Below are 72,089 nucleotides of genomic sequence, written 5' to 3' on the forward strand. Positions count from 1 at the left end.
AATGCTCAAGTACGAGAGAAATAGGGCTCTATCTCAGCCCGAAGAACGGCGAAACACTCTACACGGATCTTTTCGTCGTCATCGGCGCAAGCATAAATCACGAGAATTATATTAAATACGTTCAGGACCATCGAAGAGATAAGTCACGGGCGCCAAAATTTGCCTTCTGTAGCCTGGGTGGCATCCTGAACGACCGGACGATTAAGTACGACAAAGATGTACTTTTAACGTCTGGTTTCGACCATAAAATGTGCGATATCATCTCTGCCTTCTCCACTTTATAAAAGAACTATGGAAAATATTCTGTGAATTTTTATATGTTTGACGAATTGTAAATAATACAAAACATAATTTTATAAAGTTGATTAATGGTTCGGTTTGTTTTTGTTGTTTTGTTTAATATTTTTTATAATTAGTTTTTTGACTCTGCTGTTTTCTATCAATGAAATAAATTTGTATTTTTTGTAACTTATTATTTTTTATCTCCCTTATTTCACGTAACTTTCTATGAAACATATAAAAACGCAGAATGGCAAATGTAATAGATAGTGTTTCAGTTTGATTATTGCATGTCAGTGATTAGACTGGCTAAAAGACAAAAACCTTATAGCCGTAGTTTTTTGTTTATTTCCTAATATCTATATCGTTATGTAAATGACATTATAGTAGTATTAATGTGCACAGTATCAAAAAAATTTTCAATAAAAAATGTTTAATGGTAATTACAAATTATTCAGAAATCGTGAGATGCAGTTTGGTGTGATGTAGGTTTCAAAAAAACATTTTCTTTTTCTTGCCAACGTTTCGATCTGTATTGGGATCATCTTCAGAGCTCAAACTGTTCGTCTTCTGTGTCATTGTGCCATTCTTGCATATCGTGTTGCGAGTGTAATTATAAATATTAGAAAAGACATTTCACCAAGCAAACCGTAAATTATTTAGTGTTAGAATAAATTGTTACTCAAATTTTGTTTTTTCATTAAATGATATTTTTGTTTTTTTGTTCTTACGATACGCAAGAACGGCACAATTACACAGAAGACAAACACTTTGAACCCTTAAGACGATTTCAATAAAGATCGAAACGTTGAAACGATAAAGAAAATGTTTTTCTGAAACCTACGTCACACCAGACCGCATCTCACGATTTCTGAATAATTATCGATTAACGGTTACTAACCACCACATATATTATTACTATTCACCTATTTAGTCTCCCTTCTAATCCACCCATTTCATTGGCTTAGAAGGCGTTATAAAAATATTTCCGCCTGATAGATTACCGATTATGTAACCATATTCAATAAAAGTTAATGCACGTAACATAAAGTTTTAGATTAATTAGAAATTATTTTGTGGCGACTTTTATACCACGAAATCAACACCTTTTGACGTACGAAAATTTATGTATTTTTACTAATATCACAATCAACACCTAAACACTATAAAGCACGTGATATCTGACTGAGAACAACATCAAGAACATGGGAAAATATCTACCATACCCACCACCGACAGAAAACTTGAAACACTGTCCGAGTCGGCAGAGGAAAATTATGTCTCCTGTCTAAATCTGAAGTAAATACAAGTTTTTGTTTGCATACAGAAATTATTTCAGCGTGGCTTTTTTTGTGATGTGACAACAATTATTGACGGTATGGGTGATTGTGTCAACAGTAGGGAATTATAGTACCCAATTGATCTATTGATTTTGGTAGACTAGTTAGTATTGTCAGGGATTGACTCACTGACTCAATAATCCCCTGATATTTCTCTCTCATCACTGACGCCTGCATGGATTGTTCAAGGATAAAGAATTAACGGATCTAGAGTAAGCCGGACAAGAAGACAAACACATTGAGCCCTGAAGATGATCTCAATAAAGATAGAAACGTAGCACGAAAAAGAAAATGTTTTTCTGAAACCTACATCACACAAGACGCATCTCACGATTTCTGAATAATTAATAATATATTGGTTCAAAATTATTAATTATTAATAAAATATTGGTCTTATGGAGAAATCGTATAAAATTTTAAGTGTAGCCGGATTATGGAAATTTTCGCGTAGCATGTGCAACATGGGATTTACAAACATTGTTTACATTTAAAAAATACATGTAGGATGTGGAAAGTGAATTTATACAATGCAAAATATATTTTTTATATTCAATCAAAGTATTTGTACTCAATCAAAGTGTTTGTCTTCTGTGTAATTGTACCATTCTTTCGTGTCGTGTTGAGAGTGCCAGTGCGATATTACTGTTTTTGAAGGGGTGGGGCAGGAATTTGGTATAGAAAAGACATTTTTGTATAAGGCGTCGACTTCTTTGAGGTGGAAAGAGCCGATGAAGGAAAAAAACGTTGGTAATGGTTCGAACCAGTAATAAACCATCGAACAGCAATAAAATATTTGAGAAAATGCATAAAATTATAAATCTCAGGTTCTTACAAATTTTAGTCTAGGAAGAAATAGATTCTAAAATGTTATTTGCTTGTTGTACTACAATAGTTGTACTAATTTGCGTTTGAAAGTTTATTGGCTGTCTATAATGATACCAAGATCTTTAACGTTCTACGGTCTAATTTGGAGCGAGCGTGGTGTACCTTTGTTAAATTAGAAACGGTAATAATATGTAATTTTTAAAATAAAATATTACAAAAAATTAAGAAAGTTTAAGGATTTGTGGCTAAGTTGTAGTGACAAATAATAGATGCTAAATGCTAATACGATTTTATAAATCACAAATGGATAGTTTATTAAAAATATGGAACTAGTGACAAGTTATTGATGTAAAAATGGAAGAATTTCCTTCCGGCTTAGAAAGGGGGATTAACTCTTTTGTTGTACTGGGTCTTTCGCTTTCACGCCCCTTTCTCCTTATTCTGATGTCAAAGTTTTATTTATTACTAGTATGGAGCAACCCAATACTGTATAACGTAAATCACTTCTTGTTAATATATCCCGTAAAAATTTATTTTAATTTGTTCATAAAGGAATATTGGTGTACTAGGATGTAGTTGAACAGGTCCAATTAATTGATGTTTGAAAGGAAATTACGTTTTAGATTTTAGAAAAAACTTTTTATTAACTGGCCGTGAATTGAGGGAGGCGCGGACTGACGTTACCCAGGATTTTCCCTATAATAAAGTATAACTAAGAAAGCAATATGACGTAGATTCACTCTAGTTCGGATTAAACGATAATAGTCTATTGCATATAAACATATGCGGAATGTATCATCGTCTATGTTTCACCCATTTTCTTCGGAAACCATTAACTTTAGAAACATGTCGTGTTACACAAACCCAAATTAATTCTGGTTAGGAATCGCGTGGTGGTAACAGTGTTGACTCAACTTTCTCATCTTGCTTGGCAATGACAAGAACTTTGTTATTTTAAATGAGAATCCAATATTTTTGTCGATTTTACAGTTTATTTTATTTCACTTTACTGAAAGGAAAAGTGTGGAATGTTCGGCCATTTCTGAGTTATACCCAGCGGAAGAAGTGAGATGGGAGTATGATTTTTGTAACAAGATGTCCTTCCCCGTTAATTTGGAAAATTATTTGATTACAAAGTTATTTTAGGATAGTAATCGTTTATGAATACCATGGGGATCAAAGGGTTCCTTTCAAGGATAGCATATATTAATTTTTGAAAAAAGTACTCTTTACCAATAAGAATTTTTTATCATTATCGAGTCCATTTAATTTTTAAAATGACCCTCAGCTGTTATTATAAATTGGTCCAAGATTTGACGATTCCCTAAAATTTACGTTTATAATAAATGCTCCAATACGCCTCTTCCGTAAAAAAACAGTACAAACCTCGTGTATTTTAAATTTAATATGGGAGGGTTATCATGTTATTACAAAAATCATACCCATATCACACGTTTTCTTTTGTTCATCGAGCATACCAATAATTAAGTTTTTTAGTTGAGATAAAAAAGTCAGTGTCACCAGCGGGATTTGAAAAATGGCAAAAAGGAGAGAAAATTCAAAATGTGTTGTTGAGATGGGAAGTTAGTACCCGAGTGGATGGGTCTTAACCACACATTTTGAATTTTCTCTCCTTTTTGCCATTTTTCAAATCCCGCTCATGACACTCACTTTTTATCTAAAATAAAATCCTTAATTAATTGAAAAATATTAATTTGTCAAGGGGACCATGAAAACTAGTGAACATACCATTAATTTTCAATCCAAATACTTCATTCATGTATGCATTTCAAATCACGTCAATGGGCCCTCTTCCAAGTTGTTGTTCGAGCTAAAAATAACTTTTTTTTCTTTAGTGTAAAACATACAAATAAAACAATTATTGCACATCGTAAATCAATTTTGGAAGTTTCTGATTTTTTGTAGATTTAAATGTTCATAATATTCTTATATGGATTGTTAATTTGTTGTAAGTCCATTTTTATTATATTTATTTGTTTAGTTTCTGACAAGTAAGTAAACCTTTTCCCCATTTTTTGTTTCTATGTAGCCCAAATAATAGCTTTAAGAGAAACTTACAATCCATATCAAGAAAAGTATTTGTAGAACTGTTTCAACCTGATTATAGTTATAGTCATAAGCTCGAAATCCAGTACGTCGAAAACAACTTTCTGTGAATAGGAAATATAAAAGGGCGGCGGACATTATGTAAACGGTTTAATATAAATTGTGTTTGATGATTTTGAGAAAACGGCCCAAAAATATAGTAATTTTTTCAATATATGTATGCACACTAGGGAGTGACTAGAACTTATGTCGACACTCTGTTGTTCCGTTTTAAAAACCAAATACTGTAGTTTTAATTAATTAGTGGTTGTCAATTATAAGTGAAAATTTTTCTGCAAAAAACTATGTACGGCAATATAAAAATAAAATCTCGTTCACTGCAAGAGCCCTACAAACTACTTAAATAGGAAATGTGTGGTGTTAACTGACTGTTTGTTAATGATTATTTGGAGATGCGGTCTGGTGTGGTGTAGTTGTGACGACTTTTTTCACATCTTACATGTATTTGTAGAATATGTATCATTACGAATACATAAAATATGTATCATTACGAATACGCTGGTGACGTTCACTCACCCAGAGTAGCCGATTTTCTTTGTGGTGTATATTAATGTCAATACTTGTATAATTAATAGAATATTTTATATTGGAATATAATAATAAACTAAAATTGGTCTGATAGGTTTCAAATAATTTTTGAACTGATAGCATAAAACAAAATTATATTAAAATCGATGAGCCCAAGTTCATAGCCTCCAAATGAGAGTAAAGAAGAAATCTACCAGATTCTATTTTCGAAAGCATATGACAAATACGGAGTTTGATAAAAAGGAGTTCATTTTTAACTTTGATTAAGAACTTTTTTCTGATTTGCGTATGAATAATAGTTAATGCAATTTTTTTATATTTGATATCTAAGTCGTCATCCGTAATAGTACGATGTTCGCAGTAATAATCATTCGAAAATGCAAAAACAATTATCTAGTTTTACACGAAAAGACACGAGTAAAGCAAAATTAATATTATTATTAACGTATATTGATTAATTTAAAAAGTATATTTCTAATGAAATGGATATATTTTAAACTTTTAAAAACTAGAATTTGAACAAGAGGCCATGATGCTTAGTTCCTTACATGGGGAAAGGATGGTCAGGTAAGAAACCTGGAAGTTAGGCCACGCCTCCTCTCCCCCTACCAAGGGCAGGTGTTAAAAGGGCTTTTTCTACAAAATTTCTACTATTTGATTGCACGTCGTTGAACAACTGACATCGTCAACTACCTCGTAGAAGCCCATTTTCTTCGATTCAAAATCAACATGTCTGAAAGGTACGTGTGGTATTACTTTTAACCAATTTCCAAATTCTGTAAAGTGCATATCCAAAAATCAAACTTTCATGTTCTACCAAATAGTGAGGGTTTTAATGCGTACGCACATTTATTTATTTCAATACATAACAATATAATTTGTAATTTTAGAACGATCGCCGAGTCGAAATTGAAGAGATTCCTTCTGTACGGCAGCGAAGAGGTCGTATATTTCCCCGGTAGCAGAGTTCAATACGGACATTACTTGGGTGCTAACTTAGCTTCATTGAGAAACCTGCTGAACCAAGTCGATAAGCAGAAGATCTTCGATTTGGTCAAGATTGTGCAAAATGAAAAGCTAGCTTCACACATCTGTATAGTGCCTTTAGTAATCTCCGAGTGCTGTAAAATATCAGGTTGGAAGGAAGAGGCGTTGGAGTTTGCTTTGACGGTTCTTCGAACAGACAAGGAATTCTTGATGTTCTGTAAATTCTCCTACGAAATTTTACCGGACATTGGAATTGGGCCACTCGTCACAAAATTCATTCGAGAATGGTACCGAAGGCTGCATTTTTGGGAACTGGTCGAAATAGTGAGCGAGAGACCTTGCTGCTACGGATGGTACCATAGAGACGTCATAAAATTGGCCAACGTCAATTCTCCCTGTCCACCTAGAGGAGCGGCTTTCGCTTACGCGACTGGAGGAGCGGAGTTAATGAACCAACTGTACGGAAACGACGGAGAGGCTCGGGAAGTCGTCCAACATCTGAACCGAGTCGAGGCATTCAAAAATGAAACCGACACAGATAAAGCTGTCATGTTAGTATTACTCATATCCACTTATTAATATTAATAATAGTTTTGTTTTATAATCGAAATGTTTCTTTGATTTTGCAGAGAGATTGGAGCTTACATGCACACCATTCACACAACCAACAAGTCACTTCTTGGAAACAAACAAGTTTGGAAAGCCCTTATAAGACAGATGAACCTCCAGGAATTGCTCACTAGACTCCCGACTATACAAAAGAAAGGGTTTCTCCGGTGCCCGGTCCTATATTCGTGGGACCCTCATTTCGTGCCTCATCTATGCGACCGTTTAGAAAGTCTGGGTGCAGTCCTCCAGTCGAAAATAAGTCCGAGCAGGTCATGCATCGAGCATCAAAGATGGAAAAACAGTTCTCAGTGAGTATACAAATTTCTGCTATTTCTATTAATTGTTGTCTCCAAACCGTTTTTATTTGTATTCCTATTTTCCAGGCTGTTCTGCAAGAGGTTTTCCAAGCCCAAGTCAGTTAACCAAGACATCCTGAACGCGCTGAAAAAACAGATGGAGAAAGCGTTGAAGGTGTGTAAACGAAAACGATTTTTATCACACAATTTGCAATTACTTTTCATATTCATCATTTTTATATTTGTTTCTTTTCTCTCTCACAGAACAATGCCAAAATGACGACCAAGAACATTACAGTTATCGTCGATTGCCACAATCTGTCTTCATCTTATTGCAGCCATAAACGTTTTGTTCAGGCAGACATGGCGGCTGCTGTGACTGCCTTGTACTTCGGAAACACATTGGCCAAGACCAAGGTTCTCATTTTCAAAGGGATCAGCCATCAATATTTACAACCTCGCACGTCTTTAGACGAGGTTCTAAGCCTCATTAGCATCGATACAGGGGTAAGTTGTGTTTCTCTCTCTCTCTTTTTTTTTTTTTTTTTTTTCAATCACCTATCACTGATTTATAATTTATTCATACTCCTTTTCAGGACTGTTCAAGTACCCCAGAGATAAGCCTTTATCTCAGCTCGAAGAACGGCGAGACTCTCGATACAGATCTTTTCGTCGTGATCGGGGCAAACGTCAACTACGAGAATTATATGAAAAACGTTGAGGATCATCGAAAAGAGAACCCACGAGCTCCAAAATTTGTCTTCTGCAGCCTGGGTGGCATTCCGACCGACCGGACCTTTAAATACGACAAAGATGTACTTTTAACGTCAGGTTTTGATGATAAAGTGTGCCAAATCATCACTGCCTTCTCCAAGTTTTAAAGGAACTCTGGACAGAAATTCAGGGAAATTTTAAATGTATGACAAATTGTAAATAACACAAAGCATAATTTTTCAAAGATTTTTATTGGCTCGGTTTGTGTTTATTGTTTTGTTTAATATTTGTTATTATTTGTTCTTTGACTTAGCTTTTGGCTATCGATGAATAAATATGTATTTTTTAAAAATTGTTTTTCCTTTTTACCTATCCTATTTCACTTACTCTATTATAAAACGTATAAAACATAGAATGGCAAATGTAATATGTTGCGATTATACAGGCTGAAAGACTTAAACCTCAAAGCAGTAATTTGTTGTTTATTTCAAAATATCTATGTCTATATTAACACACAATGTACGGCCTGACTTTAAGTACGGCAATGATGTACTTTTAACGTACGGTTTTCATGATAAAGTGTGCGAAGTCGTCGCCTATTTTGGAAATTTTAAAGGAACTCTCCGAATTTATAAATATTTGACGCACTGTAAATAATTCCATGTATAATCTTTCAATTATTATTATGCGGTATAATTTGTACTTGTTCATTATTTATTTGACTTTTCTGTTAGCTATCTATGTAATAAAATGTTTATCGTTTAATTTAGTTTTGGTCTGTTTTCTTTCCACGTGTGTATGTTATTTTACAATCTAGATCAAAGGTTTTATATATTAACATATATAAACAAAAACTAGGCTAATGGAATACAATGTAGTTATTATAATTGGTTAAAAATCACTCTTCAACAGTAATTAGTGATTAAAAATATATAAAACAGTATCTAAGATACGTCTGGTCCAGATCAACTGATAGTTTCCTTAACTGAAGAAAAAAAAAAAGTTAAACATTTTTTTTAAAATAAGATTTCTTGATTTGACTATATTGTATTTAGGGATACAGCAATGAAAAATAAATGTGCTAATTAATTGCGTGAACAATGATACCGTTAAATAAATAAATATTTATCAAAGTATACAAAAAACGTGTAATATTTTATCCGATTTTGCTTTAAAAATCTAATATATGAATTGAATTAGCTATAATAATCAACAAAACAAAATATCCATAACAATGATGTGTTTTAATTTTCGAAACAATATAGAAAATATTGTAAATACATACATTATAAATATTATACAATATATAATTTTGTTTAGACACAATTGGAGATGAACGTAAAGTATTTCTACGAATAAAAATGTATTAATTACATTTCATTAAAAAATTATTTTTGTAACTTAATACGTATGTTATGAATTGAAATATGAATTTTACACCTTTGAGAATCTAAATATTCTTTGTAGTTCTTGACAAACCTCCTTATTTTCGACTATTTCACAGGAGTTATAAATTTTGAGATTTCATTAACATAAATTTTATACCAACTTTAACATACTTTACATAGAACCTGTTTTATAAAATGTATTTATTTAATTCTATACATTTTTAAGCAGTGAAAAATTTAAGTAATATAGGATATGTAGGAGTTTGTTCCGATTTCACGAAAACTTTCAATCTTTAATGTAGGTCCGGTTAAGGGAATATAAAATGGGCATATACTTTATGAGCGTCAGGATTTAAAGAATAACAGATTTAAGGGATTTGTGGCGTCCATTTCACAGCTGTCAGCTGTACAACCGGGCCTTCGGCTCCCGGTATGACACAAGTTTCCCGCCACTTTGAAATTCCGATTTGTAGGCGCTAACATTCTACAATCGCTAAAATTACTTAATCGCTTATTGTTGTAAAACTAAAGATACAATATAGTCGCAAAAACTACAGAATAGGTTTCGCTGATGTAAAGATAGGAAGATGCAAACTTCACCTTTGTATCTTTATTATAGGCAGACGTATAGGTAGGAAAACGAACTACCGGCATGTGGCGTGACCGATGAACTTCCCATTAAGCCAAACCATCAGACTTTGGAAAGAGCTCCAAGTGGTCAGTTTAAATTAAATGTGATACGCTGTGCTGTTGTTTTGCCAATTGGATTTATTAAGATTCGGAATTTTATAAAATGTGGGATTGTGAAATTCGCTAATGTTCAGTTTTTCAATGTTTCATAATAAATTGAGATGATTTTGCTTTATTATGAATTACGTTTAATCTTACATTCTTTCTCTTTGACCCTGCCGGTGGAGAATTGCTGTTGGAATTGCATTTTGTCGTTGTTTACAAAGCCACGAAAACTGTAATTAATACCATAAATTGCTAACAGTACAGAAGAAGAAAGAACACAACAAAATAAAATAAATATATTTCTTATGTCACATACGTGCTACTAATTCATCAGAATATTGAATCAAGACAAGTATGAATTAGAGAATGAAGTCAATCTTTGCCATATTGTGTTCAAATTTACCAGCATGACAGTGAAATTGCTGGTGGACTGCGAGAAGAAGACAGGCTCATTTCTGCACATGTGTGTGTTTATGCACAAACATCTGCGGTTTTGTGCTTATAAAAATCAACAATTGTATACTGTTAGAGATCAAACTGAAGTAGTAGATATTAGTTTTGTAAGTTTTCTACTGTTCAGTATTACTTTGATGGTTTTGCTGTAGTATGAATTATGTTTAATCCTACATTCTGACTTTTTAACTGTCTGTTGTAGAAATGCATTTTGCTGTTTAAAATGGCACAAAAACGCCAATATTTTGTACGTAGAGTAATATTAATATTCTTACTAAAATGGAAAGGGGAGGATGTGCTAATATAACATATACCAATGGTAACAACAGAATGATTACAATTTCCAATTAAACTCGCTTTTCAGTAATGATACACAAACCCCAAGGTCAATCATTGCAATCATATGAATTGAATTTGGAGAATACATGGTTTTCACATGGACAATTATACGTTTGTAAATGTGCCAAATGGAATCACCCAAAACATTGTACATCCGTATTGTAATGTAATGAATTTTACGCTGAATACAACACTAATTCAAGTTTAATATAACATAATCCAAAATCAAAATAATATTGCATTTTTAAATATCAAATATGATGACTGAATAAAATCATTGATAGAAATGATGAATGATGGGGTGAGTGCGGTGTTCAATCCTTTTTAAAAAGATAGTAAGTTGTTTTGCAACAATCCGGATTTCGAGCCATTAGCTCATCACCAGGTTGAAGGAGAGCCGATACCCCCGCCAACACGACGTTCCAATGAGAAGCTAGGTTTTATTGGCGCTCAATTTTGAACGTGCGAAAAACGGGAATTATAACACAAGTAAATATTATATTAGTAAATACTGTAAGAAATTAATTATAACTTACTGATTAAAAAAATATAAAAAAAATTAGAATACTAACCTTAATATTATTAAATTATTATAAAAGTAATAACAATTAAAATAATTAATTTAATTATTTGAACGTTTAATATTATTTATGAACATATTTAAAATGGGACGTAGATCAAAATCTATTATATTATTAATGCATTTATCTCTATGTTCTATTTTACATTTTTCAATTTTAAATTTCTCAAATCAATCTAGTTCTCTCCCTTTCTTGAAACTATGTAACACTGCCGTATTTAAACTTGAATTGAAATTATGTTTTGTTTTTTTAGATGGTCCTTAAATTCCGAAAATTTGTTCGATTTAGGCAAGTGTTCTTTTACTCTCGTTTTTATTTCTCTACCGCTTTGTCCTATATGTTTAATATCGCAATAAATTACAATTGAGTTGATAAATCCCGCTTTTTGCCAAGTTGTCTACCTTTAGGTTTTGAGAGGATGTTTGTAAGTGAGCCCGTGCTTCTAAAAGCTATTCTGAAACCTTCTTGTTTAAAAATTTTACTAACTTTTTCTGATAATTCACAAATATATGGCAAACAACGGAAACCTAATGAGTAATTTGTGGTGGGGTGGCTGAGTCTTATTGTTGATTCTTTTAAAGTCAATTTTTTTATCCTTTTAACTAGAAATCAATCAATAAATAAGGTTTTAATAGTTAGCAAGTGTTAATGGAAGTTTTAACGTACAGTCTATGAGCCGAACGAAACCAGCAGCCTTTTGGGACCATGGGTGGGAAGAATCCGCTTGTACCATACTTTATTATATTTACTTGTGTTATAATTCCCGCTTTTCGCACGTTCAAATTGACCGTCATTAAAAATCCAGCTTCTCATTGGAACGTCACGTTGGTGGGGGTATCGGCAAATTCATGTCGAGAGACGTGGTTGTAGAACTACTTCAACCTGATGATGAGCTAAGTGCTCGAAATCCGGATTGTTGCAAAACAACTTACTGTCAGTAGGAACTATCTTCTTAAACAGGATTAAAATCATTAATATCAAACATTTAATTGTATAATTTATATATATGCTTCTGTCTGGAAATTACAATATGTATAATCAAAATAATGTGTTTTTATCATCCCCCTGGGCAACGCCGAGTTATATGGCTGGTATAATATAATAGATTAATGAAATCACTGCTACTTCTATGCGATCTCACGGATGATCTTATTTGTGGAGATGATGAAGTTTCATTTTCCAGAAATTCTGTTTGTATACGTTTTACTGTCATTTATATATGACATAAATGTGGGAATAAGCGACGTAATTATTCAATTTCATGTTATATTTAATTTGTACTTAGTAGGAACTTACATTCAGACAAACTGACAAAAACGATAAATCAACGTTGATTGATTCCCAAAGGGTATTGGCCTTGACAAGTGGAAGATTAAAATCTTACTTCTGACGTTTACAAACTTTTACTTTCGTTTGTTCGAATTATTTTCCAAGAGCCCCTCGTCAGCAGAGTTTTCCCACTGTTTTACTGTAACAGCCTGGTAGCACATAGTCGGATTGACAGAATCATTGATGTAAAGGCAAGCCGGCCGATAAATCTTCCGATAATAGTAAACGTGCCGAAAGGAAAAGGACTCAGATTGCGGGGATTTTCTTGAAAACAATAAATACACGTCGTTCAATGTCTTCATCCTTCATTTGTTGGAAACAAACAATGGTGATAAATTGGCAGAGTCAATTATTACAGCGTTGGTTGTCTTGAAACTTTATCATTCATTTGCAGAGTGTTTTAATTTAGTTGTCTACTAATTAATATAGGTTAACTATGTTTCTCATGGTTCAGTACGACACTGGGAAGGTAAACTAAAGCAAATCCAATTGGGTTGTCTGTATATGGTGTAGAAAAAGACGGTAAATATTTTGCAAAATACAAAATACGTGACAATACTTTTTTATCTTAACTAAAAGCCTTAATTAAATGAAAGATATTAGTTGGTCAAGCGGACCACGAAAACTAGTGAATTTAATAAGGTAAATGAAGTATATCTTCACTAAAACTCTCCGTGACCATTTCATTTGTCGCCGTGAATCGAATAGATTACACGAAATTTGAAAAATGTCAAAAAGGAGGGAAAATTCAAAACGTAGGATTGAGATGGGGAGTTAGTGCCCGAAGGGATCAAAGTCACGATAGCTCAAGTGGTAGAGCAGCGGCATAACTAGCCGAAGATCGTGGGTTCGAATCCCGATCTTGACACTGACCTTTTTATCTCAACTAAAAACTTAATTAATTGAAATATATTAATTGGTCAAGCGGAATACGAAAACTAGTGATTTTGCAAAAGTTTTGATTTAAAATAAGTCCGTAGGTTTCGAGAAATCGGGATACAAACAGCAATTTCTCTGTATATATAAGCACACATGTCTAATGATTGTTACTTACGTCGGTACGCAAAGGTCCAACGAGTTCAACCAAGCTTTTTAGCCCATTTTTTAAGTGACATCTAGTACTAACTATTAGCAACCCCGTATCAAACGTTTTTTATGAACGGCATACTGTAGGTTCAAATCATTAGAGGTTGACAATTATTCTGACAAAAACGTTAGGTATGTCAATATAAAAATATAACACGTTCACTGTATATTCAAGCGTATATTTTTTATATAATTATTTGGAAAACGTGAGATGCGGTCTGGTGTGACGTAGGTTTTAGAAAAAACATTTTATTTATCGTTCCAACGTTTCGATCTTTATTGAGATCATCTTCAGGGCGCAAAGTGTTTGTTTTTCGTGTAGATGTGTCATTCTGGTCTGTCATGTTGAGAGTGCTTATATTTCTTTGGAAATGTATTGTGGCTTTATGTTCGTCGTTAGATCTGGTGCTGGGTTGTGTTGGTGTGGCATTTGAGAAGTTAAAATTGTTTTTGATGTGAGTAGGAAATACCTTGTGTTTTCTGCATTTCAACAAAAAAGTTCTCTGATTGATAGCCGATGCGAGTTTAAACACCACACACATATCCCGCGAGTCCTCTTCTCATTATCAAAAACCTCTTTTTAAAATTAATAAGACCTTCATAAATTTAACTTAAGTATCTGTTAGAATGTTACAATTATTGTTTTCCATTTTACCATTGTAGAACCTCTTTTATACTTCTTCTGCTGTGACTCTAGGTCAATTATTACAACATTCGAAAAGTCAAATTTATGGCAACTTGATATTGAATGTTTTGACAGTGCGGTACCAGTTCTGGATTTATTTCCACAATTAGAAACAGGAATATAAATTGTACGAGCTGTCTCAGCACGACACGTACGAATGGCTCAATTACACAGAACACAATCTCTTTGAGCCCTGAAGATGATCTTAATAAAGATCGAAACGTTGGCACGATAAAGAATATGTTTTTCTGAAACCTACATCACACCAGACCGCATCTCACGATTTCTGAATAATTATAAATTCTACTTTTTATTCACTGTTTCATTCGACCAATGTATTTGATTGGATATTCACTACACGAGAACCAATAAACGAAATTCGATAAATTCAGATTTTTTACTATATCCTTGTGCTTAGCATGCAAAGAGCTCATTTTATTCTTGTATTTGTAACAACAATTGATGGCGGGTATGTATTTCTTTATCAAATAAGTTAATTTGTGCGAAATCAGTGGGACGTACGTTATACTCTGCAATGTGAAAGTATTGTTTATATTATTATCGTTTTTTCACCATTTATTAACTTTCTTAAATTAAATATAACAATCTATTGGCCAATGTCTTTGGGTAGTTGTTATTTCTTAAAATTCTGAAAGCCTGCTCGTTAAATTCACTAAGGATCCATTTGCTGCTTAGTGACAAAACACATGTCTTATTTTTACGAAGAAGCAGAAAAGACTTCAACGAACTTTTTAAAAGACTGTCGTGAGAAGAATATGCGCAAGAGAACATGCTTTGGGATGTATAACGTAACCGTAGAACAAATACAACAAATAACACAGGGCGTAATAATAAAAATTACTTGGGGGGGTGGCCAGTGCTCTGGGATTAGAATTCGCGTTTCACAATCATAGTTATTCTTTTAACAATTAATTAATATTTTTATGTAAGGTTTTGGTGGAAATGAAAAAGCAAGTGCCACGAGCGGGATTCGAACCCACGGCCTTCGGCTAAATACGCCGCTGCCCTACTACTTGAGCCATGACAATGTCTATAGAGTATAGGGGCGTATTTAGCCGAAGGTCGTGGGTTCGAATCCCGCTCGTGGCACTTGCTTTTTTATTTCGACCGAAACCTTACATAAATATATTAATTAATTGAAAGAAATAATTTGGTCAATAGACCGCTAAATACGATAGAGTTATTCTTTTAATTTATTTTTTATAAAAACTCGAAATTAATCCCACAACATTGGCCACTCCATTTTGACAAAGAATACTGCTTTGATTTGAAAAACATAAAAACTAAACAGTGAAAAAACAAATCCAAACGCATTTTTTTAGAAATGATTTACATTTACACAGATACGAACAACATTAATTGCAATCTAGAAACATGTAAACTCAGCCGAAGCTACGCGAATATCATAAAATAAATAAATTATTAAATTTCGATTTTTATATTTTCCTTTTTCTTTTGTTATCGTACATAATTAACTTATTTCAATATCATTAACTGTACCCTTTGAATAAACCAGGAATCGACTTCCTTTGTGTCCAAAGAAAATTTCCAAGCAATACCTCCTTCCCCACCTTGTTCCAATCTTAGAAAAATAGGACAATACAAATTTACATCTCGAAACAAGTTCACCCCGCGTACACTAAACAAACGCAACACTACAATGATATCTTAGATTAAACTTTAAATTAACATTATTATTTTCATTTTTATTGTATCATTTCTAAAATCCAAAGTTTATAATTTATGTAGGACTTGAAACAGACCCGAATAAACGTCCTAACGTCGGTAAAAAATGAAAAAGGTTATTGAAATTCACCTAACCTGACCGTTACCCGCTACTTCAACCATTTAGTGAACCACTGATCGCTAAACAACACACAAAATTCAGATAATTTGAATATTAATTTTTTCCGTTAAAAATAATGGGAAGTGCTAACCAATTATTTTTCTTCCTCTTCTTTTCCAGGATATTGTAGACACTGAGGAGAGGGTCGAGTTGAAATTCGGCTAATTGGGATACCAATGAAAAGAGTCCAATCAGAGGCAGCTACAGTATTCAATTACAACCATACTCACCCCTTCCTCGATCCGCTTCCCTTTTCTCATAACGTTTGTTTTTAAAAGAATGAAACATTTAATACACTTTATACTATATCACAATTAAGAAAAAACATACATAATTTTTTTTTTCAATCAAGATATGAAAACTCAAATAACGATATTTTGGTATTGACAAGTTGACGAATGGACTTTTGAAATTTTTACTCTCATATTCATATTCTATTGATAGAATATATAACTAGGGGTATTCACGATGTTTGTAAGATGTTATAACTCGTGTTAACTCGAATAGAGAAATGTAAGTTAAATCGTGAACGCCCCCTTCATTTCTTAGCATGTTAAACGTTAATTTTTCCGCAATGCTGCGCTTGGCGATTGGTAGAACCAAAAATAAAGCTATAACAGTCATTGAAGGTTTGTTGTTGTTTCTTTTGTGTTAAATTGTAAGATGCCAGAAGTTAATAAAAAAGGAAAATTAATCAACTCTTTCATTCAAAATGCTATTTATACACTGGAAAAGTATTAACGAATGACAAGCTTCAATTCGTGCCAACTTACCAAACGTGTATCCTAACGTCCAACAGCCTACTACTTTATAGGACAGACACACATATTATGAATGAGAGTATGATGACAAGTTAAAAATTAACAAATTATTTGTCGGTTTCATTAATGCGAATTTAAGAATAAAAATTCATGTAAACAGAAAACAGCTGTTGAATTCATGGCTGCCATGTTGGTTACCTACGCCCTAACAGATCGCAGTGCGACTACATTTTCGATCTAACACCTAACATTGGCTCTGGCCTGTTAGACCGAGCAATGTTAACTGGCTGATTCTTACAAGTCTATGTCATCATTTTCCTCGATCTAACACAAATGAATAAAAGATAATAGGCGTATTCACAATGTTTGCAAGATGTTACCTGATTCTTTCTTTTTTTTAGCATGAAAAACGTTAGTTTTTCCGCAATGCTGCGCGTCGCGATTGGTAGAACCAAAAATAAAGCTATAACAGTCATTGAAGGTTTGTTGTAGTTTCTTTTGTGTTAAATTGTAAGATGCCAGAAGTTAATAAAAAAGAAAATTAATCAACTCTTTCATTCCAAATGCTATCTATGCACTCGAAAACTACTAATAAATGACAAGCTTCAATTGGTGCCGACATACTTAACTTGTATCCAACCGGCTAAAAGTCTACAACTTTATAAAATAAAGGATGTAACTTTTATGAATGAGAGTATAACGACAGATGAGAAATTAACAAAATAAATGTATTGGTAAGATTTAATTAATGTGTATTAAGAATGAAAAATCGTATAAACAAAAAACAGCTGTTAAATTCATGGCTGCCATGTTGGTTGCATACGCCCTAGCGGATAGCAATGTGACTACGTTTTCGACCTAACATCTCACAATGGCCCTGGCCTGTTAGGGGGCGAGTAATCATCACTAGCCGATTCTTACAAGTCTACTCGTCATTTTTCTCGATCTAACACGACCTAACAGAGTTAATAGGGTTAACACAATGATCGTGAATACCCCTAAACAATGATACAAATCGCCTGTTTTTATAATTGTCATTTTAGTTCGTACACTTATAGGAGAGACTTGTATTTGTTTTTTTAAATGTATGTATTTTTATTTAAATTAATTACAACATACTTCTTTTAATCTAAAGCAAATAAAACGTGATCAGAAATTCGTGAGTTTTGATAAAATATATTTTATGATGGTTTGAAGGGAAATTCACCGAAACACAGAAAAACCATTTATTAGTAGATTAAAATTTATCAAACAATTTATTTCCTGTTTATTAACTCTTAATAACGCGTTACCTACGCTGACCTGGTGGAGAGCGTCAAGTATCCTAACTATAGAATAAATAAGCGATCGGATTTCGTCTTGGGAAGCTGAATCCCATTCTTCAACACGGGCGGTTTGAAGCAGTTCAGCGCTTGTTGGAAGCGGCGAAAGATGTCTAACCCGTCAATTTTTCATGCCCTAAATCTTCCATGGGATTCATTGTAAAGAAAACGAGCTAGCCAATTCATTGTGGTAATCCCAACATCTTCTAAGTAACGGGTGACAACATACATAAATATGGTCACGCATTATCCTGTAATATCACAAAATTGATCAAAATAAGTGGAGCAAGAAGAACAATGTAGTTTAGTGCGGTCGAGCATTAACATGACGTCCCCAATAAATGAACCGAATGGGATCTTGGCTTGTAGAAAACCTCCTCAATGTATGTGAGTGCAGTCAAAGATCCATGCTATGTAGTAATCAGTTCGCTAGGGGCTTCGGCAATGATACAACCTCATACCATGACTGACTGTAATTGAAAAGGCGGTGAATTATACATGGAACATGAAGCTAGATAAATGTTCTCAACGTTTTCTCCACACTTATCTGATTAACACAAATCTCACCATCGGCACTTATCCTTGAAGGGAAAATCACTCCATCCTTCACGTCTCCAAGCAACATGCTGATTTGCGAATAGCCTGCTTTCTATTGGATGTCTCTCCAGTGATATAGAACCTGATACGGGACGTTTATTCTTAAGAAGCATTCTGATGACTGTTTTTGAGCTCTTCGTTACATCACAGACCGTTTTGAATTGAATGCTTACCAAGGAAGACTAAAATTAACGGTTCCGTAGTGCGGTAAAAACAATAAAACGTCCATAGTCGTATTCATAAACGGATGATATTTTTGAATATTTAAATTAAATTTTAATCTATGATTATTCAGAAATCGTGAGATGGGTCTGGTGTGATGTAGGTTTGAGAAAAACATTTTCTTTATCGTGCCAACGTTTCGATCTTTATTGCGATCATCTTCAGGGCTCAAAGTGTTTGTCTTAGGTGTGATTGTGCCATTCTTGCGTGTCGTGTTGAGAGTGCCCAGGTGTGAGTTAAATCTATGTCTGTATAATAATATGTCCAATCCTCTGATATTTCTTTCTGTTCTGCTGATTATATTTATTAACAAGTTGTTATTTTGTGATGACTAATGTATACATAGTGATAAAATATCTGACATTAAAATTAATTTATTTACGAGCTAACAGACAGCTGCGGTCATCGCCGTCCTTTGCACCTCTTCTGTTTATCTTTTTTTGAATCGATATTAATTAATCGATATTAAATTCCCTCAACTAAAGCTGCATTACGCTTTCGTACATTCGTCTGGATTTTCATCACAATACACTTCAAATGACTTGACCCCAACTTGTTTTGTTTAAATTATAAAATAAACCTGGAAAGAACTTAATCTGAAAGCGGTGGATCACGTAATATGATGGAGGTAATTTTAACTCACGCTTCAACTTCCAACTTTTTCACGTTAAATAGTTTCCGTTGCCGTTGAATAATATTATCCCCTTCCTTAAAATACATTTTTTATATATGTCTATCTGGTCATCAATTATTAAAAAACTTGGAATAACGGCAATTTACCGTGTATTGAAGGAAGATTATTATCCGCTTATCTTCCAAGTTTACATGAAAAATTTCTGATTAAATTATACCTTTTTTTCATTATTTCTGAGCGTTTCCACCATCTACACTTAAAAATATCTTTCTTTGGAAGTTTGTGATCTATTTACTTAGAAATTAAGACATTATGGAATAATGAAGAAACGGTGGTACGGCCATACGCTAACTTAGGTCGCCGAAGCCCCTACAAAGTTGGACCGATATGACAAGAAAGGGGCCGTTCTTTGGATTTTCTAGTCCAAAATATGGGACAAAATTAAAACTCACCTAGAGAAACCAAATCAATATAAAGAAAAATAAAGCAATATACACCCAGGACATGGGCTGTATAAAAGACGCTACGTCCATTGGCTAAAGCATCAGCTCGGGCAAACCATGGTTTTAAGAAAAATCATAAATATTATTTTTCCGCAAATTTATTTTTTCATCAAATAAAAAGATTTAAATAAACAATTAACACATTAGAAAAGTTGGCTCGACTAAACAATATAGTAGTGTCACACATCTACCTAATACAAGTAACAGAGTGTAGTAACATTTCAAAAGTAAAAAATAAGTTATTAATTAATTATTCAAAAATCGTGAGATGCGGTCTGGTGTGATGTAGGTTTCAGAAAAACATTTTCTTTATCGTGCCAACGTTTCGATCTTTATTGAGATCATCTTCAGGGCCTGGGATTTACAAACATTGTTTACATATAACAATTACATTTTGGATATGGAAAAGTGAATTTATGCAATGCAAAATATATTTTTTATATATTCAATCGAAGTATTTCTACTCACTGAAAGTGTTTGTCTTCTGTGTAATGGTGCCATTCTTGTCAAACACTTTGAGCGAGTAGAAATACTTTGATTGAATATACAAAAAATATATTTTTCATTGTATAAATTCACTTTTCCACATTCAAAATGTAATTGTTATATGTAAACAATGTTTGTAAATCCCAGGCCCTGAAGATGATCTCAATAAAGATCGAAACGTTGACACGATAAAGAAAATGTTTTTCTGAAACCTACATCACACCAGACCGCATCTCACGATTTCTAAATAAATATCGATAACGGTCACTAATCACCACACATTTTCTTTATCGTGCCAACGTTTTGATCTTTATTGAGATCATCTTCAGGGACTTGGATTGAAGATAATCTCAATAAAGATCGAAACGTTGGCACGATAACGAAAATGTTCTTCTGAAACCTTCATCACACCAGACCGCATCTCACGATTTCTGAATAATTATCAACTAACGGTCACTAATCACCACACATTAATTAATCTTTATGTTAGGTACTGATTGAGATAAAAAGTCAGTATCACGAGCGGGATTCGAACCTCGACCTTCGGCTAAATACGCCGCTGCTCTACGTATAAAATCGTGTAAATCTATACATATTTATAAGAAATCTAAAAGCTATCTCAACCAAACCTTACATAAAGATTAATTAATTGAAAGAGGTTATTGCAACAATCGTGCCAAGAAATCTAATGGATTTAATAAATTATAATTATTGCGTACAATAATTATTAATTTTCCACGCAAATGTTAATATTTATTTCTAGTATAAAAAGGTCTTTTTAGTTGGATGAGGTTTTGATTAAGTTACAAAAAACAAGATAAATATATGATATTGTAACTATTTGCAAAGGAAAAAACCATGTAACGGAAACTTAAAAAAAAAAAGGAAAGATAGGAAGAGTTTAAACAATATTTCTGTCACATTGAAATTTTTGTGAATGATAATGCTCTTTTGCTTTTTGAATAACCCATGACCGTATTAAATTTACACGCGCTAAAAGAAAACCTGGCCAAATTTTCTTTTTCCCTTACTTACAGTCAAGAGATCAAAGTGATTACGACCAGGAGCTGGTTGGGGGAGTCTTCCGTTTTGGGCCTTTAAAAAAAGGATTTTGTCATAACTGTAAATTAAATTATTGATGGAATTTTACACATTATTATGCATTAAAATATGTTAATTTTGGACGGTAATGTAGTCATTGTTTATCGTCTAACCGCGTAGTATTTTTTCGTTTATCGTTGATGTACACAAATCTGCAATTGGTGAACACGTGTTGAACTTGCAATTTAGCCGTTAAGACAAATGGAAAAAATGAAATTAGGTCCCTAACCCCTCCCTGGAAGCATAAGGAAAATGTAACATGTTGAACTGATCGCCACTTGATACAATTATTTAGTCAATTCTTGATTCATTCAAACATATTTTGCTTTCACGCCAGCTTCATTGCAGACGTGTCCGTTCCGTTTTCTGTGTGGTGATGACTTTGATGGAGTAAATAACTTGGTCTGGCAATAAAAAAGTGTACAAATATATTTGCATCCTTTTGATGTGCCATGGGGGTGTGTTAAATCCTGAGGAGATCGGCGATTACTCTTGGTTTCTTTTCGGGGCAATTAATTGTTTTGAAGCAATAATCCTCAATGTTTTATACGATCAGACGCATATACGCTTTTACTTTTGGATTGAAGGTTTGCATTTTTTAGCGTGCACGTCATAGTGGTGATACAAGACGATGCGATTATAGATACTAATTTACTAATAATTTTGCATTACAAACCAATGGTGTCATGTCATGAATAATTATTCAGCTGAAATGTGTTGAACGATGTCGAGAAAAAAACTTTCACCACCGACTTTTTCGGAAGTTAGTGAAAAGTTGTCGGATAATAACGGTACAAAACTTTTTTTGATTTATGAGAAGTAGGCAATAAATACGTTTTTCTTGCGACTATATTTGATCGATAAAGACGGATATCCAGCCCTGTGAAACCTTACCGCTCTAACCCTTAATATTCGTAACCATTTTACTAATTGGCGTTTTCCATAATTACAAGCCTACTTTTAAATAATTAAAATTAATAATGTTAATTTGTTCAAATTACATACTGACTTTCGACAGAGTCTCTTTACGCTTCTCGGTACTCTTCGGTATTATTAAATTATATAATAATAAAAATAATAATGAAATAATGAAGGAGGAAGTTTAAGGACCGACAAAACATCTGAGGACATCGTCAGTCTTCTCTTTCTGGTCTTCAAACGTATTTTTCAACCTGCAACATTTGAACTTCTCGATTTATAACTAACTATGGGTTTTATACGAAAATTCATACGGTCAATATCCAAAAATGCTAACGTCCATTTTTTTTCAGTTTCTCAAATACACCATAAAACATAAACATCTCCACAAACGAAATATAACATCCTCCCCAAGAGTACTCCGACTTTTCTCGTGGCGTATATTAAAGATAGTTGTCCAAATATTAACAGAATATTACATAGTTTTAAGGGATACATGTTTTAACATGGGGAGGCCTTATAAAATTTTACATAATATTTTTTCATCCTAATTAATAATAATATCGACCGATATATTATTACATTACCATGCGTAATATTAATCCATATTTGCCTTAGTAGTCGTAATTGACCATTAATTATTCCAATTAATTATTATATTACGGTTTTTAGTTTAGATGAAAAATTAGTGTCAGGAGCGGGATTCGAACCCACAACCTTCAGCTCAATACTCCGCTGCTCTCCCGCAACTCTCCATCTCAATCTACAACCGTTCAAATTTTCCATCTTTTCGCCATATTTTCAAATGTCGTCTAATCAGGATTCGATTCTCAGCGACTTATGAAGTGACCACAGGTTGAAGTTAGTGAAGTAATTACTTCTTTTTAATCATTAAATAAATCAATATTTGCCTTAGTGGCATAATTGACCGTTTAATTATTCCAATTAATTATATTTTATTTAAGGTTACCTGGTAGTCGCACTAGTAATCATTCGAAACCATGATCTTGGAATAGTTAATAGGGCGTATTATTAAATTCTTTGGGTAACAGATTTTAATTTGAACAACTATCTATTAATTCGATTTCTTACTTCTGTTTTGTGCAGAGAACTATTTAACAAACAGAATAAATTGTCGAATTATTTAGCACCTTAGAAAATAATTAATTAATTGTCACAAAAAGAAGGTTTATGAAAATAAATTCTGAAATGATGAAAGAGTAAATTATTTCAACAGTTAATCTGAACAAACATATATATTTATAAATTATACAAATTGCAACGCAAAAAAAATGCAAAAACCGGTACACCAATTTCACAAGATTAAACGAAATCACCTATCAAACAAAATTAATATTATTATTATTATTGTATAATAATTTAAAAATTAGTCTAATAACAGGGATATATATATTACAAAATTATAGAGTTGAATTTGTACTGGTCGCCATGTTGCTTTGTTAGTAATACCTATAACAGTCCAAGTGAAAGGATAGCCAGGTAAGAAACCTGACCGGCAGGGAAGCCCCGCCTTCCTCTATTCATGGCCGGGTATTAAAGTGGGCATATTCTTTCATTTTTAACCATTTGATTGTCAATCATACAGTGGACATCCTGGACTACTTCTTACAAGACCACTTTCTCCGAGTTAAATTCAACATGTCTGCAAGGTAAGTGTCGTATTTGTTATAATAAAATTTCTATTTTTGTAAAGTGAACCTTGAAAATCAAACTAGCATATTCTAGCAGATAGTGAGGGGTTTAATGCATATGTACATATATTTTTTTTTCAATAAATAACAACATGTTTTGTAATTTTAGATCGATCGCTGAGTCTAAATTGAAGAGATTCCTTCTGTACGGCAGTGAGGAAACCGTATATTTTTCGGGTTGCAGATTCCAGTACGGATATTTCCTGGGTGCCGGCCTAACTTCATTGAGGCAGCTTTTGAACCAAGTCGATAAGAAGAAGATCTCCGCATGGGTCAAGTTTGTACAGGAAGAGAAGATAGCTTCGCACATATGTATTGTGCCTTTAGTGGTCTCCGAGTGCTGTAAATTATCCGGTTGGAAAGAAGAAGCGTTCGAGCTGGCTTTGACCGTTCTTCGAACAGACAAGGAATTCTTGATGTTTTGTAAATTCTCCTATGAAATTTTACCGGAAATCGGAATTGGCCCACTCGTGACTAAATTCATTCAAGAATGGTACTTACGACTGGACTGTTGGGAACTGGTCGAAATAGTGAGCAAGAGACCAGGCTGCTACGGATGGTACCATAGAGACGTCATAAAAATGGCTAATGTCAATTCTTCATTTCCACCGATGGGAGCTGCTTTCGCTTACGCGATTGGAGGAATCGAGTTAATGAACCAAAAGTACGGAAATGACGTAGAGGCCAGAGACGTCGTCGAACATCTGAACCAGTACGAGGATTCCAAGAGTAAAACCGACACGGATAAAGCTGTCTCGTAAGTATTGGTCATATATATATTTATTAGTCTTAATTATGTCTTTACTGTTATCATTTTATTACTTGTTTATAGAGGGAATGGAGCTTCCACGCAAAACATCCAAACGACTAACAAGACTCTTGTACAGAAGAAACAAGTATGGAACGCGTTGCATGTAAGTAAATCTAAGAGTTTCCCATTGCATAGTTGTGTTTGTTGTTCTTTCCGATTCATGGCTATTATGCTTGTTTCTCTTTTTTTTTTATAGAAAAACGTCAAAATAACGACGAAGAACATTACTGTTATTGTAGATTGCTACAATCTGTCAACATCTTATTGTTGCTGTACACCACTTGTCCAAGCTGACATGGCGGCAGCTGTGACTGCCTTGTACTTCGCAAACGCATCAGCCAACGCCAAGGTGCTTATTTTCAAAGGGCCTTCACATCAGTATTTACAACGTGGGACAACTTTAGACGAGCTTGTAAACAATATAGGCACCAATACTAAGGTGAGTTGAGTTTTTCATTTTCCTCCTATTTTCATGTACCAATCCAGTTGATTATTAACTATATATATTTATTTATATAATATTTGCAGGAATGTTCAAGTTCGCGAGAAATAGGACTCTATCTCAGCCCGAAGAACAGCGAAACACTCTACACGGATCTCTTCGTCGTCATCGGCGTAAACATAAATCACGAAAATTATATGAAATACGTTCAAGATCATCGAAGAGATAAGGCACGGGCTCCAAAATTTGCCTTCTGCAGTTTGGGTGGTATCCTGAACGACCAATTGAAATATGACATTAACATCCTTCTAACAACTGGATTTGATGATAATATGTGCGACATCATCAACGCCTTTTCCAGGATGTAAAAGAACTCTGGAAAGAAATTTTAAAAATTGTTAAAATTTTGACGAATTGTAAATATTACAATCCATTATCTTATAAAGATGATCGCTGGATCGGTTTTTATCTAGTCTTTTATTTTATTATGTATTATAATCTTTCCTTTGACTTGACTTTTGGATCTCAATGAAATAAAAGTTTTATTTATAACTTGTTTTATCTGAAATTTATAAGAATGCCCATTCCATCAAATCTCGAAATAAATATGGTATCGATAATTATGTTTTTTGTTTCACTTACCTCTTTCACACGTAAAGAAAAATATAATGGCCAATGTACTTATTGTTTAATAATGACATGTCCATTTCTTATTTATTTAAAATATAACTAAACTATATAATTGAGTTAATGTTGTACTGAATGAAAATTTCAATGTGCAAATATCCAAATAACTAAATCATCGAAGGTACGTCTCCCATCGTAGCACATACATGCTATTTCAAAATTAGCAGTAAAGTTATCTTTTCTGAATCCAATCTATAGATATTTTTTGCAATAATTTTTGCCGTTCGGACCAACCTGCGGTTTTTGTTGTAAAATGTGCGCCATCATCAACGCCTTGACCAAGACGTAAAAGAACTCTGAGAATCTATAAGTTTAACATTTCCTTCTATTTACGACTTTTATCTTTAATATTTTATTAATTTTTGACTTTGGTATCAATGAAATAAAATTGTTATTGTTTAATTTGCTTTTGTTTCGATTACCCTTATTAGTATCATTATGTTTTAGTTTAGGTCTCTTCTATGTTTAATACTATTTCAATGTTAGAACGTTAAAATTGGTATGATTAACTACTTTTACTTTAAACGTGTTGCTCTTAACTCCTAAATCGTTCTACGAGCTATCTCAACAGCATGTTTAAATATGTGGTGAAAGGAAATGTCATTATGAGTCCAATGTTTGTAAAGGCTATGAATTGCGAGCTTCCAGAAAAATTTAATTCCTAAGAGAAGTAATCGTTTTCGCCCAAGAGAGGGGGGCGGGCTTTTATTGATTTTTTTGCATCTTAAAATTTCCAATTCGCCTTCTTGCGATTTTTGTTAGTTTATTTCTTCAAATTGTTAATGATTTTTTTGATAATTTTATTTAATATGAATCGAAACATTTACATCAAATTAAATATGGAATTATTTGTAAAATCTTCCTAATATTTACACATCCGGAAAATAAAATAAAATTTATCTGTCTCTAAATTGTACGAAACATGAAATAAAAGCCATTGTATTTAGTGTTCTGATTGACCAAATTAGTTTTTTCAATTATTTAATATTTTTATTGGTTTTGGTCAAAATGAAAAAGTTAGTGTCATAAGCAGGATTCGAACCTACGACCTTCGGCTAAATACGACGCTAAAATTAAATTGGTGTCCGAGTGTATCGAAGTCAAGATAGCTCAAGTGGTAGAGCCGCGGCGTATATAGTCAAAGGTCTTGGGTTCGAATCCCGCTCGTGCACTAACTTTTTCATTTCGTCCAAAACCTTACATAAAACGATTAATTAATGAAAAAAGAGTTTCGTAGACGGTATACCAAGTTACACACAATTTAATATCAAAAATGATTTATTGAGAAAAGTCTTTATGGTTACCTTATGTTCGTTATGTAAACTACGTTTTTTGTTATAAGCTGGGCTTGGAATTTTTATGGATTAAGTCAATAGCTTACGAAGAAGGTTAAATTTACCAATGTTAATGTGGTGATTAGTGTCCGTTAATCGATAATTATTCAGAAATCGTGAGATGCGGTCTGGTGTGATGTAGGTTTCAGAAAAACATTTTCTTTATCGTGCCAATGTTTCGATCTTTATTGAGATCATCTTCAGGGCTTTGTCTTCAGTGTAATTGCGTGCCGTGTTGAGAGAGCAGGTTTAAGCTTAACCAATAATTATTTATATATTTATTGTTTGTATGCTTCTTGCAGCCGGTTCAATTAGTACATTCATACCAAATGATTTTGGCAAAAGCTATCTTTTTGTACACTGCCATTTATTGTTTTTATGGTGTTAACGCCATAGCTGTCCTTATTATTTTCGTTTTCCTTCCCTATTAATTTTAATCATTTTTTTATATTTTTTATTTTTATTCTATTTTTTTTTAAATTGGGAAAATCTTAGAAGTAACAGAAGGAAGGATTCATAATTTAGTTTTAATGTGTTTTGCAACAAGCGTTGGAGAAAATCTCACTATTGTTATTATTTTACCATGGGAGGGGTACCACCCCGGAGGATCAAAGGACTGCCGCCGTCTCAGTCCACGATCGTTCATGTTTGAAGACGGTCATCTCTCTGTTATTTGTCGATTGGGGATTTTCATCCCTCACACCAAGCGATCCATCAATTGTCGTTATCATCATCAACATCAACGAGATCGTGGTGTCGGATTTTCTCTACCGAAAACGGCTGGCAGATTCTTTTGGAGACCTAGTTTAGTCATCAGCCTTGGTTCATCGTGCGCCCCTTCAGTTCTCTTAGAAGACGGTGGTTGAGGACCAGCACGACCGTCTCGTCAGGGTATCGCCGTGAGTCGTTTCAGTCTAAGTCGTTAAAATCCGGCCAAAAAAGGACAGTTTTGCCAGGGATTCATCGCTTACCTCGTGGAAATTTCGTCGTACCCAGGTGGACTCATATTTAACTCGGATTTGATTTTCTAGGACATATATTGTAATTTGATTTATTTCATATGAAATCACCGTTTTAAATTAACTTTAACCTGCAGGTGCATATATTTGTTTGCATGCTAAAGAACACGAATTTTTTAAAATATATTCTTTTGTACAGGGAGAGTTTCTCCATTTCAATTTCCCTTTTCTTTTTGTTGTTTGTTTCTTGTCAATATCATTTCTTCAATAAATTCGTGTTTTTTCCTGATATTTAAATTTACGTCGTTCGTTTCTATATTCTTTATCTCTTTCCTTTTCTCCAGCGACGGTGACCGGAGGGGTGGTTGTGTGAGAAAGACGAGCACCCCCCTCTCCAACATATGGTGTCTTTCCCGATTTTATAAAACTCCATAATAAGATGATGGGTAGGAAATAAATTGTCTTTTCGGCTGTGTTATTTTAAATATTAGCGACAAAAGAATTTATTTCCGCCAGATTTGATGGATCACATAGCCTGGCGCAACTTAATGTTGCTACGCCAAGAACCGAATTTAAAACTTTCTTACAAAACAAGTAAGTGCATTCATGTACAAATAGTGATGCAAATGACTGTTTTGAGAATTTCATGCCTTGAATGAACTTTCGTCGTAAAACATAAATTTATAACAGCTTAACCAATTTTTAAATAAAAATACCATACGGCTTTATTTATGCAGGACAATTAAATCGAACCAGTGAAGTAAGATTTTATTCTAATTTGTTAATTAAGAATATAAGTTGTAAATTGTAACTATTTGACCAAATAATAAAAACTAAGACTAAGACTGATTTGAGTAAATAAAACATTGGTCTCCATTAAGGGAAAAAATTTGAGGAAAAAATTATTTTTCCTGAAATTTAAGTTCAGGATTTTTTGGAGTGCACAAAAACGAATCTCAACTTTGTTTTATAATTACAAATATATTACAACATATTTTAAATATTAAATTACGATTGTTTAACCTAAATTCTCAAAAATACATAGTATGTACCTATTTATATATAAGTGGGATGACAATGAATGTCCAAATTTAAAAAAAATCTATTCTTTAATTTTTACATTCTTTGAGCATGTTTATTCTAAGTAACAATATATTAGTCGACTGAGTATTTTACGTTCGATAAGAAAACAGTAAATACGACTTTTTCATCATTTTAAATTAGCCTCGGTAACAAAATTGAAATAATTACTATCTTCACTAGCTTTAGTGGTCCGCTTGACCAATTAATACATTTCAATTAATTAAGGTTTTTAGTTGAGATAAAAATGTCAGTGTCACGAGCGGGATTTGAACCCACGACCTTAGGTACGCCGCTGCTCTACCACTTGAGCTATAAAATGTAATTGTAATATGTAAACAATATTTGTAAATCCCAGGCCCTGAAGATCATCTCAATAAAGATCGAAACTTTGGCACGATAAAGAAAATGTTTTTCGGAAACCTGCATCACACCAGACCGCATCTCACGATTTCTAAATGAATAATTGAACAAGTTTCTGTAACAAAAAAATCTCAAATTTGATTTAAAGTTGTTTTGTTTCTAAATGATCGATCGCTATGGAACTGTTTTGTCCTTTCTAAGTTGGGTGATGGAATTTCCGTCCTATGGCGGACAAAGTTGAGGAAAGATATGGCCATTCTATTATATTTTATTCTGTACATAAATTGAGGTGAACTGGGCGGTTTCTGCATCAAATATGCGGAAGAAGATAGAGGCGCGAATGTACGAGGTAAACTTTGGAAGTCTTGCCACCCTTTATTGAAGAGTACATAAACTGCTTCTTACTTTAAAACTGTGTACTGAAACAACAAGAGCCCTAGGGAGGTTAAAAGAATGTAATATTTTAATAATCAAAATTTAAAAACAAGAAAAAATGGAGCTAATTTGTTTTTCAAATGTAATTATTTATTGAAATATTAATAAAGTAATACAATTATTATAAGTTGATATGACTCTGCATTTGCGATCCCTCTTAAAAAATTGAATGAGAAATGTTCAGTTTACCAGTATGTAGTAAAACACCTTATGAATTTAACTACCATTTCATTACTCAGGTTTTGCTCATAAAATCTAACTGAGAATTAATTTCGTGATTTTTCTCTTAAAATTACACCATATTCGTCCAGTAGCTTCAGAACTGGACACTCATAATTTTTGTAGTTTATTTCAATCTATGTATATGTAATTTTATCGTTATATTAATTCCAACATTCCTATTTAAATGTAAACCAAATTAAACGAAATTAAAAATTCATATGTTTTTATGAAAATTAAGTAATTATGATGGTTAGGAAGTAAATTTATCAAAATACCGGAATAACTTTATTTTAAAAAAATAGTATCTCATGGCGTTGCATCGGGTAAGTATGTTCCCGGCTTAAAAGTGATATGATGTGACTTTAAGGGGTTAAAATTTATTTTCCAAACTTGCTCAATTTTTCAATTGTTCATATATTATTTTGTAACATAAGTGAAACTTGTGAAGAAGAGGGATGATTTGTTAATAAGGCGATGTCAACTGCGTATGTTGCGGTAAGGGCATTCTCATTTGTGGGCATATCAGAAGCAGAAATTGTGTACAATAGCGGAGCGAGAATTGACCCTTGTGACAATCCTGCAAGCACTTCTTCCATCTCAGAGGTCTCCGACCCTGGTTTACTTTGAAAAATCCCTCCTTAAGTATGGTCGTATAATCTGATTTTATATATACATTAAAACAAAAACAAGCTGTTCTTACGAAAAACGGGCGTTCACTCTCACTCTCTCTCTCACTCTCTCTCTCTCTCTCTCTCTCTCTCTCTCTCTCTCTCTCTCTCTCTCTTTCTATATACCAATATAACCAGCTCAACAATAGTTGTTTTAAGGTATTTTTAACGTATTAAGGTTTCTTTTAGTTATCATCCCCTGGATGGATGAAAGTAGGTTGTGGATTGAAACCCGAGAGCTAATGATTGGTCGAAGGAAGCGACTCCCCTCAGGCAGAACACATTTCGCGGGAGCGACAAAGGAGGCGCCGGGGGCGTTGATATTTTCCTAAGACGTTGGCTAAGTGTGAACGGGTTGAATCTAGGCCATGGTTTTTCTAAGGTAAAATAGACAATTTTCTTGTGTGTTGTCTGTTTCAATTTTAATTTTATTGGTTTAAATTAACATTTATGAATTTACTTTATGACATATTTTCTTTCGTGTCTAAATAATATTGGTGAAGAGTAAGTTTAGGATTGTTTATACGTCGAATTTGGGGTGCATATAATTATTAATTGTTACAAACAATTTTATCGGTAAATTAATCCGGTCATGGGCTATTAAAAAGCAAAAGAGCGTTATCATTCACAAATATTGCAATCTGACAAAAATATTATTTGAACTTTTCCTGTCTTTCGTTTTTTTTAGAGTTTCCTTTACACTGTTTTTACCTTTGAAAATAGTCACAAAATCATACATTTATCTTGTTTTTGTAACTTAATCAAAAAATCATCCAACTAAAAAGACCTTTTGTTCATGCGTTTATGGATTTATGGAGGAGAACTATCACAGAATCAAATGATAAGTGAAATAAATTCTTAAACACTTTACTTATTTATTTATTTTCTATAATAACTAGAAATAAAGATTAATATTTGCCTGTTGGACACAACATTAATAATTTACGCATACTTTTGATGAGTGTTACTATACACAGTTAGGTGTATTAGGTGTGTGTGACACTACTATATTGTTTTGTGTAGAGATTAGTGACCGTTAATCGATAGTTATTCAGATATCGTGAGTGACCCGACCGCATCTCACGATATCTGAATAACTATATTGTTTGTCGACCCAACTTGTCCAGTGTGTTAATTGGTTTTTTAAATATTTTTATTTGATGAAAAAATAAATTTGCGGAAAAAAATTAATATTAATGATCCATTACAGTTCGTGGTCCGATTGACCAATTAATATTTTTCAATTAATTAATATTTATGAATGGTATTGGTTGAGATAAAAAAGTCAGTGTCACGAGCGGGAATCGAACCCACGACCTTCGACTAAATACGACGCTGCTCTACCACTTAAGCTATTGTGACTTCGATCCCCTCGGGCACCAACTTCCCATCTCAACCTCACATCTCAAATTTTCGCTCCTTTTTGCCATTTTTCAAATGTCGTGTAATCTATTTGATTCTCTGCGACAAATATATTACGCTACATTTGAAAAATGGCCGAAGGTCGTGGGTTCGAATCCAGCTCGTGACATTGACTTTTTTATCTTAACGTAAATCCTTAATTAATTGAATTTTTTAATAGTATTGAATTTATGAATAAGGTTTTGTGTGTTCATAAGTATACGTATTATGATCTTTTAATAGGAAAAAACAAATAACAATACAGTTCAACAATTAATTTTTTAATTAATTAACACCACCAACATTTTTTTATCTCAACCGATACCTTTCATAAATATTATTTAATTGAAAATTATTAATGATTTTTCTGAAAATCATGTTTACTCCCGCTGATGCTTTGGCCAATGATGGACGCTTTTTATATAGGCGAAGTCCTGGGTGCATATTGCATTTATTTTTCTTTATATTGATTTTCGCTAGGTTATTTTTAATTTTCTCCCATTTTTGGGATTGGTAGATCGAACGAACGGCCAGTTTCTTGTCATAACGGCTCAACCGTAATGTCTACAAAGTACAAAGTAAATAGATCAACAACTTTGAAAAAAGATATTTTTTAAGAGTGAAACGGGTGAACGCTCAGGAATAATGGAAAAAGTATAATTTGATCGCAAATTGCCGATGGAAACTTCGAAGATAAGCAGATAATAATCTTCCTTCAATGCACGGTAAATTGCAGTAATTCCACGTTTTTTTAATAACTTGAAACATAAATTATTTGACGACCAGATTAACATACATAAAAAAAAGTGTATTCTATGGGACTGAATAATAATATTCAACGCCAAGGGAAATTATTTAAGGTGAACAAGTTGGAAGTTGGAACGTGAGTTAAAATTTCCTCCACCTTATTGCGTGACACACCGATTTCAGATTAAGTTCTTTCCAGGTTTATTGTATTATTTAAGCGAAACACGTTGGGGTCAAGTCGTTCCAAGAGCATTGTGATAAAAGTCCAGAATAGTGTGCGAAAGCGAAATGCAGCTTTAGTTGAGGGAATTAAATAACGATTAATTAATATCAATTGAAACAAAGATAAACAGAAGAGGTGCAAAGGCGGTGATGACCGCAGCTGTCTGTTAGCCCGTAAATAAACTAATTTTAATGTCAAACATTTGACTACAATGCATACATTAGTCATAACGATATAACAACTTATTAATAAATATAATAAGCGGAGCAGAAAGAAATATCAGATGATTTGCCATATCATTATACAGAAGGAGATTTAAATTTAATTTAAATATTCAAAAATATTGTCCGTGTATAAATATAAGAAAGTAAGAAAAGTAAAGTAATTTCTGTCAGAAAGGAGGGCTTAATGTTCCATCATGCCGATGGATTTTGGGGACAAGATGCCAATCCAGTTTAGAACTTGTTTCAACTTGAATTATTTTTTTGAAAGCATGATTAACTAAAAAGCCATGGGCTTAGCTAGCTAACAGACTAATGTTTCTATTGAAAGCAACTTAAATTTAGAAGTACAGGCAATAAAGCAAGCCCATTCTTTAGCAATGTTGGGACCAAGTTGGTCTTCTAAAAAAACAAACAATTTAAATCGTCTATTAAAAACATAATTAAGTCAATTTGTAGACATCTGTAACATTATTTTTCCCTGATGAATGCCTCGAAATAGGTCAAAAGCTTTTGCAGTAACAATCGAATTTGCTTTTTTGTCAATTCCCATGTGGCCATGGTGCTTAACATCGCTACCAAGATACTGGAGGTTACTCAAGAAGGCTTGGATCAGGTCGCCTTCGTGTACCCCTCAGAGTTTTAGTTTTATTGTTTCGCACACCTTCGGTGTTCGACCGTGTTTAAGTCCTCAACAAGTTAGAAATTCTAATGTCAGTTATTATTCAGAAATCGTGAAATGCGGTCTGGTGTGATGTAGGTTTCAGGAAAACATTTTCCCCCTGAAGATGATCTCAATAAAGATCGAAACGTTGGTACGATAAAGAAAATGTTTTTCTGAAATCTACATCCCACCAGACCGCATCTCATGATTTATGAATAATTATCGAATAACGCTCACTAATCACCACACATTCTAATGTCAGTTTACCCAATGTAAGGTGAAGGATTTCGGAAGCCGGATACGTGCGAAAATGCTTGCCAATGGTACTGAACTTTTGACAAGGCTCAGAACAGCTCGGTTAAGTTTCGCAGGAAATAGAAGAACAGGAGAGTGATATATGCCCGCATTTTCACGGAGGAGAAGCTATGAAGGTGGTGGTGTTATGGGATGGTCAGGCATTTTTAAGGAAGGTGGCACAAACCTTTATCTTCATGTAGTCCCTGTTGTGCTATACATTGAAAATGTGTTGTCAATAATTGTTTCTTATATGCCACTAATTGGCGACAGATTTATTTTTTGCGTGACAATGCAAGTCTCCATACAGCTAGGATCGTTGGTGACTACTTGGAACACCTTTGCAACGAGTTACGAAAGAGGTTAAAAAGTCGCCAAGATATGCCGGAAGATTTTGAGGGTTTAAGAACGGTGCTATTGGAGGAATATGAAGATATTTTCAGCACTACTTTTAAGACCTCACAAAATCGATGTCACGTCGAATGCAAGCGGTGATCAACGCAAGAACGCAAGAGGAGGAAATTCTAATTAGAACCTTTTTGTTACAATGTTTTACTCGATTAATTGTATTATATAATTATATTTAATATTTAATAATATTTTAAAAAATCCAGTAAACACCTAAAAATACAATTTAAAACGAGAGCAAGTAGCGACTGCTTTTTTGCCTATCGATGTGTATGCATCACTTCAAACATAGAAGTAAAGTGACATTAACTTTCTCAGAGTAGAAGATATTACTGGTGGTGTATATTATATAATATATATGTATATTGTATAATATATAGGTGTATATATATATATTGTTTTAATATTAATTATATATTTGAAAGACCTTACAAAACTAAAATCGACAGCTTACGTACAATTATACATAACATTTTTTATCATAATTAATACCAAATCGACCTGTATATTATTGTGTGATCACTTTTTTAAATAATTGGTGGAGCCTGAAGGGGATATCCCGAAGGAAAAGCGTGGCCCTGACCGACTGCGGATCGGTCACACACGTGCGACTCATGGGTCAGCGCTAGTGACCCAGGTGCCCAGCCCAAGATAACAGACTCACGGTGTTGGAGGGTAGGGACCGAAATGGAATACCATCGGACTATAGCGAGTTTAAGGAAAATTTTTTTTTGTTTTTGAGAGATATTGGGATAATGGTTGTATATAGTGGGGTATTTATTTCATGGGTTAATGTTTATGATACGTTTTTGATGGAATAGGGGTATGCTGGGCGGCAGCATATCATCTGAAGGCTCCACCGCGGCTCCGCCAAGCCCGGTCGGGTCGGAATATCGAGTGCCCTACGATCCGGATTCTAGATAGAGGATGTGCATGTGTGACTGGGTTTGTATGTATGTATTTATTGTATGAGTGACTGTGAGAATTATTATTTTAGGGAATGGAAAGGGGCCGAAATGACCAAAGAATTCGATGGCGCCCGATCAGAGCCCAACTTCGAAGTCGGTCAGACACCAAGGTGGTGACTCACCCTGATCTATCAAGGGCCTCCTAGGAGGTCTCGTAATGCTAATTAAGTAAATTAATAAATTTTTTTATCTTGAACATTAGGACACAGTCAAATCATATTTGAACTGATGTAACTAAAAAATGTAATTGAAATCAATATTCCCACGTCCGTAGCCTTCGACTGTAACGGAAAAATTCGTCAAATTGTATTTCCACAAAAATTTGAAAAATACTGCGTGTTTAGATGTCGACGTATTAGTCGGGGTGTGTAGTATACAGCTGTCTTTAAGAACTTTTGTATCCCTCGTTCTCTGCCTAAAGAACACCGGTGAGTCCTATTTCATCAAATAACTTGATTAGTAGGCCCGTTTTCAGTGGTAATGCATGTTTAACAAAGGGATCCTTTTTCAACTCTGACCATAAGATTTTGTGTGATTCTTTTTATGAGAAACGAATTGTCGACGCTAATGCAAGTTTTTCCATATTTAATATCCAAGTCGGAAATACTAACTAATAACCACTCGCAGTAGTAATACCTTTTTTTTCTAAAATGCACACAAAATTATCTCAGAGTATCTTATAGTTATAATGAGCAAACATGTCCATTTTTAGCCAAAAATTGTATAAATTTAAAGAAATGTAAAAACCGGCTGGCTGTAAATGAATACTAGTTTTGCAAAATGAATATAAATCAACAATCAGTAATTATTAATGTATATAGGATAATTTTAAAAAATTCTAAAGGTCTAATAAAAGTAATATATTTCTCAAGGTTATACAGTTGAATCTATACTGGACGCCATTTTGCTTTGTTCTTTATATCTAAAAGTGAAAGGGTACTCAGGTAAGAAACCTGACCTAACGGGAAGCCACTTCCTGTCCGGCCATTAAAAAGGGCGTTTTCTTTTATTTTCAACACTTTGATTGTCAATCAATGTACTTGGGACATCATCAACTATTTCTTACAATACCAGTTTCTCTGCTTAGAAATCAACATGTCCTCAAGATAAGTAAGGTATTCCTTATCAGCAAATGCTAAATTCACAAAAACTCAAGGGAATCTCATAAATCAAATAATACACTCAAAAAACTTGAGCTATCTTGGATTCAGCAGCAACTCTTGACACAAACGTTTCCATCTCAACCAAGACTTAGACGAAGAATAATTACTTGAAATAATTAATATGGCCAATTATGACTACTAAACAGATATGGATTGTTAATTAAAATAAAATGAAGAAAATAAAGAAAAAAGAAATATTAAAATAAAATGAAATTTTATAATTAGGCGATTTTACTGCATATCCACATATATTTATTCATTCTATAACAAAATGTCCGTTAATTATTCAGATATCGTGAGATGCGGTCGGGAGTGATGTAGGTTTCAAATCCTACAGCACTCGCTACCCACCACTTTGAACACCAACACAATTTTGACTTCAAAAATCCAAAAATATTACATACAGAACAAAACAAATATAAACGTAATTTCTTAGAAATGGTTTATATCAACAGAGATAAACNACATATTTTCTTCGCAAGCTGTATCATAGATTTGAAGATGATCTCAATAAAGATCGAAACGTTGGCACGATAAAGAAAATGTTTTTCTGAAACCTACATCACACCAGACCGCGTCTCACGATTTCTAAATAAATATCGATTAACGGTCACTAATCACCACACACCCATCATAAAATTGACCAATGTCAATTCTTCATGTCCACGGATGGGAGCTGCTTCCCCTTTCGAGATTGTAGGAGTCGATTTAATGAAACAAAAATACTATCTTACGTTTTTTTATGTTTTCTTTAACAGAAAAACGTCAAAATAACGACAAATTTGTCAACATCTTAATGCCGATGTTCACCTTTTGTTCAGGCTGACATGGCGGCTGTTGTAACTGCCTTGTACTTCGTAAACGCATCAGCCAAAAATAAGGTGCTTATTTTCAGAGCTCAAACAGAAAATATTTACATCGTGGCAAGACTTTACACGAGCTTGTTGAGTTTGTTATTTTCTTCTTATTTTCATGTACCAATACTCGATTGATTATTAACTTTATATGTTTATTCATACAACATTTGCAGGAATATTCAAGTTCGCGAGAAATAGGACTCCGAAAAACGGCGAAACACTCTACACGGATCTCTTCTTCGTCATCAGCGTGAACATAAATCACGAAAATTATATGAAATACGTTCAAGATCATCGAAGAGATAAGGCACGAGCTCCAAAATTTGCCTTCTACAGTCTGGGTGGTATCGTTAACGACCAGGCGTTGAAATATGACATTAACTCCTTTTAACGTTGTTTTGATGCTAAAATGTGTACATCTTGAACGCCTTCTTCAGGATGTAAAGGAACTCTGGAAAATAATTTTGCGAAATTACAAATGTTTGACTACTTGTAAATATTACAATCCATTATCGTATAAAGATGATCGCTGGTTAGGTTTTATATATTGTTTTATTTTATAATGTCTTATAATTAGTTCTGTGGCCTGACTTTTGGCTGATGGTGAAATAAAAGTTTTGTTTATAATTTGTTTTTTCTGAAACCTACACGAATGCCCTTCCATCAAAACTCGAAACAAGATTGTTCTTGGTTAATTTGGTCTTCGTTCTCTTACATTTACCTTTTTCACATTTAAGTACAAACAGAATGGCCAGTGTTTATTGCCAATTTATTATTTAGTTAAAATGTCACAAAACTAATCCGAATTGAGTTCTAGTGAAATTACTGAATGTAAGGGCATGACAAATATCCATAGGCCTCACTTAGCGAAGTTACGTCTCCCATCGTAGCTCATACATTTCACTTTAAACTAAGCAGTAAATTTATGTTTGCTGAATCCAATGTATCTATATTTTTGTCTGCTTGGGCCCGTTCGGACCGACTGGTCTTTTAACTACGAAAAATATATCATTTTACCGTCGGATTTTGTGATAAATTGTGCGGTATCATCGACGCATTCTCCAAGGTATAAAGGAAGCTGGGAAACTATAAATATTTGGAAAATTCTAAATCCTTTAAAGATGAAATTTCACTCGATTTACGGCTCTTCTTGCTAATTGTTTAATACAATAGTTTTTTTTATTGGCCGTTGGCTTGAAATGAGATCAAATTTTTATTGTTTAATTTCTTTTGTTTGAACTACCCTCCTTCAAAACTAATAAAAATATAAAGCCAAATATGTTAGTTTCTATTGTCTGGTCGTCGCAGTATAATTAGACCTTTCTTCGGTTTTATTATTAACAATAAATATAAATATTATTTGGAGATCGGATTAGAGATTGGAGAATGAATTTATACAATGAATGCGTCTAAAATTTCTATCATGATATAAATTTTTTTTCTCATCTTACGCGTATTTGTATAATTTCAACAATGTTTATAAATCCTAGGCCCTGAAGATGATCTGAATAAAGATCGAAACGTTAGCACGATAAATAATATATTTTTGTAAACCTACGTCACACTAGACTGCATCTCCAAATCTCCAAATAATCATTAATTAACCATCACGAAATACGACTAAAAAAAAATACAACTTTTTTCTGATAAACTTACCGTACAAGCATTTGCTTATAAAAAGGCAAAAATTTAGGTCTTTCGTTTGTTTTATGACAATAAAACTTTTGTTAATTGAAAAGCGGGTGTAAATAAATATATTTTATATCCGTAATGTTTTTACTTGAAAGTCGCTAAAAATTTTTAATCGTCTTCATATATTTATTACAGGGACCTATTAAACCTTATTATTATTGAGAATTAATTATTATTACTAAATCGGTGACTTGTTGAGAGTACTAGGAAGTTATTAGCGACAATGGAGTGGGTTCAACCCCCCCCACGAATAAACTGTCAGAGGGAATATGACCAAACTTCTATGTTTTAATTGGGTGTTGTGTTTATGTTAGTGTATTCCAATGAACATATTTTATTCTCGTGAAGTAAAGTGGTTGCTTATAACCTCACCTCTAGGAATGTCGAATAATATGGGGTGAGTGTGAGACGTCTAAGGGGCAAACGTAAATTATTAATGAGAATGGAGAAAGTTCAACCAGATTATTCCTAAAAGCAATAAAACATTTTTTTTTAAATTACGCCAATTGTTTTCTGAAACATTTATGTAAAAATTTGACTTAATTCAATTGACATTAATATGCGTTGATTAATTATTTCTTATAAACGTTTTGAATGTTTAGACGAAAATTAATTATTCGGTTGGATCTAGGTTTCAATTTCGGTAGTGAACTGTCTGTCACATGCCTATTGGGCAACGGATCGATACGGCGACGACTTTTGCCGGCTCATTTTTGAGAAAACGGTGCAAAAAGGATTTCAAATTGCCACCCCAATCCCTCGAATAAACTTAATAAAGCAGATTTGATACATTTTAAGATCGAAAGAAGACTGTTCTATAAATTTTTACTTAATAAACAAGCTTTTGTTTATATACCTCACAGAACTACATTAATATTAATTAAACAGAATTAAACATGAATATTAAAATGACATATATATAAATTTTATTTACTTGTTTTTTCCTTAAGACTATTTTTACATATATTAAATCAGCAATATCGTTTATACAAATAAATCTTAAAGATAAGTTAGCAAGATATATATATAAATGTAAACATTCATTATTACATATCATTATCAATTAATATCTTTGCAAATTGATCAAATATATTTTGTGTTTGTAAGCGTTAAATTGTTAAAATAGAATTGATTACAAACAGGAATTTAAAAGATTCAACAGTAATTGTAAATCAATTAATTATTCATTAAGTAAGGTATTGGTTGAGATAAAAAAAGTCATGTATCAACCAGTACCTTACTTAAAGATAATTAATTGAAATGAATTTATTTGGTCAATCGGACCACGAAACCTAATCGAAGTAATACTAAATTGTCAAAAATCATGCTAGTGCCTTGTTATTTCAATTAAAGTTCAACCTAAATTGCTAATTCCAATACCTGTTGAACCACTTACCGGGGCACTTGGAACAAATGAATATCAGATCCTTTTCATCCGGGGAAAGACACTTGTTGAATTATTCTCTAAAGTTCACTTGTTCAATTCACCGGAAATTCAATACGTTTGCTTTTTTAATGATTTAAAATTTTTGCGAAGTTGCTATTTTTTATAGGGGTTTATTGTCTTTTGGCCTCTGTCCACGTGCTTGTGGTATTGCAGTGGCTGAGGTGTGCCTGGGGCAACGTTCTAAACGGGACTGGATTTTGTGCTCCCCTGCATAACCCCGACAACGGACGCAAGCGCAAAGAGTGGATACGAGAAAATACAAGAAAACAACGTGATAGATGCGGGTGAATGCAGTGTCGATAATATTTTGAGAAATCATGATTTTTCTTATACTGTTTGTTTGTTGGAACAAGATACGATTGATTACTCTGTTTTTCGACTTAGGACATTTACATGGTTGTAAGGGTAGTGCTTCAATTCATGTGTCAATTATTATAAAAACAGGCTACTTTTTTTTTTTTTTATAGCAAATGTCGTTTGAATTTGAAGTTAATGAAAAAAACATAATCATGTGTAAAAATTCCAGGATCAAATTCAGGGTAAGTTAATAAAAGCAAAACCGCGTAAACAAGCCTTTCTCGTAAATACACAACCTGGAAAATGCAACGTACACTCTTCATTGTTCAGTTTTTATGTCGCGGTTACAAAAAATGACATTAAAAATTGATGCAGTAAAAGTTACAGTTGGATGTAATTGTCCTCAATGCAATTAACAAGTTTCTGTAAATCTTTTAAACTTATAATTGTAGGGGATGCCCAAGTGCACTAATAAGTAGTATAAATTAAAATTTTGGGAAATCGCGTTTCAAGTTTTAATTATTTTTCTCAAAATCGAGTGGCACATAACATATCCCACGAATATGCTATTGTGATTCTGTCATCATAAGCTTAGCTTTTTTATGGTTTTGTTGTATTTCGTTATATTTTCTTATATTTACTTAAAAAGCTTGTATTTTCTAATTAAGATTAATTTCATGCTCGTTTCTCTTACTTTGATCTCTTAACTTGATCTCTTACTTGCCCTATTATTCTGAGGTTGGTGACTACTCGTACTTATTAATACTGTAGAAATATTTTGATTGAATATAAAAAAAAATTTTTGCATTGTATAAATTCACTTTTTTCCACATCCTACATGTTTTTGTTAAATTTAAACAATGTTTGTAAATCCCAGGTCCTGAAGATGATCTCAATAAAGACCGAAACGTTGGCACGATAAAGAAAATATTTTTCTGAAACCTACATCACACCAGACTGCATGTCACGATTTCTGAATAACTATTGTTCGGGCTGGTCTTAATTAAAATAAAACTCAATTAAAATAAAACAAATAAACGGAGGCTTGACGAGTAAAGTTAAATAAAATAAAATGAAACGGAGGCTTGACGAGTGAAACAAAATAAAAATAAAATAAAATAAAATAAAATAAAGAAAATTTACCTTGGAGTGGACTGTCTGAAATATACCTTCTGGTGCGTCGTTGGAATCACCTTCGGCGTCACCGAGCTCGGATTCAGCGTCGGAGAAACCTGTTGAAACTACCAGAAAGTGCGGAGGCGTAGCGAAGAAAAAGTAAAACATAAAATGAGAATACTCCTGCTGTATACGAGGGTAAAAAAAAAGAAAAACGAGGGTTGACTTTGAGGAGAGACAAAAATGAGGTTAGGCGAATTGAAGAGGTCCGACCAAGCGTGTTCGGCGGTTTGTAACGTACTACTAGTAACGTCGACAGGGCCGACTCAACGCACCTTTAATCCCCTTCGGGTCTGATGACGACGTGTGACACAACAAAGTTGAATAATGAAAATTTAAATACTCTTTTTATTTTTAAGAAAGAAGAACATAAAATGTACCCGGTGCGAACAACTATTAATACTTTACAATAGAGATATATTTCTTTTGGTAAAATGACTACATGGTCCTTTAAAAAAATTAAAATTTGAGTGATGGTAATAAAAAAAATTGTGTTCGACATGTACCCGACATACCCCAACACATATTTCACTGATATAAACATATTTCGAAGCATTTTAATTAGTTCCATTATATTTAGTGGTCTGATTGACCAAATTATTTTTTTCGATTAATTAATATCTTTATATAAAGTTTTGGTTGAAATGAAAAATCTTGTGTCACGAGCGGGATTCGAACCCACGATCTTCGACTAAATACGTAGCTGCTCTACCACTTCAGCTATCGTGATTTCGAAACACTCGGACACCAACTCTCCATCTCAACTTACAACCTTTCGAATTTTTCCTCCTTTTTTCCATTTTTCAAATGTCCTGTTATCAGGATTCGATTCTCGGCCGCATATGAAGGGGCAACGGGGAGCTGTTAGCGATGTTATACTTCGTTTTACTAATTAAATCCATTATATTTAGTCGTCTGATTGACCTTCTTTCAAATAATTCATATTTTTATGTAAGGTTTTGTTTGTAATGAAAAATCTAGTGTCACTAGCGGGTTTCGAACCCACGACCATCGTCTCAATACGGCGCTGCTATAACCTTAGCATACTAACTTTAGGTTTATTTTAAACGGTTGGCATGAATGTAACTGTAGTTAAAATGATACAATTTGTTTATTTGATATTAATCCATATTTTCTTTAATAGTCATGATTGACCGATTAATTATTCCAATTAATTATTATTTTTATCTACGATTTTTGGTTGAGATGAAAAAGCTAGTGTCACGAGGGGGATTCGAACCCACGACCTTCGGCTCAATACGCCGCTGCTCTACCATCTGAACTATCGTGACTTCGTTCCGCTCGGGCGCCAACTCCCCATCACAACCTACTACTTTTCGAATTTTCCCTTCTTTTTTTGCCATTTTTCAATTAAATTTTAATTATTTATAAATTGTATTGTTAGATAGTTATCCGTACTGAGTGGTACGTCTTGTGGTCAATTATAAAACCTAATAAAATTTATTGTGGAAATATGAGTAGAGGGATATAAATAAACCAACTACTACTATCGATATAAAATACACTCAAAGACAAAAAACCGGATAATAGATTTTTGTTGTTTATTTAAAACTGTACGTATTTTTATCATTATATTAATTGTAACATACCTATTTATACCTTGTCATAATTCATCAAAATCGTCAAATTAATCGAAATCAGATATTCATGAGTTTTAATAAATAATATTTAATTATGGTGGCTCGAAAAAATATCACCAAAACACCTGAAAATTATTTAATGAGAAATTAAAATTTAAATAACAAATAATTACCTAGTTTTGCTCTTAATAACTTACATTACCTCCTCATGACTCGCGGAGAGCGTCTCCTAAGCACCGAGTCAATAAGTGACCGGGTTTCCTCTTTTGTAAGAGAATCCCATTCTTGAACAAGTGCGGTTTCAAGTTGGTAAACGTTTGTTGGAGGCGACGAACAATGTATAAGTCGTCTCTTTTTCAATTTTCATAAGGGTTCTATTCTCTCATGGTAATCCCTAAATCTTTCAAGGACAGGGTGAAAAACCGAACTACTTGCGGTCGAGCATAATAATGCATTAAAAAGAAGTCATTCCCAATGATAAGACGAAATAAACCACAACTTCCATAATGTATCTTCAGAAGCCTCAATATACCTTAATACAGTCATAGACGTTGATTCGACTCCATACCATAATCTACTCGATGATTCACCATGGAATGGTCTGGATGATTCAATCATAACTGGCAAGCTTTCAACCTATTTTAAGGTCATCATCAGGGCAAAACAATCTTTACATGTCTTCAAACTGACATCATTAATATTTGATAGATGAATTCAAATATTTTTGAAGACCGACTCAGTTCCAACATTGCCAAGGATTGTAACCCTATTTATTGAGTAAAAATGTTGTACTTACAACCTAATATTTTAACCTGAAAGTTGTAATTAACGTATATTGCTTAATGTAAATTACAATTTTTTTACGGAAGTTAGCATTGTTATTGGAGTGCATTAAAATTTGGGTTCAACAAAACCCACATTATCAATCAGATGTCAGACAGAAGAACAAAAAGTAAATAAACAAACAATGGCATTTACTCATTGGACACAGAAAAGCGAAGAATCTCCTAACAAATTTTGGAAGTAAAGGAGTTACAGAAAGTGTCAAAGGAAGCAGGAAAAAACTGCGAATCCTAACAGGATTCTTAACAGGACGCTGATAGAAGATTGGAATAATTCAAAACGGCAGATTCTGAAAAGAGGCAGAGGAAACACCAACCCCCCAGGAGAAAATGCTTTGGGATGTACAATGTGACCATAGAAGAAATTCAACCATTGAAACCCGGCCTTCTAATCAAGCTCCTTGATGAAATAGTACTCACAGGTGTGCTTTAAGCGGGGAACACACATACCAGATGCAACGCTATGCGACGCTGCTCGATGTTACCTGATGCCTTACCATGTTTTGGTAGGGTGTGCACATCTATGCGACGTCAAGCGCACGCCACATACAGTCAGACGTGTATCACAATAATCACTATCACAATCGCAACGCCTATTTCGTTCTTAATGCACTAAGTTGACGTTAAAATTTAAATTAAATTAATTAAATTTTATGAGCACAACCATGTAATGAATTGTTAGTTAAATTTTATGAGCACAACCATGTAATAAATTTTTGGTTAAATTTTATGGGCACAACCATGTAATAAATTGTTTGTTAAACTTAATTGTTTTAAATGAAATTATTCCGATCATTTGATAAATTTTCTTCCTAACCATCATAATTAAACAATTTTTACAAAAACTCGGGAAATTTTGATCTCGTTAATTTGGTTTACATTAAACTAAGAATGTGTAATGCAATTTTATGTACAAAACCGTATATAGATTGTTAGTTAACTTCATTATATCAAAAAATGGTATTCCGGTGTTTTGATCAATTTTCTACCAAACCATTAAAATTATTATTCTTAAATAAATACTAATGAATTTTTGATTGTTGTAATTAATATAACGACAATAATACATGCAGTTTGAATGAAAATATGAGTATCCGGTTTTTTTATCTTCGACTGTACTCCATGCTACCCGACGAAAATCTGGACATTGGGGATCGCATAGCGTTGAGTAGGGTAGCGTTACGTGGCATCGGGCACATGTGCATGGGGTAATACAATCTTATGGAAAAGTGCACTTTGGATTTGCGTCGGGTAGCCTCGCATAGAGTGGCATCGGGTAAGTTCCCGGCTTTACCCGATGCAGTACCTATGGGTAACTACAAATAGTAGTTCTTCTTTTTTCTTAATTATGAAGATCTATATGGTTCCATTTGTTCTGTATTACTCTCAAACTTGTGATAAAATTAACAACGCAACAATTAGCGCAGTTGTGAATAAATGAAAGAAGAAATAAAATAATTTGGATTAGTTGAATAATTTTAATGTACACCAAAAATCTTCATTCAGTAGATTTTGATTAAATACTTGTGATATATAAAAAGCCATCTTGATTAATAGGGGCAAAACCAAACGAATTAATTCAAACGAAAACAGTATTTTAATTATTAAAATACTGTTACATAACGAAAATTAGAGAAAATCATCAAAACCGATTGACAGATACAACCTGGCTACAGAAATCGTGAGATGCGGTCCGGTGTGATGTTGGTTTCAGAAAAACATTTTTGATACAAAACACTTTGAGCCCTGAAGATGATCTCAATAAAGATAGAAACGTTGGTACGATAAAGAAAATGTTTTTCTGAAACCTACATCACACCAGACCGCATCTCACGATTTCTGAATAATTATTGTTATTAGTATTACGATTTATTCCTCTTAAGGAATTGGGGTTTTCGTTAATTGACCTTTATCGATCTCACTCCTTGTTTAGTTTGATTGATGATCATGTAACTGATGATCGCACCAACTGTTCAAAATGCAATTAAACCGTGTTAGACCGTTTGAACCAATTCAACAAATCTATCGAGTAATTAAACATAGTTTAATCAATTTGTTTCGTAACGTCATAATAGAATAATCAATATTTTTCAATTTACCGATGTGTTTATCACAATTGTTTAATAAAGAACGGCGAATTGTAGTTTGGCGAAGAAGAAGGCAATTAGGTTTATTGTCAATAATAAATTTGCAGCTGGATTACTTTTTCTGTCTATCCGATTAAATGTTAAATTAAAACCCGCGAAGGTTTAATTTAAAAATTCAAACAATTTTTTTCATGCTTGGTAGAATGACTAATTACTATAAATATTTCTTTGCAGTTTAATATTTCTCGTCGTTAACTGCCTTGTCCTGGCTTTATATATTAATACCCAAGTGAACAAACGTTATTCTTTTTGTGAAAAAGCTACGCTTAAATAAGAAGGAAAGGGTTTAACAAATGTTCCAAAACATTTCTTTTTTCCACAACTCTCTGACTTTTATTACAACCCCCTTTTCGAATGCGTTCCACTTGTCGCACCGGAGTAAATTTCTATTATGACTCTTTTTGACAATTGGTAAATCTTATTGTTCAATTTGTTAAACTCCTTGCTGGGAACAATTTTAGGCTTGTTATTCATCAGTCTGCACTTATTCAGGGCGGAAATGAGTAAGTCATTTTGTGTTTCACATTTGTGTTCATCACGACTATTATCTTTCCATAAATTCTGTTCCGATTTGTAGGAGAAAACTGTAGCATGAATTGGAGTAAATGTGTAGTGCGGCAGAATATTCACCCCATCGACCATTAGATTAGTTTAATATGTACATGGGTGATGGAGGAATATCGAATATTCCACCTACACCCTAACACAGTGAATTATATGTAAATAAGAACGTACATGAGAAAAAGTGTGGGTGCGAATATGTTTGCTTTCAGGAATGCTAGAACTGGAAGCTGAAATGAATTAGCTGTTTACAGCTCCTGTAGCCCAACCTCAGGCTGGACGGATAAAAACAAGGTCTGCCCCCGGACTGGCATCAACACTGGAAAACACCCGAAATTAGGTGATTCTCGAGGCCTGCCAGTAATTTATTGTAAAATACAAAATCTGGAATTGCCGCAGGACCGCGTGATGTGATAGACTCAACTCTACACATTTGGGCATAAATGTACATATATGTTCAGATTTGAGCGTATATAAATCCAAATCCTATTCAAACTATGAAAGTTATAAAGTTATGAAAGTTATAAACAAATGTCTATAAGTCTAATATAAATTGTCTCGTCTTCGTCTTATATAAAATAATCATGATTTAGCAATATTATGACTAATTGTAACTTTTATTCTTGTTGTTTATTCGTCTATCCTTTGACTGATATTAAAGGCAATGATCCATATTTAATTAAAAACATCCTTAAACAAATAATTTCGATAGATTTGAAATGCAATGAAATTATGAACAACTATGATTATTTGGAGATCGTGAGATGCGGTCTAGTGTGAAGTAGGTTTTAGAAAAACATTTTCTTTATCGTGCCCACGTTTCGATCTTTATTGAGATCATCTTCAGAGTAAGTACAAATACTTTGATTGAATCTAAAATTTCTAAAATCGTATAAAGTATTTCTCATATCCTAAATGTATTTGTATAATTTAAACAATGTTTATAAATCACAAGCTCTAAAGATGATCTCAATGAAGGTAGAAACGTGACACGATAAAGAAAATATTTTTCTAAAACCTATGTCACACCAGACCGCATCTCACGATCTCCATATAATAATTAACTAACGGTCACTAAACACCACACATTATGAATAACAGAAATTTCATAAATAATGAAACCGGTAATGTGATTTATTGTTAGCGACAAAAATAGTAACCTTTGTGAAGCAAAAACCGGCGAAGTGCAGAAAGAAAAAAGCGTGGTTTAGCTGTAAATAAAGATTAGGGGCGATTACCAAAACCATCATAATAGTAGCGGGCAATCACGATCCTTGGTTGTTTAAACCTTTTAAATAAATTTAAAAATGAATGGAATGTCTTTTTTATAAGTGAAAATGTTTTGTTTTAAATTTAGGTCATGATAAATTTATCAAAAGAATTTTTCCTAGATAATCAAATATTCATGATAGTGTTATTAATCAGCCGAAATGACGAATGAAAAGTTCATTTTTCTCGAAGAAAAAAGTCCTTTCAACTCTATCTTCCATATTTAAACATTTTATTTATTCGGCTTCAGAAACTTCTGTTCCTTGCTGAGTTTAATCTTTATCATCTTCCACTAGCCCTTCTTCTTATTGTGATCAAATTAGTGCGTTATCTCATTAAGACCAATAATTATCGTTCTTTGTTTAATTATAAGGTAACTGATGTACAAGTCAAAATTTTTTGTATAAACTTATTTTTCAAGTCTACGCGAGGATTGAATCAAAGTGTGGTCATCCAGCGGAATAACTTTTCAGATCCATTGGAAGGGTTTACAGAGAGATGAACGTTTAGTTTTATAATTTCCGATTCTTTGTCTACCTATTTTCACATAAATTACCTTAAATTACGAACGAGGGAGAAGGTTTTCGTTCTTTCAGCTGACAAAACTCCTGAAAAACAGGTCAGATCTGAATATTTCTTTTATTCTTTTTATATTTTAATTTCAGTTTCAATTTCAAGTTGATTCAAGTCGTATATATGAGCATTTTTCATGAGAGTCATATTATCCGTTCGAGCCACGTATGCGTTACATAACAAATAAAGCAAAAGGAGAAATAAAACAGGGGTTTAAATCGTTAAAAAAAGAGACAGGCAGTAAAACTGAGTAAGTGGAGGAAAAAGGAAAAGAGAGAGCGCGGGTTTTGTAACATATGTGAAAAGTAAAACTCTTGGGATTTCCGCATTCACGGTTTTCAATAAATCATTGTGATATGTTTTCTATACCCAGGTTATCTTTGTCGGCAAAACCAGATCATGATGTTTTGTATAATGTTTTTAATATCTACGTATTTTATTATTTAAAGAACTTGTTCGGATGAATCGATTTGTTTACATGTTGCTGTTATTCAATATTACTCGATTATTTATACACAATTTTTTCGAAATTAAAACTTGTGTCACTGGCGGGATTCGAACCCACGATTTTTGGCTAAATACGCCACTGCTCTTACCACTTGAGCAATCATGACTTCAAGTTCTGAACGTCAACTACCCGTTTTTTTTGTTTTTTTTTTTTGTTAATATAGAATCACACACAGTCGTGTGAATCGTACACAGTCCCGGTAATGTAGTGTAATCGTTAATAAAAGTGTTTTGATATGAAGCTGCGACTTGGTTACAGTTGGAAAAAACGGGGACTTGAAATGAGAAATTTGTGGCATGAGCGATCGAAGTCACGGTAGCTCAAATGGTAAGAGCAGTGGCGTATTTAGCCAAAAATCTTACGTTCGAATCCCGCCTGTGATACACATTTTTCAGTTCGAAACAATTGTGTATAATTAATTGAATAATTATATAATTAGGAATAAGCTGATAAAAATAATTAAAACGTTAGTATTATTCAATTTTATTTTATTTACTGCACAAAACCTAATAAAAATTCAGTGAATTAATTTTTTTAGTGTAAATTTCAGTTGCTCAACTAATAAAAAATATTGACTGACATAAGAGTAAACAATTATAAAATGTATAATTATTTTTCAACCATGTAATTCATATTTTTTAAGTAGGAAACGTATTGTATAATTTATTCAGTTTATTATTAATTGTTTGTTTTTTTTCAGTTTCAAATATCTGGGCTTATACTTGAGCAATTTTTTAGATTTTACAATTTGCTTTCTGACTAGCGTCATGTATAAACATAAGATTCATCTACGAAAGAAAATATATGATCACGTTCTCGGGAATGACGAACCTGAAATATACATAGATTGGTATTTTTTATACACGTACCTCCGAAGATTAATGGAGATTCTTTACAATTTTGAAAAAGGCGGATTAGTTTTTTATTGTACTGGATGTGGTGGGTCTTCCCGGTCTTTCATCTAAGCATCCCCAAGGGAAAGTCCACGCTTTATTCCAAACCTGGTCAATACTTCTCTACTATTGGTTCTATTAAATTTACTACAATACACATTTATTACTACCCAGATTTCATTGATAATACCGTATTATCTTGTCGCAACTACAACATTTATTTGAGCTTTTCACGTAAGCAATTTTCTGAGATGGTTTATTTTCTTTCGATTTCTGGTTGTGATAAACCAGCTTACATTAGAATTGTTTGTATTCAGGGGTCAAGAGGATAATAAACGTAGAACATTTTCTATTTTCTTATTTTAGATTGTTGGACATTCCCTCAAATTAGAAAATAGGCGTTTATTTATTTTTTTATGATTGGTGTGGTGTGGTTTTCTTACCCTTTCACTTAAGCCTCTACTAGAGATAATCCTTATTATAAAAGGGGCATCTTTTTTATTTTTCTGTCACATTTACCAACTTTCACTTTAGCAACTTAAAAAGTAATCTTTAGTTTATTTCAAGCAACGTCAATACAATATGACCACACCGGTATTAGTTCAACATTTAAGACTGAGTCTATTGTTATGTAGGGATAATCCTATTGTGTACAATTGTCGTAGTTTCCCTTTTCCATTTCCTCTTGATTTTCAAATAAATCTGCGAGTAAAAGTGATTTATAGCCAAAATCGTGAAAGGTGAGTAAAAACCATTGAATAAACCCACTTCAGGTAAGCTAATAGGGGGCGAATTTGAAAAGTGTAATTGTGGGAGATTTTATCCGCCCCTCGGTTTTAAGAAATACTTTAAACCTTGCAAAGGGTGTCGATTTCAAATGGGTCAAATGTGTCGATTTTATAGTTAACCCACTTTTTACCGCAACCACAAATACAAAAACGAAATAATCGTAATTTACGTAGTTTCTTTTCTATTAGTTGCATAATTATGCAATAGATTTTATATAGTCAATTTTGGTTGTACACAAATATTCGAATCAATTTGGTTTACTGTTTCTGAATTATTTGGAAAAAATTCAATTCAATTCTTGTATTCTGTATTTTAACCGATAGTTATATGTGGTGATTACTTAAGGCTTAATAAAAAATATATACCTATATTTATTATTATTTTATTTATTTTATCTGTATATTAGTTTATAGGTTGTCAAACAGTTAAGAATGGAAACCACTTACCCGATGCAACGCTATGCGATGCTACCCGACGAAAATTCAAAATCCAATTTTCCATAAGATTGTATTACCCCCCGTGCACATCTGCCCGATGCTACGCAACGTTACCTTGCTCTATGCTATGCGATCCCCACTGTCCAGATTTTCGTCGGGTAGTATCGAGTACAGTCGAAGACAAAAGAACCGGACGTTCATATTTTTATTCAAACTACATGTGTTATTGTCGTTATATTCCAACATACTTATTTTAATATAAACCAAATTAACCAAGATCAAAAATTCATTATTTTTTATTTATAAAATAATAATTTTAACTATTTCAATTAACTAAAGTTTTTAGTTGAGATAAATTAATTGAGATATTAATTGGTCAAGCGGACCACGAAAAATAGGGAATTAATTTTAATGGTTTCGTAGATAGTTGATCAAAACACCGGAATACCGTTTTGTGATTTATATATTTATTTTGTTCATAAAATTTGACTAACAATTTAATACGTGGTTTTGCTCATAAAGTTACACCTTTTTAAATATTTTATTTCTTCCTTCATTTGTTCACACCTACGCTAATTGTTAGGTTGTTGACTTTATAATATGTATTAGAGAACAATACAAATGAAACAATAAAGATCTACATAATTAAAAAAAAGAACTACTATTAGTAGTTACTCCCGTAAAGCCGGGAACACACTAACCCGATGCAAAGTATGCGACGCTACCCGTGCTACCCGACGAAAATCCTAACTCCAATTTTCCATAAGATTGTATTACGCCGTGCACATCTGCCCGATGCTATGCTACGCTACCTTACTCTACGCTACTATCCACATTTTCGTGGGGTCACATCGAGTACAGTCGGAGAGAAAAGAACTGGACACTCATATTTTTATTCAAACTACATGTGTTATTGTCGTTGTATTAATTACAACATGCTTATTTTAATATAAACCAAATTAACCGAGATCAAAAATTTATTAGTTTTTATTTTAAAAAATTAATTTTAATTGTTTAGAAGAAAATCAATTAAAACACCAGAATACCATTTTTGATTTAATGAATTTAACTAACAATTTATTACACGGTTTTGCACATGACATTTAACTAACAATTTATTACATGTATTTGCTCAAAAAATTACACCATTTTCTACGAGTAGCTTCAGAACAGGGCACTCATATTTTTTGTCGTTTATTTCAAATTATGTATATGTAATTTTGTCGTTGTATTAATTACAACATTCTTATTTTAATGTAAAACAAATTAAACGAGTTCAAAAATTCATGAGTTTGTATAAAAATTATTTAATTATAATGGTTAGGAAGAAAATTTATCAAAACACCAGATGAACTTTATTTAAAACAATTAAATTTAACTAACAATATATTACATGATTGTGCTCATAAAATTTAAACAACAGTTTATTACAAGGTTTTGCTCAAAATAGTTCATTAAGAACAAAACAGGCGTTGCGATTATGATAGTGATTATTGTGATGCACGCTGTGTGACAGTACGTGACGTGTGCTTGACGTCGCCTTGATGTACACACCCTAGGAAAACTTGACAAAGCGTCGGGTAGCATCGCAAAGCGTGGCATCGAGTAATTGTGTTCCCGCTTTATGGATATGCCCATTTAAACTCAATCATTTTTTATTTCTAGATTATGCAGTCCCAATACGATAACGACATGAAATAAAATGTATGTGTTAAAAAAATTAAAGATAAGTAAGAAGTAATTATGTCAAATCTAATATGTAATGTGATTTATTATTTCATGTAGAACAATACTTTTGTAATATTTCCATACAAAACGTTAATTTTTCTCCAAGGCCTTTCGAAGAATGTAGTGATTATTTTCCTCTCATTCTAATTAAAAAATATAATCTATTTTTTGTTGTCCTGCAATTTTTTTTTTAAACCGCCAATTCATATGCCAACTTATGTAGACAAAGTGTCATGCAAGACAGCATTCTTATCCAGATTATTTACTGCAGAGATGCCTAATCAATCCCGATATTCCAGTCAACACATTGTAGACAAAGCCACCGTACCATCAGTAATAATCTAGGTATCTCTGTTTTTAAGAATGGTCGAAGAAACACAGGAACAGATTGAACAAAATCAAATCCCGACAAATAACCATCCACCTCCGCTATTTCACCTATCCACCAAATTACTAAAGCTCGGTTCCTCTCCTAAAATCCAATCTCGTTGGGAATTTGTGCCTTTATGTTGACAAAAGACATCCTTCGAACGACCACTTCACTTAAAAGAATAGAATTGCACAGACTACTGTTATACGGAATAACTACGGAAAACGGATCGAAACTCACAAATGCGAACATCTCATTTACACATTACTACGGCAACCGCACACTATGGAAATGTTGAGATCCAACTAGCTTCGGTGGCCGCCATAGTTTAAGCGTTGGCCCGGCGCTCGTAAAAAATAAATAAAAAACCTAAATTGTCAATTGCATCGTGATTTCCTTCCTAGGGTCGAAAGCGGACAGTGTTGCGATAGATGCGAATGATGAGAAATTTTACCACATTTTTATTTTAAAACATGATGTAAAGACAATAAATTTACTATAGCGCATTGAATCTCTACAAGACAAACAAAAACCCTTTTAAAGGATATGTTTATTTTACTGGTTTTCATAGGCAGCAAGCCATCCAAATTTTTGATGGAAATATATATTCCATATGTTAATTAAAAACGAAACGATTTTTGAAAATCATTTTCATCCATGTATATTAGCAGAAAGCGGAGTCAAACGTTACGCAAGTAATAACACAAAGTAATAATAACAAAGCAAAAAAATGAAACAACAGAGAGTAATTACTGTACAATTTTTAATTATTTTCAAAATAATTCGGCTAACCTAAAACTAGGACTGCAGAATTAAAAGAAGGATAGTTTCTATTTTAATTTGAGCATCGCCGAGAAAGACAAATGGAAGCCTGCTCCCGCCTGGTTTCGCCGTATTGCTAGTTGAGACGCGACACGATTCCGTAAATCCAATTAGTCAAAAATCGATCAAAATTTTACCCCTGGTACAGACCAACGAAAAGTAAAAAAAAAAAAAAAAAAAATCGGATACAGCAAGGACAAACATCGAATTATAGACGCCGTCTGAGCGTCTGTGGTCTGAGAGCGCAATTAAGTCTTTTATATGCACTCACCCTCAACGTTGTTCTTATCAAATTCACGCGTTTTGTGGTCCGCCTGACTAATTAATATGTTTCAATTAATTAAAGTTTTTAGTTGAGATAAAAAAGTCAGTGTCATTTCATCTGTCGCCGAGAATCAAATAGATTACACGATAGCTCAAGTGGTACAGCAGCGGCATATCTAGCCGAAGATCGTGGGTTCGAATCCCGCTCGTAACACTGACTTTTTTATCTAAACTAAAAACCTTAATTAATTGAAAGTTGTTCATATCTTTCCCATTTCCGAAATTACATAGGCTTCAGTCTGATCTTGATGATTTTATTAAGAACGGAATTAATTTTTGCCTGCATTACCTTGTCATATTAAGGATAGAACATAAAGTTTTGTAATTTTTTCTGTTTTGAAGTTTGTAGCTGTATTCGTTATGACTTACTTAATGAATTGTTTTACTAGTGAACTTATGAAATATCATATATTTCATATTCTGGCCTTTATTTCTATGCACTGATACTTAGCGCGTTAATATCAATAAATTCACTAATTTCGTGGTCCGCTTGACCAATTAATACATTACAATTAATTAAGGTTTTTAGTTAAGATGAAAAAAAGTTAATGGCACGAGAGGGATTCGAACCCACGACCTTCGGCTTGATACGCCGCTGCTCTTGAAAAATGGCAAACGGAGGGAAAACTCATAAGGTGGGGTTGAGATGGGGAGTTGATGTCCGAGAGGATCGAGGTCACGATAGCTCAGGTGGTAGAGCAGCGGCGTATCAAGCCGAAGGTCGTGGGTTCGAATCCCTCTCGTGCCATCATCTTTTTTTCATTTCATCACTTTTTATGTAAGGTTGGTAACCTTTGGCTATATACGCTGCGGCTCTACCATTTGAGATATCTTGACTTCGATACACTCGGACACCAATTTAATTTTAGCGTCGTATTTAGCCGAAGGTCGTAGGTTCGAATCCCGCTTATGACACTAACTTTTTAATTTTGACCAAAACCATACATAAAAAGATTAAATAATTGAAAGAAGTAATTTGCTCAATAGACCACAAAATATCATGGCTTTTATTTCATGTTTCATACAATTTAGAGACTGATCAATCTTATTTTATTTTCCGGATGTGTAAATATTAGGAAGATTTTACATATAATTCCATATTTCATTTGATGTAAATGTTTGGATTCATATTAAATAAAATTATCAACAAAATAATTAAAAATTTGAAGAAATAAACGAACAAAAACCGCAAGAAGGCGAATTGAAAATTTTAAGATGCAAAAAAAATCAATAAAAGCCCGCCCTCATCTCTTGGGCGAAAACGATTACTTCTCTTAGGAATTAAATTTTTCTGGAAGATCGCAATTCATAGCCTTTACTGACATTGGCCTCTTAATGACATTTCCTTTCGAGCCTGGCGCGCCATAGCGTCGCTCTCTTACCAACGAGTTATATTTTTATATTACATACAATGCCCAATGTTAAATTAAAAATTAATTATATTAAATTAAAAATAAAAATATAAATGCATAATATAATGTAATTATAATTGTACTTGTAATTACACTTGCAAGGGTGCCCTGTCCAGATAGCGCAGCTGAATTTCTCTTGAACCAATGACGCTATAAAAAAATAAAATAATACGTGTTTATTATTTTTTAGTCTAGTTTCAAATTTTTCCTGTTTTGGAGAAATATTATGCAAGGTACCTCTGGCCCAGTTCGACATCAAAATTTCAAATACTACCATGCTACATCTTGACGGTTTAAAGGATTTTTTACGCTGAAACAATGATGGAATCGATATGTTAAATTAGTAAAAAAAAAAGCTACGGCAAAAAGTTTGTGGAAAAACGCATTTTGTTGGTTTCGTTGTTAATTACAATAATTTGCTTCTTTAGTAAAGTAAACGTTAATTGCCTTTATTGCTTACATTCTGTCATTGTTTGTCAAACTCCCGTATAATGGGAAATCTTAATTTTTGGAAGTAAATAAATTTGACACTAGTACCTCCTCCTTATTCAGTATTCTATTCAAAATGAACCAAGAGCATATTTTTCTGATCAACAGCGAGTTGATGTGTACTCCTGTTTTACAGATAGTGGGGTTATTGCGTGTCGAGCAGTCGACTTGTTGGAAGGGTCCAGATTTTTCAAAAAATAAAATTAGAGATGTACTCCGGATTTACAATTTTAAGCAGTATCGTTTTCATTATATCTAGGGACTTCGAGACTGATAATGACAGGCGTCTAACGTTCTTTCCACAAATGTCGATTTCGGAGGCTGAAAACATTCTTCCGTACATCCTATGGAATGATGAATCCAAGTTCACCTCTTAGAGCATAGTAAACCGATGGAAATTTCGAAGTGGGCGAAGAGGAAAATCCAAGTCTTTCGTACTCTTGTCATCATCAGGTGATTCACAGTATCAACGTTTGGTGTGGACTTCTCGGAAATAAATTAATTTGGCCTTGTTTCTACGGAAATAATTTAAATGGTGCTCAGTTTCTCAATTTTTTGAGGGAGGTTTTACCAACACTATTAGATGTTGTTCCCCTGCAACAACGACAACGAATGATTCTCCATCATGATTGATGCCCCGCACATAATTCATTGCAGCTGAAAGGTTATTTCAATCGTCACTTTCGGGATAGATGGGTACATCCACATGGCCCGTTCTGTTGGCCTCCTCGGACACCCGATTTTCCTCCACTTGACTATTTTCTGTGGGACCGTTTAAAAAACAGTGTCTACGCCAATAATACCCCAAGAAGTGATTACAGTTGAAGAACTGCTACAAAGGATAGAAAATGCTTGTCAGTCCATCTCCCCTGACTCGGTCGCTCTGGGTACCGGTGAAAATTTGCATCTTTACGCAAGGCAGGCAGTTCGAGCGTGAAATGTGATTAATAAATAACAAACTAAATGGCTGATTTTTTCAAACTTTTTGCCATAACTTTGTCTTGGCCTGAAGAACTCTGTTTAATTTTTCTTCAAAAGAAAACAAATGTGTTTCTTCATTGGTTCAAGAGAAATTCAACCGGGCCATCGCAAAAAGACATTCTGTATAATTCCTTAATCAGTATTAGACTTTTTAGTATTAGAAAGATTTTACAAAAATATAAAAATATGTATTATTCAAATAAATTTACAATTAAAGGTTTATTTTACGTTTTACTAAATTAACCATTTTCACGATATTTAACTAATGTGTATAAATTATAAAATTCTTTTAAAACCTGTGTTGAGGTCCTTCAGCTTTGCGTGAACCTTGCGGGCCCTCAGAAGGGCCTGTATTTTATCCAGGAAGGTCCCAACTGTCCTGACCTACCGGGAAGCCCGTGACCGTGAGTTCTACGGCACAAGACCCCTTTCAGGCAGACGAGAAGGGCACTCCTACGTGGTAGGCTCTGGAGGAGCCGGCGAGAAACCTTTGGCCCTAAAAGAACCGTTGAGTGAGAGGAGAGCTTCCACTGTCGACTGTACCGGGTTACCCGAGATCGTGAGCTCGTACGATTCGTTGGTCCTTTCGAGTCTTCCAAGTGGAACCCTCGTTCCTTGAGCGGACTCAAGTGTGGCTCTGAGAATTGCCGGTGAAAACAAGGGCGAGATGTCACATGCTGAGCTCGACTGAAGAGTCGTGAGCTGAGCCGATCGAGGGAGAGACGTGTCTCAAGGCGATGAAGGTGTCACTTTCGTTGAGAATGTGGTAAGTCAACACAATTTTTTTTATTTTAAATACTTATCTTTTTCATTTGTTAAAAAAACTTGATCTGTTCATAGTTTATATTTGATAACAAATTCAGTTACTATTTTTGAACGAAGCGATGAGGGTGGGAGTAAATTTTGTTAATTCTAAGGAGAGATCATTGTTATTGAACTTCAAATAATTGTAACCCATGAAGTCATATGAAAGGTGGTATACTTCTGCAGTTATAAGTGCATTTCATCCGTTTTCAACAGCAAGTTAAGTCGCCGAGAATCCAACATATTACACGACATTTCAAAAATTTAAAAAAGGTAGGGTTGAGATGGCAAGTTGGTGTACGTGGGCATCGAAGTCACGATAGCTCAAGTGGTAGCGGCGTATCTAGCCGAAGGTCGTTGGTTCGAATCCTGCTCGTGACATTGACTTTTTTATCTCAACTAAAAACCTTAATTAATTGAAAGATATTAATTTGTCAATCGGAACATGAAAACTGTGAATTGAATATTGTCTTATAGTTGAGCTGTTTTGGTCCAGCATGATTAAACCGTAGTAAGGGTGGTCTCGGATAGAAAAAATCTTAATAAATTTTTGATCCCTATTTTTAGCATAGCGATGATAGTGAGAGTAATATTTGTTAAGTGTAAGGAAAAATATTTGTTATTGAACTTCAACTAATTGAACCCAAGTAGTCATTTAAAAGATGGTTACGTCTGCAGTTATAAATGCATTTCGCACTTTTTCAGCAAAAATTCTTTAAAAATGAGATATTTGCAATCGTGTACGGAAAACGTCCGGTGTTTCTTAGGGAAGCATACTCGGCTCATTTCTCTTTTCAATATTCTGTAGATACACGTACACTTGGTACGTTTCAACACATATATGATACACCGAGTTTTACACGTAATTTGGATCCCTCTATGAAATTCAGAACTTACAAGTCGTAACACAATTAATAATATGGTTCACAAAAAACATTGAAAATAAATCTAAAGAAAAGCGTACAGATAAATGTTACCTTTGCGTACGTTTTCTGCCTACTAGTGAACGTGAATGGAACCCAGTTGCATACCCAGCAACATTGTGCATTAACTTAGACATTTCACGGATAAACAAATGATTTGGAATGCTCCCACAAGATTGAAGACTTTTACGGGCGCACGGTTGCCAACTGTGGGACTCAACCATGGATACTAATTCCCATCTTACTCATTTTTATCCTTCAAATCATTTTATTCATAACAATTTTCATATCCCGTTTGTTCATGACCTTATCAAAACTTACTACAAAAAATGACATCAATCAGTTATAACCCATAATAACTTGAATGACAATTGTCTCTTCCAACCCTACGAGAAAATCCTTCAAGCCGATTGAAGCGGAAACGGCCCCACAATCCTCTCAGTGAGTGACTAATGACGGATTTCAAGTGAAGTGGTGTTATCTACTTGGCAACATCCCTTACAAATGACCCAAATGGCTCAATCAGCATAAATCAAAATTATTACTTAATTCAATATTTCTAATTTTAAGTAATAAATAAATATAATAACGAAAAACTCTTTTAACTGAAATAGAGGTAAGATGATAATAAAACATATAGAACTCATTCAGATCATCTAATTATGCTAAATATTAGATGCTAAAACATTCAGAAATTACGAAATATGATCACAAATTTCTACAATTAGATCATGGTCATAGTTGTCCTTTTCTGTTCATTTCACATTAGCAGATCCACCAATCATTGGTGTATATTTCATTACGACATGAAACCTAGGTACATAATTAAAATGATGTTATCCCAAATCTGACTGCATTCGTTACCTTGGGTTGCGCCTAGACATAGCTTTAAAATGGACTCAGCATATACGACTGAAACCAAAAGACCTATACAGATGCTACAGTCTGTACCACAAACTTGTAACGACAATCCAAGCTATCGAAAAAACAAACTTAAAGTTACAAAATGCTACTACAACCAACATCGGCTAGAAACCTTCTCATATGTTATGGTATGGTGAAAAAGGTTACTAGGAAGCGGGGTTTGCACTCCCCAGGCATTGCAGACTTCTGGCTTATTGCACCTTCCTAGTTCCTTAGTTCAGTGCAATAGACACAATCCTTCTTCTTAGAAGTATCAGGTCATTGACTGTCGCTGCTGCAATTTGGTTCCTTAAGTTTTTTCCGTACGTTAGGTTAAATCTACATTGAGCTGTTGTTTCGCATTCCAAGATGATATGAGTGGCTGTTTCTTCCTCCTCATTACGTAATCTGCAAATGGGATTATCGTTGTATATGCCCATGTTGTGTAGATTTTTTCTCAGATGTCAGTGACCAGTTAGTCGTCCTTCCACTCCTCTGCGTTTGACCCTCTCCAATTGCAGCAGTGTTTCTGCCAGTCTTGTTGATGGTTGTTTCATCATAAGTTTACTATGTCCAGCACCGCTAGAGTTTATCCACTTCTCCTTTTGTTTTGTTTGGATCCATTCTGCTATGGAGGATTCTATATTTACTTTCTATATTCTACCTTCTCATATAAAACGTCTCTAATTCTTTCAATCTAAAGAACTCAGTTCAATTGTAAATGCTCCGTATTTTATCCCAAATGCTGTACACCACAACGACCTTAAAATTCCATTTATCAAAAAATGTATTCCTCAAAAATGTACCAAGTTCTACAATAAACCCTCCTATTTTTTAAATAATCCTGCCCAAGACTTGTCTTACAGAAACCATCCATACAATCTCGTAAGGCGTCTGAAGTGGAAATGGCCGAGTGGCCTTTGTGAAGAGAAGGTAAAATTTGAGTAGAAAAGTTTAATACCTAAAGAGAAGTGGAATTATATGGACTTTTAAGTCAAATTTAAACTAATGTTTAAGTAAGTAAAGCTTTGTTGGAATGCTTATAAATGATTCGAATTCTTCTTAAACATCAGGGTGATTTTTATCAGCTTTGAGACCATGATATTATGAATGTAGTATAAGAGTGTGAATCATAACATTTGAATTTATTTGGCAGGGTGTTAATTATATAAATAATTTGTTTCTCTCAACAAAAATATGCGAAAATGTTATCTTTTTCTATATTTCTATGTATCCCTAAATTACATGTTTGCTGATTAATAAATATTAAATTTAATAAATTGATAAAAATTATTACAAATTTAAGGACATCAACCGTTCTACAAACTGATTAAAGTTGTGTTACAAAAATTAAAAAAAATAGTATTAGTCAAATTTAAACTAATATTTAAATTAAATATAATTTTATAATAATAAAATTAAGTTTTGGTAGAATGCTTACAAAAGATTCAAATGCTTCTTAAACATCAGGGTGACTTTTATCAGCTTTGAGACTATGATATTATGAATATAGGATAAGAGTGTGAATCATAACATTTGAATTTATTTGGCAGAGTGTTAATTTTACCTGGGCTATTCGGATGATGTTTTTTTTTTCTTTCGAAATGATAAAAAACCACCAAACTACTTCAAACTTAACTTTCACCCTTCTCCTGCTTTTCTCAAAACTTCCAGTTTATTTTATCTTTCTTAGCGTCATGTGTGTGCTTAAATGGATCCAGTGTGCTATACGTTAATTTCTTAATAATCAAAATCGGATTTACTGATTCGGGTTGTTGCTATTTTTCTGCTGATTCGAATTTAAGTTAGGTCGAACAGAGCTCGGTCCCAAAGTAATTTCAACTAACGGGACTTCGTTGCATTAAAACTTCAAGAAGCTTCGTAAAGTCACCACTAGATTTCACGAAAAGGCGATTTTGCCGTAATGTAGACCCAATTTGTTAAACTATTTACTCCAAAACAAGTATCACAAGAAATACAACAGCTTCTATTTAAAAAAAATCTCCTGATCATGATTTGCTAATTTCTGAACTGCTGAATTTCTTCAAGAACGTCCCACAAAACTTAAATGCTTGTTTAATACAATACTAAGAACTACACACTCTCCCATACAATGGAAATTCTCTTCTTTTGAAATGTTCCCAAAACAAATGAAAATTTAAACTCCCCTTCGTCTTATCGACCTACTAGTGTTTCTGTTTCCTTCTAAAATATCCAAAAACTTAATTCACGAAAGAATCATCATGGTTACTTCCAACATCATTTTACCAGATCATCACATTAGCTTTTGGGCTTACCATTCAACTAGTCATTAACTTCCCTGAGTGCCAGATTGTATTCCCTTAAGTCAAAAGCAGAAAATCTACGTTCCCTGAGTATTTTTAGATGTTTTTCCAGCATTCGACAAAGTACGGCTTGAGGGATTATTATACAAATTAGAATTATTTTTACCCAGGCGTATTACCTTAATTTATAATCATATCTCAAGGAGAGATTTTTTGCAGTACATCAGACTTCAGAAGTGAAGGGAGTGCTTTCGGGTGTGCCACAAGGGTACACGCTCTGCTGTTGTACACAATTTTTACCTCTGACAGGAACACAAATCAGAATGGTACTTACGGCAATATACGTAGACAACACCGCCATATTAAGAAATCCCCGTCTTCCACACCAGCTACCCTTATATTACAAAACCACATGTCAACAAATGGAAAATGGAGCGATATTTGGAAATTAAAATTAATCCCGCCAAAGTGACTTTTACTCTACCGTGAGCTTGCCTTAGTACTTATGCAATGAAACTGTTCCTTAAACCGGCAAAGTTAACTATTTAGGACTTACTGATGGTAGACCAATTTGGAATCAACACTCACGATTTAAAAACATATATATTTACCAAATGATTTAAAACGTTTATTACCTTCTGATCCAATCAAAATTACGATTAAAATCAAAATTTTCGACGGATATAAACTTACTCAAACCTATAACGATGTACAGGTACAAAGTTTACTGGTCGGCTAAATATTTCAATATTCAAAGATAACAAATTTTTCAATAAAAGAATTTTACAAATAATAATTTCTGCCCCTTCTTATATAAACAATAACAACTATAGAGATATCGTCCGATGTCAACTGTTTTTAAATCCGAAACATATTACAAACCGATTAGGTTTCGTGGTCCGATTGACCAAATAAATTAGTTTCAATTAGATAGAGATAGATAATGATGTTTATTTAAAATAAAAATTATTTTACAAAAAATATTCAGTACATAAAACATCCTAGACAATAGCCCACAGGCTGTCTGTCGAGTTGCCAAAAGAGAAAACATAGAATAATATTAATTTTTTTTTTAGATTTATTAATAAAAAAAAAATACGGAAAAAAAGTACGGGATAGAACTGTGGGGAACCGCTAAACCTTCCAATATCCAACGCCTCCAATCCTTTCAATCTAAAGTCCTCAGATCCATTGTAAATGCTCCTTATTATGTTTCCAATGCTACCCTCCACAACGACCTTCAAATTCCTTATATCCAAAAATTTATTCCCCAAAAATTTACCACTTTTCACAAAAAACTTTCCCACCATCCAAATAGTCTTGCCCAAGCCCTGTCCGATAGAACCCATCCCTACAACCCCATAAGGCGTCTTAAGAGGAAATGGCCCCGCGACCTCCTTTCCGAGTGAACTGAAAAAAAAAAAAAAAAAAAAAAGTGAAGAGGGAGGATAGCACTGACTATTTTCTCCCCTCAATGTAAATAGTTGTACATATATATAGTTGTTCATGTATCCGCAAATTACATGTTGTAAATAATAATTGCAGATTGTAATAAAAAAAAAATATATATATTAATTTGTTACCTATACATAATTGTATACTATACAAATATGTACACATGCATGAAATATCACACAGCACAACACTAGCACTAATGCCAGCACTGCACCGGTAGGACACATGCTTTGAGGAGCCAGCCATTGCTGGCACTCAGTTTATATGATTAGGGATCAAGGAGGTCCCGAGGCCATCGTCGGTTGTGGCGTCGTGGTGGGTTGTCAGGATGGGAATGAGTGGATAGGGCTCGAGCCGTATGGTTAGGATGGTTTGAAAGGTTGGTATGGAAGGTTTGGAATCTGGACTGGATTAGTTCGTTGGCAAAAGGAATGTTGAGGTCTTTGTGGATAGTGAGGTTAGTGACATAATAGGGTGCTTTAACAATTTGTCTAAGGACTTTCGATTGGAAGGACTGGATGCGCTGGATATTGGAAGGCTTGGCAGTGCCCCAAAATTCTACTCCATATGTCCATATTGGTCATAGTAAAGTCTTGTATAGTGTTAGTTTTGTCTTAATTGTCAAAGTCGATTTCGGTCTTAAAAGTCTTCGTAGTAGTCCAAGTCTTGTATTAAGTTGCTGTTTTTTAAGTCTTGTGTGGGGATTCCACGTCAGTCTGCTGTCGAGATATAGTCCCAGGTATTTGACTTGAGTGGAAACTGGTATCTCTTTGTTGTTGATGTACAATGGAGGGCAAGACTGCTTTTTCAGCGTAAAAGTACACTGAGTGCATTTTTCTTCGTTCAGTCTTGTCCTCCATTTTTTACACCAGTCTTCGATAAGCTCAAGGTGTTCCTGGATGTTGGAGGTAGCTTGGACAGAATTCGAGTTACAGGATAGGATTGCGGTGTCGTCCGCGTAGGTGGTGATAATAGTGTCAGGATGTGTTGGTAGGTCAGCAGTATAAATGACATATAGGACAGGACCAAGGATACTACCTTGCGGTATACCGGCCTGTGTCTGTTTGACTAAATAAAATTAATAATGTTTATAATACTAATACTAACAATATTAATACAAATAGTCATAATTTACACAATACTTTATTAATAATTGAAATTATCGATTAGGAACGCTCTGTATTTTAGGGAGTACAAAACATAATTGTAGAGACTGTGCCAGTTCTGCCCATTTAAAAATGAAATTACTTCATTTTTTTCTAAAAACAATTTGCCAAACCACGTAAGTCTGAATTCCTTCAATATAGGGCACACCGCCAAAAAAATGGAAGCCATCCTCATACACACCTAACTTAGACAAAGCACAACGGTACGCTTCCTCATTTCGACCGAGTAATTAAGAGTCAGCAACTGACCTCTTGGTTTCATTATCACACTTATCATATTCAAATTGTAATTTTTATTTAAATAATGGTGATTTTCTCTTAATTCCAGATTTAGTTCTTTGTATAAACTATTGAAGACAGACCGTTGTGCTCTTAATTTTAGTTTATTTTTAAAATCAGTTCTTAAAACATCTACCAAGCTTTCCACACTATTTTTATTTACGTCGGAGTAACTCAAGGGGGTTAAACCGTGTTGTAGACACAAAGTGTCAAATTCTTTTTCCCAAAATATTTTATTGTCTAGTATTTTCAACGCCAAAATTCGAGGAAGTCTAGCAGAAGACAATGATAAAACTTTTTGGATGTATGTCAGATGCTGGCTTAATGTGTTGAAAAACAATGGGTCAATCCCTGTCTCTAAATATAAGACATAATCAGGTGTATCCTTTCTTAGGAAAAATAACCTTTTGACAAAATATTTGTTCAATTTCTCCACACTCCCAAACCTGAGCACCGTATAACATTACCGCCTTGGAAATAGAGTTAAATACATTATATTTTGCTGAAATGGGAACATCACTATTCGACAAGAGAGACTTCCAAGTAGAATTAATACCAAATTTGGCTACATTTAATTTTTCTTTATGATGTCTTTCCATAACAAGCGTGAGATATATACCCAGATATTTATAATGGTTCACAATCTCAATATTTTGTCCAGCATAGTTCCAAATCTCTTTTCTCCCAAGCCTACCCTTTGCGGAAGACCATTATTTTTGACTTGTTTAAGTTAGCAAACAAATTCCATAACTGACAATACTCGTAAAGCTTATTTATCATTTTCTGCAGTGTACTGGGCTCCGTTGCTAATAATAAAATGTCATCTGCATAAAGCAAACAACGAACATTCAACCCATCAATATGCAATCCAGCGCCTACAAAATCACATATATCATTGATGTATAACGAAAATAAAAGTGAAGATAGCAAACAACCTTGCTTTAGCCCTATGTTTGTCTTAAAGGTATTTGAAACTCCCTCCTTCATCCACACAGCAGATTCAGTTTCCTCGTACAGACTCTTTAAAACAATTATTCATTTATTCGATAACCCTATCATGTGTAGTTTATAAAATAAAAGATTTCTATCTGGCGAAGCAAATGCAGCCCGAAAATCAACAAAAAACAGTACATATTTTTCTTTTTTTCGCACAGTTTTAATTTCACAATATTAAACAGACTGAACAGATTATCTACGGTTGAGTAACCCTGCCGGAACCCAGCCTGAAATTCATTCAAAGCATTATTCTCGATTACCCACTGTTGTAAACGTTTCAAAAGTAGCCCAACAAACAATTTCGATATAGTATCAGAAAAGGCAATCCCTCTATAATTGCTGACAACACTCCTATCACCCCCTTTAAATAACGGGAATATTATTGCCTTACTTAAACTACTGGGTACCACACTTGTATCATAAATATGGTTAAAAACTCTTACTACTTGGGGTCTGAAAGTTAGTTGGACTGTTTTTATAAAATTCGTATGGAATATGATCAAACCATGGTGCTTTCCCAACTCGAGCTTTTCTTATAACTGACAATAAATCCCCCAATTCAAATTCTTTATCCAGAGATTCTACATTAACTAAAGCAGGAGCATAGAAAACAGGGGCGGCACACGTACTCGGGTCCAACAGAGTACTGAAATGTCTAACCCATTCCTCAGCCTCAATTCTTGGCTCACTAACAAAGTTTTTACCTTTTTACCTTATTTTCAATTAATTAATCTTTAAGTAAGGTATTGGTTGAGGTAAAGTGTTGAGATGGGAAGCTGGTATCAGAGTGGATCGCAGTCACGAGGCGAATACCGCATGTCTGGAAGCGTCTTAAGATAAAAGGTGTAATTAATTGAAACATTAAATAATATAGAGCTATTTTTATTTTACTTTTAAACTAAACATTTTCGTGTTTTCATTAAAGATAACAGATCGAATGTAATCGATTTTAATATATGAGAAAAATTTGGAATATGCAATTCTCGCTGAATGGATTCGGCGTTTCAGTGAATTAACTTCAATGTAAAATAAAGCAACTTTAAAGATTGGTGTTAGTTTATTTTTATCTGGTTTTACATTTTAGTATAAAAATATTATTACTATTAAAAATAAAAACATTTTTACTCCGCTTCCCTTTTAGTTGTAACCTCAACATAATAAACCGATAAAAGAGAGAAATTATGCTCCCTTGTGCATAGATCAAAAAGTACATAAGATATGCTTGAAAATTGTATTCAGAATGTTCCTAAAAGATTGTTTAAATTCACTAATTTCGTGGTCCGCTTGAACAATTAAATCATTACAATTAATTAAGGTTTTTAGTTGAGATGGTAAAAAGTTAATGGCACGAGCGGGATTCGAACCCTCGATCTTCGGCTAGATACGCCGCTGCTCTACGACCTGAGATATCGTGGCCTCGATCCACTCGGGACACCAACTTCCCATCTCAACCCCAGCTTATGAGTTTTCCCTCCTTTTTGCCATTTTTCAAATGTCGTGTAATCGGTTTGGATTCTCGACGACAATTGAAATGGCGACGGAGAGCTTTAGTGTGTACTTTATATTAATTCTTTAAATTCCCTAATTTCGGGTCCGCTTGACTAATTAAATCATTACAATTAATTAAGGTTTTAGTTGAGATGAAAAAAAGTTAATGGCACGAGCGGGATTCGAACCCACGGTCTTTGGCTAGATACGCCGCTGCTCTACCACTTGAGCTATCGTGACCTCGATCCAATCAGACATCAACTTCCTATCTCAACCCCACCTTATGAGTTTTCCCTTTTTTTTTGCCATTTTTGATGTCCGAGTGGATCGAGGTCACGATAGTTCAAGTAGTAGAGCAGCGGCGTATCTAGCCGGAGATCGTGAGTTCGAATCCCGCTCGTGCCATTAACTTTTTCATCTCAACTAAAAACCTTAATTAATTCTAAAAGATTGTTATTTTGTTAAATATTGACGGAATTCAGATTATCTCAAATCAAAACAGGACAAAAGCACAGGTATGAGGCAAGCTAAGAGATTTATAAATCTCTCAAAAACGGAAGCGAAGAAATTCTTTGAGAAGGCAGGATTGACTCTATCCCGGCCACTGCCCTCTTATGTGCTACCTAAAGAAGATGGGCAAACCAGATACAGAAACATGCTGCATCAGTCAACCAGAGAACTCGGAACATATTCTTTCTGAATGTGATACATCCTCCCGGTTACGGTACAACCACTTCGGACTGGAAAATCTCACACTAAAGCGGGGAACACACTTACGCCATGCAACGCTATGTTACGCTACCCGATACTACCCGACGAAAATCCAAAGTCCATTTTTCCGTAAGGATTGAATTATCCCCGTGCACATCTGCCCGATGCCATTCCACGCTACCCTACTCTACGCTATGCCGTCCCCACGGTCCAGATTTTCGTGGGGTAGCATCGAGTACGTCGAAGGCAAAAGTACCGGACACTCAAATTTTAATTCAAACTACACATATTATCTGAAGCGTGGGGATCGCAGAGTGTAGAGTAGGGTAGCGTTGCATAGCATCGGGCAGATGTGTACGGGAGCAATTCAATCTTATGGAAAAATGGACTTTGGATTTGCGTCGGGTAGCATCGAGTAGCTCGTTGCATCGGGTAAGTGTGTTCCCCGCTTTATAGACGTCGTAAAGAGGCACCGAGTCTTATACGAAAAAGTGCTCTTTCCAAGGATTGGTTATTATTTAAATGAGTTTCACAATAGATCTAGATGGAAAGGATTTTTAAAATCCCGATTCTACCCTCTTTTATACCTCAAGACATAATCCTGAACTCTTTTTAACTTATTTTTTAATCGTCCTCTCGAATGACAGCCTTAGTCGCTAATTTTGCTAAATCCTCTACAAATCTTAATTTTTCTTATTGTAATCCAAGCAGCATATAAAGAAGGGTTTTTGTAAGTTCATTATTCTTTAGGCTCAGGTAGAATTCGACCCGGGCTTTTAGTTCACGAAGATAAATGCTTAGAACCTTGGTATAAAAATAAATGTACAAGTAATTAATCTTTATGTGAGGTTGAGATAAAAATGCCAGTGTCACGAGTAGGATTCGAACTCACGACTTTCGGCCAAAAACACAGCTACTCTACCACTTGAGCTATTGCGACTTCTATCCACTCGGACACTAACTTCCCATCTCAACCCCACCTTTTTGAATTTCCCTCCTTTTTGCCATTTTTCAAATTATCCTCGATAACAAAATTGAAACAGTTATGCATTGTACTTCAATATATACCTTACATAAAGAATAATTAATTGAAGGAGGTTATTTGGTCAATCCAATGAATTTAAATGTACAACTGTTAATTTAATATTGAATGTGCGAGCGGCCAAATAACGTAAATTACTTTATAAACCCAATCCTAAGGTTGTCAAAAGAGTTAGGTAAATTTTTCCATTGTTTACTTTCGCGATGAAAAAAATTTATAAAGTAAGATCACATTTCATTATAGGATTAGCTGGGATCTTAAATGACTGGTCAAAGTTTGTCGTCTGGGGAGTAGACGTTAGTCATTACATTACTCTTTTCGTTAGCCTCTGGGCAAGTCGAGAATTTTACAATTCCTCCCACTAAAAGCACTCTTTCTTTTCCTCCGTGAAAAGACTTTTTTAAATCCGAGAAAGAGACTAATTGCTTTTTATTTTTTTAAATGAAACTGACACCGCGAAATTCAATTTGCTCCCCTTTCCTTTCTATCCGCTTTTGTTCCGTAGAGCCTAATTTGTTTTATACTTGAATTGAATAACAAGACAAATTGTTTTCGTACTATTTAAATGATTCATTTTGCCTTCACGGCTGCATAGTAGTAGAGTACATTCAGGACGAACCATAGGAAATATATGCATCGTAAACACATGATATTAAATAACGCCAATAATAAGAAAATATGAAAAAAATACATGTTACATTGATTCAATTTGATACGATCATTGTATGATTAGTGTTGACACAGACATAAGAAAGGTCATTTTGTCGATGGTTATAGACTTCTGCGATTCAAGGAAAATTTTTTTAGTGAAACATTAAAATTCTTACATAATTTAATGTTTTTCTTACGTATGCCATGATATATCTGTGAGATAATGTTACGAGTTAGATCTTCGGGAGGTCATATGACGGATGATATAAAAAGAAGGAAGAGTTCCGGCGATTTACATCGCCATCCTCAGCGTCTAGATTTATTAAAAACAATACATATAAATTTTTGGAGAAAGCAGTACAATTGTGGAAAATAAATAACCAAAATTACGATTAACAAGGAACAAAAATAATTAATAATAGAAATGAAAAAAGCATAACGAAAATTATTTATTAGAATGCCTACACCCCCAAGAAAAATGAATTTATGTACATCATATAGGTTAAGATTCACATATTGAGTAAGGTGTTAAGAGGGGCGGGGTAGCCGAGTGGTTAAGGCGTCAGACTCTGGGCTAGTAGAACCCGCGGTCGTGCGTTCGATCCCCACCGTCGCCTCTGGAATTTTTGTGACGCCTAAGGGAACCGGTGGACGCAA

The 72,089-nt window shown here is 33.7% G+C and overlaps 3 protein-coding genes across 3 annotated transcripts in view; all 3 read left to right on the forward strand.

The window, feature by feature from the left end:
* Positions 1 to 318, forward strand: part of LOC106669082 — a 1,757-nt gene extending 1,439 nt beyond the window's left edge. Inside the window, exon 5 of the mRNA XM_014398348.1 lies at positions 1 to 318. This exon is cut by the window's left edge and continues 1 nt beyond it. Within this exon, the coding sequence (XP_014253834.1) occupies positions 1 to 284 (284 nt within the window). The 3' untranslated portion in view covers positions 285 to 318.
* Positions 319 to 5,812: 5,494 nt separating this feature from the next.
* Positions 5,813 to 7,929, forward strand: LOC106669080 (60 kDa SS-A/Ro ribonucleoprotein-like). Its single transcript, XM_014398344.2, has 6 exons — positions 5,813 to 5,839; positions 5,990 to 6,637; positions 6,716 to 7,003; positions 7,079 to 7,166; positions 7,256 to 7,498; positions 7,588 to 7,929. Exons 1-6 carry the CDS (start codon positions 5,829 to 5,831, stop codon positions 7,870 to 7,872), a joined length of 1,563 nt encoding a protein of 520 aa, XP_014253830.1. The 5' UTR covers positions 5,813 to 5,828; the 3' UTR covers positions 7,873 to 7,929.
* Positions 7,930 to 24,280: 16,351 nt separating this feature from the next.
* On the forward strand, positions 24,281 to 26,108 carry LOC106669083. Its single transcript, XM_014398349.2, has 5 exons — positions 24,281 to 24,382; positions 24,534 to 25,181; positions 25,257 to 25,338; positions 25,432 to 25,674; positions 25,764 to 26,108. Exons 1-5 carry the CDS (start codon positions 24,372 to 24,374, stop codon positions 26,043 to 26,045), a joined length of 1,266 nt encoding a protein of 421 aa, XP_014253835.1. The 5' UTR covers positions 24,281 to 24,371; the 3' UTR covers positions 26,046 to 26,108.
* The last annotated feature ends 45,981 nt before the right edge of the window (positions 26,109 to 72,089 follow it).

The sequence above is a fragment of the Cimex lectularius genome, unplaced genomic scaffold, assembly GCF_000648675.2.
Source record: "Cimex lectularius strain Harlan isolate CLEC.00 unplaced genomic scaffold, Clec_2.1 scaffold53, whole genome shotgun sequence".
NCBI classification, from domain to species: domain Eukaryota; kingdom Metazoa; phylum Arthropoda; class Insecta; order Hemiptera; family Cimicidae; genus Cimex; species Cimex lectularius.

Excerpts from the sequence above, each read along its gene's own strand:
- LOC106669083 (XM_014398349.2), top strand. Across the intron at positions 25,182-25,256 it reads GACACGGATAAAGCTGTCTC|AGGGAATGGAGCTTCCACGC; the intron begins GTAAGTATTGGT and ends ACTTGTTTATAG. Across the intron at positions 25,675-25,763 it reads ATATAGGCACCAATACTAAG|GAATGTTCAAGTTCGCGAGA; the intron begins GTGAGTTGAGTT and ends TAATATTTGCAG.
- LOC106669080 (XM_014398344.2), top strand. Across the intron at positions 7,004-7,078 it reads AGATGGAAAAACAGTTCTCA|GCTGTTCTGCAAGAGGTTTT; the intron begins GTGAGTATACAA and ends CCTATTTTCCAG. Across the intron at positions 7,167-7,255 it reads AGATGGAGAAAGCGTTGAAG|AACAATGCCAAAATGACGAC; the intron begins GTGTGTAAACGA and ends TCTCTCTCACAG.